Source organism: Osmerus eperlanus, unplaced genomic scaffold, assembly GCF_963692335.1.
Source record: "Osmerus eperlanus unplaced genomic scaffold, fOsmEpe2.1 SCAFFOLD_115, whole genome shotgun sequence".
NCBI lineage: Eukaryota > Metazoa > Chordata > Actinopteri > Osmeriformes > Osmeridae > Osmerus > Osmerus eperlanus.
The window spans coordinates 1-67,925 of NW_026911162.1; the positions used below are offsets into that span (position 1 = coordinate 1).

Sequence of the window (67,925 nt, forward strand, 5' to 3'; positions counted from 1 at the left end):
CTTTGGAACATATACATGTACACACTCATACATACACCACCTAAAACAGTATAATACACACACACATAACTTACCTGGCTATGTATCCATACACACGCACACACTTACATACTGGCACATAGATCTACACACTAAAGAACAAATTCAACAACACCTACCTTGGTCCTCCGTCCTCAGCACAATCTACTCAGTCACCACCACACAGCACCTGTAAAAGAAAACACGCACATTATTTCACAACACTTGTTTTTGTATTTCTGCTTTCCTTCCTTTCTTTTGGTATATACAATTCTTATTTTTTATATTTTTTTTATTTTTTATAACACAGGAATGATAGGCCCGTGCTCCTTAAGACCGTCCAGTTTTTCTTTTAACCCTACCCTAACCCAAACCTAACCCTAACCCTAACCCTAACCCTAACCCTAACCCTAACCCTAACCCTAACCCTAACCCTAACCCTAACCCTAACCCTAACCCTAACCTTTCCCTCCCCTTCTCTTGCCTAAACCCAACCCTCCTGCTCTCGACCCTAACCCCACCTGCACCCTATCCTAACCCCAACCCTAGGCCCCTGGTGGGTCTCTCTCTTTCTTGTCTTAAACCTAACCCTCCTTGCTTTCTCTTCTAACCCTAACCCTCTTTTACTCCCAGCACAGGTAAGTATTATTGTTGACATTCATGTTGTATTATTGTTGACATTCATGTTGTTTTATTGTTAAGTGACTTTTTATTGGTAAGTATTATTGTTGACATTCATGTTATTTTTATTGGTAAGTATTATTGTTGACATTCATGTTGTTTTATTGTTAAGTGACTTTTTATTGTAAAGACGCTTTGGTTCAAGGCGGCTGTTTAATTAATAAATGTATATGTATTCCGCTTGTATTTTCTTTATTATCCCCAGTTACTCCTCAAGACTGCATTAGGATGGACTGTTTTTCTGTGGACCAGACTATTTTTCCAAATTTATATGTTGATTCACCAATTGGACTGGAAACACACACTGGGGATTTGATCAACCCTGGTGGGCCTGCCTATGGGGAGGGTGTCTAGTGTTTCGAAGGCCGAAACGCCCGATGATCCTAGGTATACTACTGATGATGTGTTTCCACAATTTAGATTTACATTTGGATTTATTTCTCACTTTTAATTGACTGACAGACGCTAAGACAGCTGTACTTGTGTTAGCAATGGGTAGTGTTAAAGTCTTCGGACAACAGTATGTCATCCCTGAGGGATGTTAATGCTGATAGGCTCCTACTTGCCAAAAAAGGTTAGGTCTGAAAGAAGAAGACCAGACAGTGACAGAAGACTTGGACACAGGATGTTGGATGAAGACTTGAACACAGGATATTGGAAGAAGACTTGGACACAGGATGTTGGATGAAGACTTGAACACGGGATTTTGGAGGAAGACTTGGACACATGATGTTGGATGAAGACTTGAACACGGGATATTGGAAGAAGACTTGGACACAGGATGTTGGATGAAGACTTGAACACGGGATATTGGAAGAAGACTTGGACACAGGATGTTGGATGAAGACTTGAACACAGGATTTTGGAGGAAGACTTGGACACAGGATGTTGGATGAAGACTTGAACACGGGATATTGGAAGAAGACTTGGACACAGGTTATTGGAAGAAGACTTGGACACAAGATGTTGGATGAAGACTTGGACACAAGATATTTTTTATTCTGATGACCTTAGCAATGGGTAGTGTTAATGTCTTCGGACAACAGTATGTCATCCCTGGGGGTTGCTAATACTGATAGGCTCCTATTTGCCAATAGGGTCAGGTTTGAAAGAAGAAAACAAGTCATGGGCATGGGATCATCAGGAACAATACGTCCAAGAAGAATATCCTATGTAACAATAGGTAGTAGTAAAGTCTTCGGACAATTGTTTCCCTGAGGGTTACTAATGCTACTCCTATTGGTCAATAGGTCTGGCAGTGGAAAGGGAGGAGCCTATAAAACAGACTCCTGCTCATTCATTCATTTCAGGGGGACGGAGTGAGTGGGGTTTCAGGTGCGCGTGCCTAATTGGGGTCTCACCTGTACTGTGGTCCCGTTGGGGTCCCACAGGGTGTTTCCTCGTTATTACTGCCACACCTAACTCTGCCGGGGCCTTGGCCCTACTTGCTCCTATTGCCCCCTTTTCCATTTCCGCTCTTATTTACTATATTGCCTCAAGAAGATATTTTACAAGGTTTTGTTCACTCTACAATTTTTGTAAGATGGCCTGTGGCCTTACTCTGCTATTTTTGGATTTTTCACAACACTCTGGACAAGATTGAACAAGATTTTTCACAACACTCTGGACTGCAGTAAACAGGATTTCCTCATTCCAGTCTTCTACAGGATTTTTTCACATCATTCTGGACCGGGTCAAACAGATCTTCCTCACTATTCCCTGCTTTTCCTACTCTGTCTCTGCCTTCCACCCCCTGGGATTGATTCCTTTGGGCTGGACGGGAGAATTCGACTCAAGCCCTGTGGGCAGCAGTGTCATTCGCCCTGTGGGTGTCGACCCTGTATGAGTCACTGATTTAATTTCCCTCCCCTTCTCTTGCCTAAACCCAACCCTCCTGCTCTCGACCCTAACCCCACCTGCACCCTATCCTAACCCCAACCCTAGGCCCCTGGTGGGTCTCTCTCTTTCTTGTCTTAAACCTAACCCTCCTTGCTTTCTCTTCTAACCCTAACCCTCTTTTACTCCCAGCACAGGTAAGTATTATTGTTGACATTCATGTTGTATTATTGTTGACATTCATGTTGTTTTATTGTTAAGTGACTTTTTATTGGTAAGTATTATTGTTGACATTCATGTTATTTTTATTGGTAAGTATTATTGTTGACATTCATGTTGTTTTATTGTTAAGTGACTTTTTATTGTAAAGACGCTTTGGTTCAAGGCGGCTGTTTAATTAATAAATGTATATGTATTCCGCTTGTATTTTCTTTATTATCCCCAGTTACTCCTCAAGACTGCATTAGGATGGACTGTTTTTCTGTGGACCAGACTATTTTTCCAAATTTATATGTTGATTCACCAATTGGACTGGAAACACACACTGGGGATTTGATCAACCCTGGTGGGCCTGCCTATGGGGAGGGTGTCTAGTGTTTCGAAGGCCGAAACGCCCGATGATCCTAGGTATACTACTGATGATGTGTTTCCACAATTTAGATTTACATTTGGATTTATTTCTCACTTTTAATTGACTGACAGACGCTAAGACAGCTGTACTTGTGTTAGCAATGGGTAGTGTTAAAGTCTTCGGACAACAGTATGTCATCCCTGAGGGATGTTAATGCTGATAGGCTCCTACTTGCCAAAAAAGGTTAGGTCTGAAAGAAGAAGACCAGACAGTGACAGAAGACTTGGACACAGGATGTTGGATGAAGACTTGAACACAGGATATTGGAAGAAGACTTGGACACAGGATGTTGGATGAAGACTTGAACACGGGATTTTGGAGGAAGACTTGGACACATGATGTTGGATGAAGACTTGAACACGGGATATTGGAAGAAGACTTGGACACAGGATGTTGGATGAAGACTTGAACACGGGATATTGGAAGAAGACTTGGACACAGGATGTTGGATGAAGACTTGAACACAGGATTTTGGAGGAAGACTTGGACACAGGATGTTGGATGAAGACTTGAACACGGGATATTGGAAGAAGACTTGGACACAGGTTATTGGAAGAAGACTTGGACACAAGATGTTGGATGAAGACTTGGACACAAGATATTTTTTATTCTGATGACCTTAGCAATGGGTAGTGTTAATGTCTTCGGACAACAGTATGTCATCCCTGGGGGTTGCTAATACTGATAGGCTCCTATTTGCCAATAGGGTCAGGTTTGAAAGAAGAAAACAAGTCATGGGCATGGGATCATCAGGAACAATACGTCCAAGAAGAATATCCTATGTAACAATAGGTAGTAGTAAAGTCTTCGGACAATTGTTTCCCTGAGGGTTACTAATGCTACTCCTATTGGTCAATAGGTCTGGCAGTGGAAAGGGAGGAGCCTATAAAACAGACTCCTGCTCATTCATTCATTTCAGGGGGACGGAGTGAGTGGGGTTTCAGGTGCGCGTGCCTAATTGGGGTCTCACCTGTACTGTGGTCCCGTTGGGGTCCCACAGGGTGTTTCCTCGTTATTACTGCCACACCTAACTCTGCCGGGGCCTTGGCCCTACTTGCTCCTATTGCCCCCTTTTCCATTTCCGCTCTTATTTACTATATTGCCTCAAGAAGATATTTTACAAGGTTTTGTTCACTCTACAATTTTTGTAAGATGGCCTGTGGCCTTACTCTGCTATTTTTGGATTTTTCACAACACTCTGGACAAGATTGAACAAGATTTTTCACAACACTCTGGACTGCAGTAAACAGGATTTCCTCATTCCAGTCTTCTACAGGATTTTTTCACATCATTCTGGACCGGGTCAAACAGATCTTCCTCACTATTCCCTGCTTTTCCTACTCTGTCTCTGCCTTCCACCCCCTGGGATTGATTCCTTTGGGCTGGACGGGAGAATTCGACTCAAGCCCTGTGGGCAGCAGTGTCATTCGCCCTGTGGGTGTCGACCCTGTATGAGTCACTGATTTAATTTCCCTCCCCTTCTCTTGCCTAAACCCAACCCTCCTGCTCTCGACCCTAACCCCACCTGCACCCTATCCTAACCCCAACCCTAGGCCCCTGGTGGGTCTCTCTCTTTCTTGTCTTAAACCTAACCCTCCTTGCTTTCTCTTCTAACCCTAACCCTCTTTTACTCCCAGCACAGGTAAGTATTATTGTTGACATTCATGTTGTATTATTGTTGACATTCATGTTGTTTTATTGTTAAGTGACTTTTTATTGGTAAGTATTATTGTTGACATTCATGTTATTTTTATTGGTAAGTATTATTGTTGACATTCATGTTGTTTTATTGTTAAGTGACTTTTTATTGTAAAGACGCTTTGGTTCAAGGCGGCTGTTTAATTAATAAATGTATATGTATTCCGCTTGTATTTTCTTTATTATCCCCAGTTACTCCTCAAGACTGCATTAGGATGGACTGTTTTTCTGTGGACCAGACTATTTTTCCAAATTTATATGTTGATTCACCAATTGGACTGGAAACACACACTGGGGATTTGATCAACCCTGGTGGGCCTGCCTATGGGGAGGGTGTCTAGTGTTTCGAAGGCCGAAACGCCCGATGATCCTAGGTATACTACTGATGATGTGTTTCCACAATTTAGATTTACATTTGGATTTATTTCTCACTTTTAATTGACTGACAGACGCTAAGACAGCTGTACTTGTGTTAGCAATGGGTAGTGTTAAAGTCTTCGGACAACAGTATGTCATCCCTGAGGGATGTTAATGCTGATAGGCTCCTACTTGCCAAAAAAGGTTAGGTCTGAAAGAAGAAGACCAGACAGTGACAGAAGACTTGGACACAGGATGTTGGATGAAGACTTGAACACAGGATATTGGAAGAAGACTTGGACACAGGATGTTGGATGAAGACTTGAACACGGGATTTTGGAGGAAGACTTGGACACATGATGTTGGATGAAGACTTGAACACGGGATATTGGAAGAAGACTTGGACACAGGATGTTGGATGAAGACTTGAACACGGGATATTGGAAGAAGACTTGGACACAGGATGTTGGATGAAGACTTGAACACAGGATTTTGGAGGAAGACTTGGACACAGGATGTTGGATGAAGACTTGAACACGGGATATTGGAAGAAGACTTGGACACAGGTTATTGGAAGAAGACTTGGACACAAGATGTTGGATGAAGACTTGGACACAAGATATTTTTTATTCTGATGACCTTAGCAATGGGTAGTGTTAATGTCTTCGGACAACAGTATGTCATCCCTGGGGGTTGCTAATACTGATAGGCTCCTATTTGCCAATAGGGTCAGGTTTGAAAGAAGAAAACAAGTCATGGGCATGGGATCATCAGGAACAATACGTCCAAGAAGAATATCCTATGTAACAATAGGTAGTAGTAAAGTCTTCGGACAATTGTTTCCCTGAGGGTTACTAATGCTACTCCTATTGGTCAATAGGTCTGGCAGTGGAAAGGGAGGAGCCTATAAAACAGACTCCTGCTCATTCATTCATTTCAGGGGGACGGAGTGAGTGGGGTTTCAGGTGCGCGTGCCTAATTGGGGTCTCACCTGTACTGTGGTCCCGTTGGGGTCCCACAGGGTGTTTCCTCGTTATTACTGCCACACCTAACTCTGCCGGGGCCTTGGCCCTACTTGCTCCTATTGCCCCCTTTTCCATTTCCGCTCTTATTTACTATATTGCCTCAAGAAGATATTTTACAAGGTTTTGTTCACTCTACAATTTTTGTAAGATGGCCTGTGGCCTTACTCTGCTATTTTTGGATTTTTCACAACACTCTGGACAAGATTGAACAAGATTTTTCACAACACTCTGGACTGCAGTAAACAGGATTTCCTCATTCCAGTCTTCTACAGGATTTTTTCACATCATTCTGGACCGGGTCAAACAGATCTTCCTCACTATTCCCTGCTTTTCCTACTCTGTCTCTGCCTTCCACCCCCTGGGATTGATTCCTTTGGGCTGGACGGGAGAATTCGACTCAAGCCCTGTGGGCAGCAGTGTCATTCGCCCTGTGGGTGTCGACCCTGTATGAGTCACTGATTTAATTTCCCTCCCCTTCTCTTGCCTAAACCCAACCCTCCTGCTCTCGACCCTAACCCCACCTGCACCCTATCCTAACCCCAACCCTAGGCCCCTGGTGGGTCTCTCTCTTTCTTGTCTTAAACCTAACCCTCCTTGCTTTCTCTTCTAACCCTAACCCTCTTTTACTCCCAGCACAGGTAAGTATTATTGTTGACATTCATGTTGTATTATTGTTGACATTCATGTTGTTTTATTGTTAAGTGACTTTTTATTGGTAAGTATTATTGTTGACATTCATGTTATTTTTATTGGTAAGTATTATTGTTGACATTCATGTTGTTTTATTGTTAAGTGACTTTTTATTGTAAAGACGCTTTGGTTCAAGGCGGCTGTTTAATTAATAAATGTATATGTATTCCGCTTGTATTTTCTTTATTATCCCCAGTTACTCCTCAAGACTGCATTAGGATGGACTGTTTTTCTGTGGACCAGACTATTTTTCCAAATTTATATGTTGATTCACCAATTGGACTGGAAACACACACTGGGGATTTGATCAACCCTGGTGGGCCTGCCTATGGGGAGGGTGTCTAGTGTTTCGAAGGCCGAAACGCCCGATGATCCTAGGTATACTACTGATGATGTGTTTCCACAATTTAGATTCACATTTGGATTTATTTCTCACTTTTACTTGACTGACAGACGCTGAGACAGCTGTACTTGTGTTAGCAATGGGTAGTGTTAAAGTCTTCGGACAACAGTATGTCATCCCTGAGGGATGTTAATGCTGATAGGCTCCTACTTGCCAAAAAAGGTTAGGTCTGAAAGAAGAAGACCAGACAGTGACAGAAGACTTGGACACAGGATATTGGAAGAAGATTTGGACACAGGATGTTGGATGAAGACTTGAACATAGGTTATTGGAAGAAGACTTGGACACAAGATGTTGGATGAAGACTTGGACACAAGATTTTTTTATTCTGATGACCTTAGCAATGGGTAGTGTTAATGTCTTCGGACAACAGTATGTCATCCCTGGGGGTTGTTAATACTGATAGGCTCCTATTTGCCAATAGGGTCAGGTTGGAAAGAAGAAAAAAAGTCATGGACATAAGATCATCAGGAACAATACGTCCAAGAAGAATATCCTATGTAACAATAGGTGGTAGTAAAGTCTTCGGACAATTGTTTCCCTGAGGGTTACTAATACTACTCCTATTGGTCAATAGGTCTGGCAGTGGAAAGGGAGGAGCCTATAAAACAGACTCCTGCTCATTCATTCATTTCAGGGGGACGGAGTGAGTGGGGTTTCAGGTGCGCGTGCCTAATTGGGGTCTCACCTGTACTGTGGTCCCGTTGGGGTCCCACAGGGTGTTTCTTCGTTATTAATGTCACACCTAACTCTGCCGGGGCCTTGGCCCTACTTGCTCCTATTGCCCCCTTTTCCATTTCCGCTCTTATTTACTATATTGCCTCAAGAAGATATTTTACAAGGTTTTGTTCACTCTACAATTTTTGTAAGATGGCCTGTGGCCTTACTCTCCTATTTTGGGATTTTTCACAACACTCTGGACAAGATTGAACAAGATTTTTCACAACACTCTGGACTGAAGTAAACAGGATTTCCTCATTCCAGTCTTCTACAGGATTTTTTCACATCATTCTGGACCGGGTCAAACAGATCTTCCTCACTATTCCCTGCTTTTCCTACTCTGTCTCTGCCTTCCACCCCCTAGGATTGATTCCTTTGGGCTGGACGGGAGAATTCGACTCAAGCCCTGTGGGCAACAGTGTCATTCGCCCTGTGGGTGTCGACCCTGTATGAGTCACTGATTTAATTTCCCTCTCCTTCTCTTACCTAAACCCAACCCTCCTGCTCTCGACCCTAACCCCACCTGCACCCTATCCTAACCCCAACCCTAGGCCCCTGGTGGGTCTCTCTCTTTCTTGTCTTAAACCTAACCCTCCTTGCTTTCTCCTCTAACCCTAACCCTCTTTTACTCCCAGCACAGGTAAGTATTATTGTTGACATTCATGTTGTATTATTGTTGACATTCATATTGTTTTATTGTTAAGTGACTTTTTATTGGTAAGTATTATTGTTGACATTCATGTTATTTTTATTGGTAAGTATTATTGTTGACATTCATGTTGTTTTATTGTTAAGTGACTTTTTATTGTAAAGACGCTTTGGTTCAAGGCGACTGTTTAATTAATAAATGTATATGTATTCCGCTTGTATTTTCTTTATTATCCCCAGTTACTCCTCAAGACTGCATTAGGATGGACTGTTTTTCTGTGGACCAGACTATTTTTCCAAATTTATATGTTGATTCACCAATTGGACTGGAAACACACACTGGGGATTTGATCAACCCTGGTGGGCCTGCCTATGGGGAGGGTGTCTAGTGTTTCGAAGGCCGAAACGCCCGATGATCCTAGGTATACTACTGATGATGTGTTTCCACAATTTAGATTCACATTTGGATTTATTTCTCACTTTTACTTGACTGACAGACGCTGAGACAGCTGTACTTGTGTTAGCAATGGGTAGTGTTAAAGTCTTCGGACAACAGTATGTCATCCCTGAGGGATGTTAATGCTGATAGGCTCCTACTTGCCAAAAAAGGTTAGGTCTGAAAGAAGAAGACCAGACAGTGACAGAAGACTTGGACACAGGATATTGGAAGAAGATTTGGACACAGGATGTTGGATGAAGACTTGAACATAGGTTATTGGAAGAAGACTTGGACACAAGATGTTGGATGAAGACTTGGACACAAGATTTTTTTATTCTGATGACCTTAGCAATGGGTAGTGTTAATGTCTTCGGACAACAGTATGTCATCCCTGGGGGTTGTTAATACTGATAGGCTCCTATTTGCCAATAGGGTCAGGTTGGAAAGAAGAAAAAAAGTCATGGACATAAGATCATCAGGAACAATACGTCCAAGAAGAATATCCTATGTAACAATAGGTGGTAGTAAAGTCTTCGGACAATTGTTTCCCTGAGGGTTACTAATACTACTCCTATTGGTCAATAGGTCTGGCAGTGGAAAGGGAGGAGCCTATAAAACAGACTCCTGCTCATTCATTCATTTCAGGGGGACGGAGTGAGTGGGGTTTCAGGTGCGCGTGCCTAATTGGGGTCTCACCTGTACTGTGGTCCCGTTGGGGTCCCACAGGGTGTTTCTTCGTTATTAATGTCACACCTAACTCTGCCGGGGCCTTGGCCCTACTTGCTCCTATTGCCCCCTTTTCCATTTCCGCTCTTATTTACTATATTGCCTCAAGAAGATATTTTACAAGGTTTTGTTCACTCTACAATTTTTGTAAGATGGCCTGTGGCCTTACTCTCCTATTTTGGGATTTTTCACAACACTCTGGACAAGATTGAACAAGATTTTTCACAACACTCTGGACTGAAGTAAACAGGATTTCCTCATTCCAGTCTTCTACAGGATTTTTTCACATCATTCTGGACCGGGTCAAACAGATCTTCCTCACTATTCCCTGCTTTTCCTACTCTGTCTCTGCCTTCCACCCCCTAGGATTGATTCCTTTGGGCTGGACGGGAGAATTCGACTCAAGCCCTGTGGGCAACAGTGTCATTCGCCCTGTGGGTGTCGACCCTGTATGAGTCACTGATTTAATTTCCCTCTCCTTCTCTTACCTAAACCCAACCCTCCTGCTCTCGACCCTAACCCCACCTGCACCCTATCCTAACCCCAACCCTAGGCCCCTGGTGGGTCTCTCTCTTTCTTGTCTTAAACCTAACCCTCCTTGCTTTCTCCTCTAACCCTAACCCTCTTTTACTCCCAGCACAGGTAAGTATTATTGTTGACATTCATGTTGTATTATTGTTGACATTCATATTGTTTTATTGTTAAGTGACTTTTTATTGGTAAGTATTATTGTTGACATTCATGTTATTTTTATTGGTAAGTATTATTGTTGACATTCATGTTGTTTTATTGTTAAGTGACTTTTTATTGTAAAGACGCTTTGGTTCAAGGCGACTGTTTAATTAATAAATGTATATGTATTCCGCTTGTATTTTCTTTATTATCCCCAGTTACTCCTCAAGACTGCATTAGGATGGACTGTTTTTCTGTGGACCAGACTATTTTTCCAAATTTATATGTTGATTCACCAATTGGACTGGAAACACACACTGGGGATTTGATCAACCCTGGTGGGCCTGCCTATGGGGAGGGTGTCTAGTGTTTCGAAGGCCGAAACGCCCGATGATCCTAGGTATACTACTGATGATGTGTTTCCACAATTTAGATTCACATTTGGATTTATTTCTCACTTTTACTTGACTGACAGACGCTGAGACAGCTGTACTTGTGTTAGCAATGGGTAGTGTTAAAGTCTTCGGACAACAGTATGTCATCCCTGAGGGATGTTAATGCTGATAGGCTCCTACTTGCCAAAAAAGGTTAGGTCTGAAAGAAGAAGACCAGACAGTGACAGAAGACTTGGACACAGGATATTGGAAGAAGATTTGGACACAGGATGTTGGATGAAGACTTGAACATAGGTTATTGGAAGAAGACTTGGACACAAGATGTTGGATGAAGACTTGGACACAAGATTTTTTTATTCTGATGACCTTAGCAATGGGTAGTGTTAATGTCTTCGGACAACAGTATGTCATCCCTGGGGGTTGTTAATACTGATAGGCTCCTATTTGCCAATAGGGTCAGGTTGGAAAGAAGAAAAAAAGTCATGGACATAAGATCATCAGGAACAATACGTCCAAGAAGAATATCCTATGTAACAATAGGTGGTAGTAAAGTCTTCGGACAATTGTTTCCCTGAGGGTTACTAATACTACTCCTATTGGTCAATAGGTCTGGCAGTGGAAAGGGAGGAGCCTATAAAACAGACTCCTGCTCATTCATTCATTTCAGGGGGACGGAGTGAGTGGGGTTTCAGGTGCGCGTGCCTAATTGGGGTCTCACCTGTACTGTGGTCCCGTTGGGGTCCCACAGGGTGTTTCTTCGTTATTAATGTCACACCTAACTCTGCCGGGGCCTTGGCCCTACTTGCTCCTATTGCCCCCTTTTCCATTTCCGCTCTTATTTACTATATTGCCTCAAGAAGATATTTTACAAGGTTTTGTTCACTCTACAATTTTTGTAAGATGGCCTGTGGCCTTACTCTCCTATTTTGGGATTTTTCACAACACTCTGGACAAGATTGAACAAGATTTTTCACAACACTCTGGACTGAAGTAAACAGGATTTCCTCATTCCAGTCTTCTACAGGATTTTTTCACATCATTCTGGACCGGGTCAAACAGATCTTCCTCACTATTCCCTGCTTTTCCTACTCTGTCTCTGCCTTCCACCCCCTAGGATTGATTCCTTTGGGCTGGACGGGAGAATTCGACTCAAGCCCTGTGGGCAACAGTGTCATTCGCCCTGTGGGTGTCGACCCTGTATGAGTCACTGATTTAATTTCCCTCTCCTTCTCTTACCTAAACCCAACCCTCCTGCTCTCGACCCTAACCCCACCTGCACCCTATCCTAACCCCAACCCTAGGCCCCTGGTGGGTCTCTCTCTTTCTTGTCTTAAACCTAACCCTCCTTGCTTTCTCCTCTAACCCTAACCCTCTTTTACTCCCAGCACAGGTAAGTATTATTGTTGACATTCATGTTGTATTATTGTTGACATTCATATTGTTTTATTGTTAAGTGACTTTTTATTGGTAAGTATTATTGTTGACATTCATGTTATTTTTATTGGTAAGTATTATTGTTGACATTCATGTTGTTTTATTGTTAAGTGACTTTTTATTGTAAAGACGCTTTGGTTCAAGGCGACTGTTTAATTAATAAATGTATATGTATTCCGCTTGTATTTTCTTTATTATCCCCAGTTACTCCTCAAGACTGCATTAGGATGGACTGTTTTTCTGTGGACCAGACTATTTTTCCAAATTTATATGTTGATTCACCAATTGGACTGGAAACACACACTGGGGATTTGATCAACCCTGGTGGGCCTGCCTATGGGGAGGGTGTCTAGTGTTTCGAAGGCCGAAACGCCCGATGATCCTAGGTATACTACTGATGATGTGTTTCCACAATTTAGATTCACATTTGGATTTATTTCTCACTTTTACTTGACTGACAGACGCTGAGACAGCTGTACTTGTGTTAGCAATGGGTAGTGTTAAAGTCTTCGGACAACAGTATGTCATCCCTGAGGGATGTTAATGCTGATAGGCTCCTACTTGCCAAAAAAGGTTAGGTCTGAAAGAAGAAGACCAGACAGTGACAGAAGACTTGGACACAGGATATTGGAAGAAGATTTGGACACAGGATGTTGGATGAAGACTTGAACATAGGTTATTGGAAGAAGACTTGGACACAAGATGTTGGATGAAGACTTGGACACAAGATTTTTTTATTCTGATGACCTTAGCAATGGGTAGTGTTAATGTCTTCGGACAACAGTATGTCATCCCTGGGGGTTGTTAATACTGATAGGCTCCTATTTGCCAATAGGGTCAGGTTGGAAAGAAGAAAAAAAGTCATGGACATAAGATCATCAGGAACAATACGTCCAAGAAGAATATCCTATGTAACAATAGGTGGTAGTAAAGTCTTCGGACAATTGTTTCCCTGAGGGTTACTAATACTACTCCTATTGGTCAATAGGTCTGGCAGTGGAAAGGGAGGAGCCTATAAAACAGACTCCTGCTCATTCATTCATTTCAGGGGGACGGAGTGAGTGGGGTTTCAGGTGCGCGTGCCTAATTGGGGTCTCACCTGTACTGTGGTCCCGTTGGGGTCCCACAGGGTGTTTCTTCGTTATTAATGTCACACCTAACTCTGCCGGGGCCTTGGCCCTACTTGCTCCTATTGCCCCCTTTTCCATTTCCGCTCTTATTTACTATATTGCCTCAAGAAGATATTTTACAAGGTTTTGTTCACTCTACAATTTTTGTAAGATGGCCTGTGGCCTTACTCTCCTATTTTGGGATTTTTCACAACACTCTGGACAAGATTGAACAAGATTTTTCACAACACTCTGGACTGAAGTAAACAGGATTTCCTCATTCCAGTCTTCTACAGGATTTTTTCACATCATTCTGGACCGGGTCAAACAGATCTTCCTCACTATTCCCTGCTTTTCCTACTCTGTCTCTGCCTTCCACCCCCTAGGATTGATTCCTTTGGGCTGGACGGGAGAATTCGACTCAAGCCCTGTGGGCAACAGTGTCATTCGCCCTGTGGGTGTCGACCCTGTATGAGTCACTGATTTAATTTCCCTCTCCTTCTCTTACCTAAACCCAACCCTCCTGCTCTCGACCCTAACCCCACCTGCACCCTATCCTAACCCCAACCCTAGGCCCCTGGTGGGTCTCTCTCTTTCTTGTCTTAAACCTAACCCTCCTTGCTTTCTCCTCTAACCCTAACCCTCTTTTACTCCCAGCACAGGTAAGTATTATTGTTGACATTCATGTTGTATTATTGTTGACATTCATATTGTTTTATTGTTAAGTGACTTTTTATTGGTAAGTATTATTGTTGACATTCATGTTATTTTTATTGGTAAGTATTATTGTTGACATTCATGTTGTTTTATTGTTAAGTGACTTTTTATTGTAAAGACGCTTTGGTTCAAGGCGACTGTTTAATTAATAAATGTATATGTATTCCGCTTGTATTTTCTTTATTATCCCCAGTTACTCCTCAAGACTGCATTAGGATGGACTGTTTTTCTGTGGACCAGACTATTTTTCCAAATTTATATGTTGATTCACCAATTGGACTGGAAACACACACTGGGGATTTGATCAACCCTGGTGGGCCTGCCTATGGGGAGGGTGTCTAGTGTTTCGAAGGCCGAAACGCCCGATGATCCTAGGTATACTACTGATGATGTGTTTCCACAATTTAGATTCACATTTGGATTTATTTCTCACTTTTACTTGACTGACAGACGCTGAGACAGCTGTACTTGTGTTAGCAATGGGTAGTGTTAAAGTCTTCGGACAACAGTATGTCATCCCTGAGGGATGTTAATGCTGATAGGCTCCTACTTGCCAAAAAAGGTTAGGTCTGAAAGAAGAAGACCAGACAGTGACAGAAGACTTGGACACAGGATATTGGAAGAAGATTTGGACACAGGATGTTGGATGAAGACTTGAACATAGGTTATTGGAAGAAGACTTGGACACAAGATGTTGGATGAAGACTTGGACACAAGATTTTTTTATTCTGATGACCTTAGCAATGGGTAGTGTTAATGTCTTCGGACAACAGTATGTCATCCCTGGGGGTTGTTAATACTGATAGGCTCCTATTTGCCAATAGGGTCAGGTTGGAAAGAAGAAAAAAAGTCATGGACATAAGATCATCAGGAACAATACGTCCAAGAAGAATATCCTATGTAACAATAGGTGGTAGTAAAGTCTTCGGACAATTGTTTCCCTGAGGGTTACTAATACTACTCCTATTGGTCAATAGGTCTGGCAGTGGAAAGGGAGGAGCCTATAAAACAGACTCCTGCTCATTCATTCATTTCAGGGGGACGGAGTGAGTGGGGTTTCAGGTGCGCGTGCCTAATTGGGGTCTCACCTGTACTGTGGTCCCGTTGGGGTCCCACAGGGTGTTTCTTCGTTATTAATGTCACACCTAACTCTGCCGGGGCCTTGGCCCTACTTGCTCCTATTGCCCCCTTTTCCATTTCCGCTCTTATTTACTATATTGCCTCAAGAAGATATTTTACAAGGTTTTGTTCACTCTACAATTTTTGTAAGATGGCCTGTGGCCTTACTCTCCTATTTTGGGATTTTTCACAACACTCTGGACAAGATTGAACAAGATTTTTCACAACACTCTGGACTGAAGTAAACAGGATTTCCTCATTCCAGTCTTCTACAGGATTTTTTCACATCATTCTGGACCGGGTCAAACAGATCTTCCTCACTATTCCCTGCTTTTCCTACTCTGTCTCTGCCTTCCACCCCCTAGGATTGATTCCTTTGGGCTGGACGGGAGAATTCGACTCAAGCCCTGTGGGCAACAGTGTCATTCGCCCTGTGGGTGTCGACCCTGTATGAGTCACTGATTTAATTTCCCTCTCCTTCTCTTACCTAAACCCAACCCTCCTGCTCTCGACCCTAACCCCACCTGCACCCTATCCTAACCCCAACCCTAGGCCCCTGGTGGGTCTCTCTCTTTCTTGTCTTAAACCTAACCCTCCTTGCTTTCTCCTCTAACCCTAACCCTCTTTTACTCCCAGCACAGGTAAGTATTATTGTTGACATTCATGTTGTATTATTGTTGACATTCATATTGTTTTATTGTTAAGTGACTTTTTATTGGTAAGTATTATTGTTGACATTCATGTTATTTTTATTGGTAAGTATTATTGTTGACATTCATGTTGTTTTATTGTTAAGTGACTTTTTATTGTAAAGACGCTTTGGTTCAAGGCGACTGTTTAATTAATAAATGTATATGTATTCCGCTTGTATTTTCTTTATTATCCCCAGTTACTCCTCAAGACTGCATTAGGATGGACTGTTTTTCTGTGGACCAGACTATTTTTCCAAATTTATATGTTGATTCACCAATTGGACTGGAAACACACACTGGGGATTTGATCAACCCTGGTGGGCCTGCCTATGGGGAGGGTGTCTAGTGTTTCGAAGGCCGAAACGCCCGATGATCCTAGGTATACTACTGATGATGTGTTTCCACAATTTAGATTCACATTTGGATTTATTTCTCACTTTTACTTGACTGACAGACGCTGAGACAGCTGTACTTGTGTTAGCAATGGGTAGTGTTAAAGTCTTCGGACAACAGTATGTCATCCCTGAGGGATGTTAATGCTGATAGGCTCCTACTTGCCAAAAAAGGTTAGGTCTGAAAGAAGAAGACCAGACAGTGACAGAAGACTTGGACACAGGATATTGGAAGAAGATTTGGACACAGGATGTTGGATGAAGACTTGAACATAGGTTATTGGAAGAAGACTTGGACACAAGATGTTGGATGAAGACTTGGACACAAGATTTTTTTATTCTGATGACCTTAGCAATGGGTAGTGTTAATGTCTTCGGACAACAGTATGTCATCCCTGGGGGTTGTTAATACTGATAGGCTCCTATTTGCCAATAGGGTCAGGTTGGAAAGAAGAAAAAAAGTCATGGACATAAGATCATCAGGAACAATACGTCCAAGAAGAATATCCTATGTAACAATAGGTGGTAGTAAAGTCTTCGGACAATTGTTTCCCTGAGGGTTACTAATACTACTCCTATTGGTCAATAGGTCTGGCAGTGGAAAGGGAGGAGCCTATAAAACAGACTCCTGCTCATTCATTCATTTCAGGGGGACGGAGTGAGTGGGGTTTCAGGTGCGCGTGCCTAATTGGGGTCTCACCTGTACTGTGGTCCCGTTGGGGTCCCACAGGGTGTTTCTTCGTTATTAATGTCACACCTAACTCTGCCGGGGCCTTGGCCCTACTTGCTCCTATTGCCCCCTTTTCCATTTCCGCTCTTATTTACTATATTGCCTCAAGAAGATATTTTACAAGGTTTTGTTCACTCTACAATTTTTGTAAGATGGCCTGTGGCCTTACTCTCCTATTTTGGGATTTTTCACAACACTCTGGACAAGATTGAACAAGATTTTTCACAACACTCTGGACTGAAGTAAACAGGATTTCCTCATTCCAGTCTTCTACAGGATTTTTTCACATCATTCTGGACCGGGTCAAACAGATCTTCCTCACTATTCCCTGCTTTTCCTACTCTGTCTCTGCCTTCCACCCCCTAGGATTGATTCCTTTGGGCTGGACGGGAGAATTCGACTCAAGCCCTGTGGGCAACAGTGTCATTCGCCCTGTGGGTGTCGACCCTGTATGAGTCACTGATTTAATTTCCCTCTCCTTCTCTTACCTAAACCCAACCCTCCTGCTCTCGACCCTAACCCCACCTGCACCCTATCCTAACCCCAACCCTAGGCCCCTGGTGGGTCTCTCTCTTTCTTGTCTTAAACCTAACCCTCCTTGCTTTCTCCTCTAACCCTAACCCTCTTTTACTCCCAGCACAGGTAAGTATTATTGTTGACATTCATGTTGTATTATTGTTGACATTCATATTGTTTTATTGTTAAGTGACTTTTTATTGGTAAGTATTATTGTTGACATTCATGTTATTTTTATTGGTAAGTATTATTGTTGACATTCATGTTGTTTTATTGTTAAGTGACTTTTTATTGTAAAGACGCTTTGGTTCAAGGCGACTGTTTAATTAATAAATGTATATGTATTCCGCTTGTATTTTCTTTATTATCCCCAGTTACTCCTCAAGACTGCATTAGGATGGACTGTTTTTCTGTGGACCAGACTATTTTTCCAAATTTATATGTTGATTCACCAATTGGACTGGAAACACACACTGGGGATTTGATCAACCCTGGTGGGCCTGCCTATGGGGAGGGTGTCTAGTGTTTCGAAGGCCGAAACGCCCGATGATCCTAGGTATACTACTGATGATGTGTTTCCACAATTTAGATTCACATTTGGATTTATTTCTCACTTTTACTTGACTGACAGACGCTGAGACAGCTGTACTTGTGTTAGCAATGGGTAGTGTTAAAGTCTTCGGACAACAGTATGTCATCCCTGAGGGATGTTAATGCTGATAGGCTCCTACTTGCCAAAAAAGGTTAGGTCTGAAAGAAGAAGACCAGACAGTGACAGAAGACTTGGACACAGGATATTGGAAGAAGATTTGGACACAGGATGTTGGATGAAGACTTGAACATAGGTTATTGGAAGAAGACTTGGACACAAGATGTTGGATGAAGACTTGGACACAAGATTTTTTTATTCTGATGACCTTAGCAATGGGTAGTGTTAATGTCTTCGGACAACAGTATGTCATCCCTGGGGGTTGTTAATACTGATAGGCTCCTATTTGCCAATAGGGTCAGGTTGGAAAGAAGAAAAAAAGTCATGGACATAAGATCATCAGGAACAATACGTCCAAGAAGAATATCCTATGTAACAATAGGTGGTAGTAAAGTCTTCGGACAATTGTTTCCCTGAGGGTTACTAATACTACTCCTATTGGTCAATAGGTCTGGCAGTGGAAAGGGAGGAGCCTATAAAACAGACTCCTGCTCATTCATTCATTTCAGGGGGACGGAGTGAGTGGGGTTTCAGGTGCGCGTGCCTAATTGGGGTCTCACCTGTACTGTGGTCCCGTTGGGGTCCCACAGGGTGTTTCTTCGTTATTAATGTCACACCTAACCCTAACCCTAACCCTAACCCTAACCCTAACCCCAACCCCAACCCCAACCCCAACCCCAACCCCAACCCCAACCCCAACCCCAACCCCAACCCCAACCCTAACCCTAACCCTAACCCTAAAAAAACAAAACAACACAATTATTTATGGTTTTACATTCTTTAATATATATGTTTTGGCTTGCTTTTGCTTTGTTTGATTTTCTGTGTATTTTATAGCACTTACCTGGCACTTACTTGATTTGATGTATGATAATTTATTTTGTGTTTGTTTTTTTTCTTTATGGAACCAGGCCACCACAGAGCACATTAAATTCCCTCACTCCTAGGCTACAGAGCCGGGGTAAAGGCCCCTTTCCCCATAATGTTGGAGACCCTTCCTTCCTCCCCTCCCTTTCCCCTTATTTAAACCCACCGGTCCATCTACCCTAACCTCAACCCCTCCCCATCTTGCCTAAACCCAACCTCCCCCCCTCTCCTCCCCCCCTCTTTGCCTCTTCCTTGCTTTTCTCCTCTCCTCCCCTTATCTAAAGTTTTCCTGTCCCCCTATCCTAACCCCAACCCCTCCCCTTCTTGCCTAACCCCAACCTTTCCCCCCCCCCCCCCGTCTTTCTTTCTCCTTCTCCCCCCATATATACCCCCTCTTATTGTTATGTTATTACTTAGTTATATCATGTCTTGTCCTGTTTGTGTTATTGTTTTGTTGTTAAATTTATTTTAGAGGCTTAGATATAAGGGTTCCTGTGCCCGTGCCTACCGGACACCCCCTTGGGTGACCGGTCCCTTTCCCACTCTTTAAAAACCTAACCTAGCCAGTGCCAGGAACCCTTATCACCTCTCTTAAATAAGATTATTCTTTAGCATGTGCAAATAGAACCAGAAGAATTCAAATCATTTTTTGAATAAGGAGTCTTCCTGCCCCTAGAGGGCAGTCATACCCTGGGGTGCAGTAACAACGGAATCACATGGGCCTCGCCCCCTCCTTCTCAGATCCTTTATTGGTTTCTCTCTGCCATGCTGTTTGTACCTCTGATGAAGCTTAATTGGCGAAACGTCAGGACTTGCTAGCTTTTTTACTTGTCAATTGTGTTTTAAACAAAATTCTAAATGACCTTTACCTGTTTTTAATGGGGACCTGAGACTTATCCAACCACTAAGGATTCCTGGATCTTTAAAATAATTCCAAACAATTGAGCACATGGACTTTTTTCCTGCACTTAATCCCAGCATCTCTACTCCATTTCTAAGGGTTGGCCACCCTATTACAACTGGGATGTAAGTATGTACATGATGGATTCTGTGTGGTTTCCTTTTTGAAAAGAGCGTGTGTACACACTGAAGACTATTTTGGAATTATTACCTCCTCCTTTTTCCCTTGATCCTTTAAAGAGGAAAACTAAAAATATACAAATATCTCCTCAAAATTCCTTTTTTTAAATTCAACCATCACAGACAAAACTGCCTTCAAAACCAAGCTGGTGTTGCAAAAACTTTCAACAAACTTTCCCAGCAACATATGGTTCATGGTGATATATGTACTTCCTTTTGGGAGAAATCCTATAGTACTTTTTTGAATCCACTAGATGGCAGCAAAACACCTTGTTTGGTGAAGAGTTGATTTACAAAGTGAGTTCTTTTGTGTATTGTGGTCATAATTTCTCTGTAACCCCCCTTTTTTTTCTTGGTTATTGGAAGATTGTGTGTTGTGTATTTTTATTAATCTTAACCCCTTTCCTTCCCTTTTCCTAGTGACCCATTTGAATTAATTTTGTATTTTTAGTCTTTGTTACTATTGGATTTCCTATTACAGTAGGGCTCCAAATATTGATTGATGGATGACTCGGAGGATATAGCTATCCCTTCTCATCATTGCTTTGGGGTTAGAGTTAATGCTAAACCTAAAAGTTATGGGACTGGTAATAGACCTATGGCCCCAGGGGACCTAGTACTTACTAAAAAGTACTTTAAATTACTACAGGCAATACATCACTCAGAAATCCTAGCCCACTCTGCTTCTACAGGTTCTAGTCCCCCAGGTATGTCTAGGCAGGTTATGAAACTAGCAGCTTTTATTAAGCCCGCCTCACCTACCGTGGAGACATTGGAGAAAGTCAAACAAAATACGGTTAAGTGGTTGGAGAACAACCTTTGCATCCTGAGGGAACACTATGACTCTGTTTTAGCACTGGGCTTGGAGGCCCTACCGAGCTTTAATGAAGAGGCCTTTCATAAGGCAGTGCAGTGGGGCAGGGTAAGATATAGGCGGAGATTTACTACCTCTTCAGCAGAGACTCTTCGAACTATGCTACAAGCCACCTTGGTGGTGGTGGAGGATGGGGACACCCTAGATTTAGCTGACCATGTGGAGTTTCCACCCCTCCCTGTGAGGCACCCACCTGAGAGACGTCTATCCTATGTCCAGGTGTTGGCTTCTCCCCAGACTGTAGTGATCCCTCAGGTAATAACACCACGACTCACTACTAGCCTACCTCCACCTCGAGAGAAAAGAGGATTGGCATTGGAAAAGGTTCCACTGTCCCCCTGGCCTACTGAGACTCCTCCTCCTCCCCCCCTTCCTCCTTCTCATGTAGTGCAGATTGGGGCTGAACCGGGGCCTGACTTGTTTGATAACATCACCTTCTCTCTAAGGGAGGACCCCTCCTCAGGGGAAGATAGTGAGATCTTTAGCCCCCGAGTGCAGAACCTACCATCATCCAGGATCACTGACTTAGGGACAGCTTCTGGAGGTCTTCCTTTTCTTTCCAATGTGGCTAATACCTGTAGTAATTCCATCCTCTCTGCATCCCCTTTAGACCCAGTATCACAGGTTCCTAATCGAGTGGCAGAACATCCTGTGAAGGCAATGGTTGGATTAGGTGGAGACATGATGATGGGAAACAACACTAAAGATGACTCTCATCCAAATGTGTCCCAATCTGAGTCCCCCCCAAAACATTTAAAAACCTCTTTGCCAACAGTGGATGCTCAGTCCATACGACGAGAACCTCTAAGGCACCCAAATACAAACAGAAAGATCCATGAATGGAATCTGAAGGTGGTTAAACCTATTCTAATAATAGGAGACTCCAATTTAGCTAGGATCCCTTACTTCTGGGATCCTCGGGTTCAAGTTGATAGCTTCCCGGGAGCTAACTTTTACCATCTGAAGGGAATCTTAGAGAAATTGGAACCACACCAGACTGTGGAACGGGTAATCTTGTCCGCTGGCCTTAACAATTGCCTTAGCGGACAGCTGTCTAGTACCATCTGGAAACAGCTGCAACAGCTGTTGAAGACCTGTGAAACAGTCTTCCCTAATGCTGAGTTATATCTCCCTGTCATTAATTTTTCTGATAGGTTGAGCAAAGAAGCCCAGTCCCTACTCCGTCTGCTCAATCAATCAATATTAGATAAATGTAATTACTTACCTGAAATCAGTAGACTTCGTTTTCAAACTGTCCCCAAAGATCCAGTCCACTGGACTGCAGAGACGGCCCAGGAGATCCTCAAGTTTTGGCTAGACCAATTAAACATGTGATGGGAGATGAGAGTCAAGAAACAACTCCCGATTCAAACATCACTAATCTCTCCCGTTCCTATAGATTGAGTCCTATAGAATTAGGGGTCTTGGAAAAAGGACTCACCTTTATCCCCACTCCACAGAAGTTGGACCGTCTGGAGCTTCGGAGAGATTTGTATGTCTATCATAGGAGACTCAAACTCTTGGATCATTTTGACTATGAAACAGACTTCTCACGGGAGCCTTTTACTGACCCATCCACTTGGGACCCTAAATTAGAGTCTGCATCTCCCCCTATACAGCTGTTAGTGAGGAAGGACTTAAATGTTTTTGGGAGGTTCAAACCTAGACCCCCTATTAAGTCTAACCTGACTGTGGAGGAACTGAAGGCCATTAAGGATTTGAGTAGCAATAGAAATATCATCATTAAGCCGGCAGATAAGGGGTCACAAATTGTCCTTATGGATAAAGCCCAATATCTCCTAGAGGCAAACAGACAATTGAATAATGATCAACATTATAGCCTATTGCCTCACTCTATCCAGCCTGAGACTCAGGACAGAATCAGGGAGATGGTCAGAGAGCTTTGTGAAACTAACTTTATTACAAAGAGGCAAATGTTTTACTTAATGGGCCCAGATGTACCGAGGCCCAGACAGTTTTACTTATTGCCCAAAATTCACAAGGCTCCCGACAAGTGGACGGTGCCTTCTCGGGTCCCGTGTGGACGCCCTATTGTGAGTGATTGTGGGTCAGAATCATATAGGGTAGCAGAGTACATTGATTATTATATCAATCCCCTCTCTCAAAGACATAATAGTTATATTAAAGATACATATGACTTTGTCAATAAAATCAAAGGTTTAATAGTACCTAGAGGCTGCTTTCTATTCTCTATTGATATCAACTCACTGTACACTAACATTGATACATCTCTGGGGCTACAGGCGGTCCAGAATGCCTTTGATAAATTTCCAGATCCCGAGCGGTCAGATAGGGGCATTATTGGACTTTTAGAATTGAGCCTTACTCGAAATGATTTTGTTTTTAATGATAAACACTATCTCCAGATTCATGGCACAGCCATGGGTAAAAAGTTTGCTCCAGCGTATGCCAATCTGTATATGTGCTTTTGGGAGGAGACAGCATTTATTAAGTGTAAACACCTACCTTTAGTATACTACAGATATCTTGATGATATCTTTGGGATATGGGAGCATTCTCCTGGGGAATTCCAAGACTTCCTGGGGATCTTGAACACACATCACCCAGCCATCTCCATAACACATAACATACAATGGGAGAAATTGGAGTTCTTGGATACTCAGGTGTTTTTTAGGAAACAGGAGGGAGAAACCTTATCACTGGGAGAAACCACATCACTGGCTACTAAGGTATTTTTTAAGGAAACTGACAGGCATGCACTGTTACATAAAACAAGTTTCCACCCTAAACATACTTACAGAGGGCTTGTCAAATCACAACTTATAAGATTCAATAGAATCTGTACCTACCTCGAAGATGTAGAAGAGGCCACTAGAACGCTCTTCGGAGCCTTGGGTCCTCGCGGATACTCTAAGAGATTCCTAAGGGAAATCAAAGCAGAGGTCAAGCGGATTTTCCAGAGGGAGGGAGGCTATAAGAAGACGATTGACAACCGTAACATCATACCTTTAGTGGTCACATATTCACAAAGTTTTAGGGTTCCTACCTCCAGACTTAAATTTCATTTTCAACAGGCTCAACAATCTGTGGGTGAGTTGGAGAATTTTAGGGTTATATCGGCATACAGAAGGAATAAAAACCTGAAGGATATGTTGGTGCACTCTAATTTTTCCACTAAAAAACAACCACCAAAGAACGAAAAACATTGTCTAAAAATCAAATATCTTAATAACATTTTTTCAAAAAGGGGGATGCCAATATGGCAAGAGATGGGATTGAGTACCTCGAATGTGGTCTATGGGATCAGATGCAATCTATGTCAGAAAATATACATTGGTGAAACACAAAATTCTGTGGGGGTGAGATTAAAACAACATTTGTACCACATGGTGAAAATGGATAGACATACATCATTGTATACTCACTTTCAAGAACATTTTTTTGAAAATGTCTCTATTTTCGGCCTGGAAACAAACCAATCCTGGTCCAAAACACAAAGACAGAAAAGGGAAAGACATTGGATTGCAGCCTTGAACACTGTAGACCCATTAGGGCTTAATGAGAAGTTTTGAGCTTCCCTTACCTCTGGTTGTGGGGAGGTGGGAGGGGTTGAGTCGGCTGAGTAGACTCATGGTATGAGTCATTGTGTACATATAAGGGGAGGATTACAAGGAATGAGAATTGTTCTTTTTTTCCCTTTTTCCTTTTTGTGTTTAGAGAGATATATATCTTATTCTTATTGTTTCTATGCATGTCTTTTATGAGTGAATTATTAATTAATTTGATTCTCATTTCTTTAAAACATTATTGATCCTTCCTTTTTTGTCCATACCTTTATCCTGTGAGCGGCGGCTGATTGTAGGTGGAGGGGTGGAGGGGCCTCCGCCTGGTACATGGTGGACTGTGGAGGGGTACCTGTGGGACATAAGGGACCCAGTGAGAGAGGGTTCAGAAATAACATCCTAAAAAAACAAAAAACAAAAAGTTTTTACTTACCTTTCTTGGAGCCTTCCACTTACCTGTGCCTTGAGGGGGATCCGAGGGCTCCTATCTGGGGGTGACTTCAACACCATCTGTGGGAAAATTACATCTAAGTTGACTCACCGGGGACGCAGGCGCCACCTGGTGGCAACTTTAAGGAGGACCCTGGAGGCCGACTGGGGAAACCAGACATCCTGTTTTTTGGGGGGAAAAAAACAAAACAACACAATTATTTATGGTTTTACATTCTTTAATATATATGTTTTGGCTTGCTTTTGCTTTGTTTGATTTTCTGTGTATTTTATAGCACTTACCTGGCACTTACTTGATTTGATGTATGATAATTTATTTTGTGTTTGTTTTTTTTCTTTATGGAACCAGGCCACCACAGAGCACATTAAATTCCCTCACTCCTAGGCTACAGAGCCGGGGTAAAGGCCCCTTTCCCCATAATGTTGGAGACCCTTCCTTCCTCCCCTCCCTTTCCCCTTATTTAAACCCACCGGTCCATCTACCCTAACCTCAACCCCTCCCCATCTTGCCTAAACCCAACCTCCCCCCCTCTCCTCCCCCCCTCTTTGCCTCTTCCTTGCTTTTCTCCTCTCCTCCCCTTATCTAAAGTTTTCCTGTCCCCCTATCCTAACCCCAACCCCTCCCCTTCTTGCCTAACCCCAACCTTTCCCCCCCCCCCCCCGTCTTTCTTTCTCCTTCTCCCCCCATATATACCCCCTCTTATTGTTATGTTATTACTTAGTTATATCATGTCTTGTCCTGTTTGTGTTATTGTTTTGTTGTTAAATTTATTTTAGAGGCTTAGATATAAGGGTTCCTGTGCCCGTGCCTACCGGACACCCCCTTGGGTGACCGGTCCCTTTCCCACTCTTTAAAAACCTAACCTAGCCAGTGCCAGGAACCCTTATCACCTCTCTTAAATAAGATTATTCTTTAGCATGTGCAAATAGAACCAGAAGAATTCAAATCATTTTTTGAATAAGGAGTCTTCCTGCCCCTAGAGGGCAGTCATACCCTGGGGTGCAGTAACAACGGAATCACATGGGCCTCGCCCCCTCCTTCTCAGATCCTTTATTGGTTTCTCTCTGCCATGCTGTTTGTACCTCTGATGAAGCTTAATTGGCGAAACGTCAGGACTTGCTAGCTTTTTTACTTGTCAATTGTGTTTTAAACAAAATTCTAAATGACCTTTACCTGTTTTTAATGGGGACCTGAGACTTATCCAACCACTAAGGATTCCTGGATCTTTAAAATAATTCCAAACAATTGAGCACATGGACTTTTTTCCTGCACTTAATCCCAGCATCTCTACTCCATTTCTAAGGGTTGGCCACCCTATTACAACTGGGATGTAAGTATGTACATGATGGATTCTGTGTGGTTTCCTTTTTGAAAAGAGCGTGTGTACACACTGAAGACTATTTTGGAATTATTACCTCCTCCTTTTTCCCTTGATCCTTTAAAGAGGAAAACTAAAAATATACAAATATCTCCTCAAAATTCCTTTTTTTAAATTCAACCATCACAGACAAAACTGCCTTCAAAACCAAGCTGGTGTTGCAAAAACTTTCAACAAACTTTCCCAGCAACATATGGTTCATGGTGATATATGTACTTCCTTTTGGGAGAAATCCTATAGTACTTTTTTGAATCCACTAGATGGCAGCAAAACACCTTGTTTGGTGAAGAGTTGATTTACAAAGTGAGTTCTTTTGTGTATTGTGGTCATAATTTCTCTGTAACCCCCCTTTTTTTTCTTGGTTATTGGAAGATTGTGTGTTGTGTATTTTTATTAATCTTAACCCCTTTCCTTCCCTTTTCCTAGTGACCCATTTGAATTAATTTTGTATTTTTAGTCTTTGTTACTATTGGATTTCCTATTACAGTAGGGCTCCAAATATTGATTGATGGATGACTCGGAGGATATAGCTATCCCTTCTCATCATTGCTTTGGGGTTAGAGTTAATGCTAAACCTAAAAGTTATGGGACTGGTAATAGACCTATGGCCCCAGGGGACCTAGTACTTACTAAAAAGTACTTTAAATTACTACAGGCAATACATCACTCAGAAATCCTAGCCCACTCTGCTTCTACAGGTTCTAGTCCCCCAGGTATGTCTAGGCAGGTTATGAAACTAGCAGCTTTTATTAAGCCCGCCTCACCTACCGTGGAGACATTGGAGAAAGTCAAACAAAATACGGTTAAGTGGTTGGAGAACAACCTTTGCATCCTGAGGGAACACTATGACTCTGTTTTAGCACTGGGCTTGGAGGCCCTACCGAGCTTTAATGAAGAGGCCTTTCATAAGGCAGTGCAGTGGGGCAGGGTAAGATATAGGCGGAGATTTACTACCTCTTCAGCAGAGACTCTTCGAACTATGCTACAAGCCACCTTGGTGGTGGTGGAGGATGGGGACACCCTAGATTTAGCTGACCATGTGGAGTTTCCACCCCTCCCTGTGAGGCACCCACCTGAGAGACGTCTATCCTATGTCCAGGTGTTGGCTTCTCCCCAGACTGTAGTGATCCCTCAGGTAATAACACCACGACTCACTACTAGCCTACCTCCACCTCGAGAGAAAAGAGGATTGGCATTGGAAAAGGTTCCACTGTCCCCCTGGCCTACTGAGACTCCTCCTCCTCCCCCCCTTCCTCCTTCTCATGTAGTGCAGATTGGGGCTGAACCGGGGCCTGACTTGTTTGATAACATCACCTTCTCTCTAAGGGAGGACCCCTCCTCAGGGGAAGATAGTGAGATCTTTAGCCCCCGAGTGCAGAACCTACCATCATCCAGGATCACTGACTTAGGGACAGCTTCTGGAGGTCTTCCTTTTCTTTCCAATGTGGCTAATACCTGTAGTAATTCCATCCTCTCTGCATCCCCTTTAGACCCAGTATCACAGGTTCCTAATCGAGTGGCAGAACATCCTGTGAAGGCAATGGTTGGATTAGGTGGAGACATGATGATGGGAAACAACACTAAAGATGACTCTCATCCAAATGTGTCCCAATCTGAGTCCCCCCCAAAACATTTAAAAACCTCTTTGCCAACAGTGGATGCTCAGTCCATACGACGAGAACCTCTAAGGCACCCAAATACAAACAGAAAGATCCATGAATGGAATCTGAAGGTGGTTAAACCTATTCTAATAATAGGAGACTCCAATTTAGCTAGGATCCCTTACTTCTGGGATCCTCGGGTTCAAGTTGATAGCTTCCCGGGAGCTAACTTTTACCATCTGAAGGGAATCTTAGAGAAATTGGAACCACACCAGACTGTGGAACGGGTAATCTTGTCCGCTGGCCTTAACAATTGCCTTAGCGGACAGCTGTCTAGTACCATCTGGAAACAGCTGCAACAGCTGTTGAAGACCTGTGAAACAGTCTTCCCTAATGCTGAGTTATATCTCCCTGTCATTAATTTTTCTGATAGGTTGAGCAAAGAAGCCCAGTCCCTACTCCGTCTGCTCAATCAATCAATATTAGATAAATGTAATTACTTACCTGAAATCAGTAGACTTCGTTTTCAAACTGTCCCCAAAGATCCAGTCCACTGGACTGCAGAGACGGCCCAGGAGATCCTCAAGTTTTGGCTAGACCAATTAAACATGTGATGGGAGATGAGAGTCAAGAAACAACTCCCGATTCAAACATCACTAATCTCTCCCGTTCCTATAGATTGAGTCCTATAGAATTAGGGGTCTTGGAAAAAGGACTCACCTTTATCCCCACTCCACAGAAGTTGGACCGTCTGGAGCTTCGGAGAGATTTGTATGTCTATCATAGGAGACTCAAACTCTTGGATCATTTTGACTATGAAACAGACTTCTCACGGGAGCCTTTTACTGACCCATCCACTTGGGACCCTAAATTAGAGTCTGCATCTCCCCCTATACAGCTGTTAGTGAGGAAGGACTTAAATGTTTTTGGGAGGTTCAAACCTAGACCCCCTATTAAGTCTAACCTGACTGTGGAGGAACTGAAGGCCATTAAGGATTTGAGTAGCAATAGAAATATCATCATTAAGCCGGCAGATAAGGGGTCACAAATTGTCCTTATGGATAAAGCCCAATATCTCCTAGAGGCAAACAGACAATTGAATAATGATCAACATTATAGCCTATTGCCTCACTCTATCCAGCCTGAGACTCAGGACAGAATCAGGGAGATGGTCAGAGAGCTTTGTGAAACTAACTTTATTACAAAGAGGCAAATGTTTTACTTAATGGGCCCAGATGTACCGAGGCCCAGACAGTTTTACTTATTGCCCAAAATTCACAAGGCTCCCGACAAGTGGACGGTGCCTTCTCGGGTCCCGTGTGGACGCCCTATTGTGAGTGATTGTGGGTCAGAATCATATAGGGTAGCAGAGTACATTGATTATTATATCAATCCCCTCTCTCAAAGACATAATAGTTATATTAAAGATACATATGACTTTGTCAATAAAATCAAAGGTTTAATAGTACCTAGAGGCTGCTTTCTATTCTCTATTGATATCAACTCACTGTACACTAACATTGATACATCTCTGGGGCTACAGGCGGTCCAGAATGCCTTTGATAAATTTCCAGATCCCGAGCGGTCAGATAGGGGCATTATTGGACTTTTAGAATTGAGCCTTACTCGAAATGATTTTGTTTTTAATGATAAACACTATCTCCAGATTCATGGCACAGCCATGGGTAAAAAGTTTGCTCCAGCGTATGCCAATCTGTATATGTGCTTTTGGGAGGAGACAGCATTTATTAAGTGTAAACACCTACCTTTAGTATACTACAGATATCTTGATGATATCTTTGGGATATGGGAGCATTCTCCTGGGGAATTCCAAGACTTCCTGGGGATCTTGAACACACATCACCCAGCCATCTCCATAACACATAACATACAATGGGAGAAATTGGAGTTCTTGGATACTCAGGTGTTTTTTAGGAAACAGGAGGGAGAAACCTTATCACTGGGAGAAACCACATCACTGGCTACTAAGGTATTTTTTAAGGAAACTGACAGGCATGCACTGTTACATAAAACAAGTTTCCACCCTAAACATACTTACAGAGGGCTTGTCAAATCACAACTTATAAGATTCAATAGAATCTGTACCTACCTCGAAGATGTAGAAGAGGCCACTAGAACGCTCTTCGGAGCCTTGGGTCCTCGCGGATACTCTAAGAGATTCCTAAGGGAAATCAAAGCAGAGGTCAAGCGGATTTTCCAGAGGGAGGGAGGCTATAAGAAGACGATTGACAACCGTAACATCATACCTTTAGTGGTCACATATTCACAAAGTTTTAGGGTTCCTACCTCCAGACTTAAATTTCATTTTCAACAGGCTCAACAATCTGTGGGTGAGTTGGAGAATTTTAGGGTTATATCGGCATACAGAAGGAATAAAAACCTGAAGGATATGTTGGTGCACTCTAATTTTTCCACTAAAAAACAACCACCAAAGAACGAAAAACATTGTCTAAAAATCAAATATCTTAATAACATTTTTTCAAAAAGGGGGATGCCAATATGGCAAGAGATGGGATTGAGTACCTCGAATGTGGTCTATGGGATCAGATGCAATCTATGTCAGAAAATATACATTGGTGAAACACAAAATTCTGTGGGGGTGAGATTAAAACAACATTTGTACCACATGGTGAAAATGGATAGACATACATCATTGTATACTCACTTTCAAGAACATTTTTTTGAAAATGTCTCTATTTTCGGCCTGGAAACAAACCAATCCTGGTCCAAAACACAAAGACAGAAAAGGGAAAGACATTGGATTGCAGCCTTGAACACTGTAGACCCATTAGGGCTTAATGAGAAGTTTTGAGCTTCCCTTACCTCTGGTTGTGGGGAGGTGGGAGGGGTTGAGTCGGCTGAGTAGACTCATGGTATGAGTCATTGTGTACATATAAGGGGAGGATTACAAGGAATGAGAATTGTTCTTTTTTTCCCTTTTTCCTTTTTGTGTTTAGAGAGATATATATCTTATTCTTATTGTTTCTATGCATGTCTTTTATGAGTGAATTATTAATTAATTTGATTCTCATTTCTTTAAAACATTATTGATCCTTCCTTTTTTGTCCATACCTTTATCCTGTGAGCGGCGGCTGATTGTAGGTGGAGGGGTGGAGGGGCCTCCGCCTGGTACATGGTGGACTGTGGAGGGGTACCTGTGGGACATAAGGGACCCAGTGAGAGAGGGTTCAGAAATAACATCCTAAAAAAACAAAAAACAAAAAGTTTTTACTTACCTTTCTTGGAGCCTTCCACTTACCTGTGCCTTGAGGGGGATCCGAGGGCTCCTATCTGGGGGTGACTTCAACACCATCTGTGGGAAAATTACATCTAAGTTGACTCACCGGGGACGCAGGCGCCACCTGGTGGCAACTTTAAGGAGGACCCTGGAGGCCGACTGGGGAAACCAGACATCCTGTTTTTGGGGGGAAAAAAACAAAACAACACAATTATTTATGGTTTTACATTCTTTAATATATATGTTTTGGCTTGCTTTTGCTTTGTTTGATTTTCTGTGTATTTTATAGCACTTACCTGGCACTTACTTGATTTGATGTATGATAATTTATTTTGTGTTTGTTTTTTTTCTTTATGGAACCAGGCCACCACAGAGCACATTAAATTCCCTCACTCCTAGGCTACAGAGCCGGGGTAAAGGCCCCTTTCCCCATAATGTTGGAGACCCTTCCTTCCTCCCCTCCCTTTCCCCTTATTTAAACCCACCGGTCCATCTACCCTAACCTCAACCCCTCCCCATCTTGCCTAAACCCAACCTCCCCCCCTCTCCTCCCCCCCTCTTTGCCTCTTCCTTGCTTTTCTCCTCTCCTCCCCTTATCTAAAGTTTTCCTGTCCCCCTATCCTAACCCCAACCCCTCCCCTTCTTGCCTAACCCCAACCTTTCCCCCCCCCCCCCCGTCTTTCTTTCTCCTTCTCCCCCCATATATACCCCCTCTTATTGTTATGTTATTACTTAGTTATATCATGTCTTGTCCTGTTTGTGTTATTGTTTTGTTGTTAAATTTATTTTAGAGGCTTAGATATAAGGGTTCCTGTGCCCGTGCCTACCGGACACCCCCTTGGGTGACCGGTCCCTTTCCCACTCTTTAAAAACCTAACCCTAACCCTAACCCTAACCCTAACCTAACCCTAACCCTAACCCTAACCCTAACCCTAACCCTAACCCTAAACCCTAAACCTAACCCTAACCCTAACCCTAACCCTAACCCTAACCCTAACCCTAACCCTAACCCTAACCGAAGAAAACAAGTCATGGACATAGGATCATCAGGAACAATACGTCCAAGAAGAATATCCTATGTAACAATAGGTAGTAGTAAAGTCTTCGGACAATTGTTTCCCTGAGGGTTCCTAATACTACTCCTATTGGTCAATAGGTCTGGCAGTGGAAAGGGAGGAGCCTATAAAACAGACTCCTGCTCATTCATTCATTTCAGGGGGACGGAGTGAGTGGGGTTTCAGGTGCGCGTGCCTAATTGGGGTCTCACCTGTACTGTGGTCCCGTTGGGGTCCCACAGGGTGTTTCTTCGTTATTAATGTCACACCTAACTCTGCCGGGGCCTTGGCCCTACTTGCTCCTATTGCCCCCTTTTCCATTTCCGCTCTTATTTACTATATTGCCTCAAGAAGATATTTTACAAGGTTTTGTTCACTCTACAATTTTTGTAAGATGGCCTGTGGCCTTACTCTCCTATTTTTGGATTTTTCACAACACTCTGGACAAGATTGAACAAGATTTTTCACAACACTCTGGACTGAAGTAAACAGGATTTCCTCATTCCAGTCTTCTACAGGATTTTTTCACATCATTCTGGACCGGGTCAAACAGATCTTCCTCACTATTCCCTGCTTCTCCTACTCTGTCTCTGCCTTCCACCCCCTGGAATTGATTCCTTTGGGCTGGACGGGAGAATTCGACTCAAGCCCTGTGGGCAGCAGTGTCATTCGCCCTGTGGGTGTCGACCCTGTATGAGTCACTGATCTAATTTCCCTCTCCTTCTCTTACCTAAACCCAACCCTCCTGCTCTCGACCCTAACCCCACCTGCACCCTATCCTAACCCCAACCCTAGGCCCCTGGTGGGTCTCTCTCTTTCTTGTCTTAAACCTAACCCTCCTTGCTTTCTCTTCTAACCCTAACCCTCTTTTACTCCCAGCACAGGTAAGTATTATTGTTGACATTCATGTTGTATTATTGTTGACATTCATGTTGTTTTATTGTTAAGTGACTTTTTATTGGTAAGTATTATTGTTGACATTCATGTTATTTTTATTGGTAAGTATTATTGTTGACATTCATGTTGTTTTATTGTTAAGTGACTTTTTATTGTAAAGACGCTTTGGTTCAAGGCGGCTGTTTAAATTAATAAATGTATATGTATTCCGCTTGTATTTTCTTTATTATCCCCAGTTACTCCTCAAGACTGCATTAGGATGGACTGTTTTTCTGTGGACCAGACTATTTTTCCAAATTTATATGTTGATTCACCAATTGGACTGGAAACACACACTGGGGATTTGATCAACCCTGGTGGGCCTGCCTATGGGGAGGGTGTCTAGTGTTTCGAAGGCCGAAACGCCCGATGATCCTAGGTATACTACTGATGATGTGTTTCCACAATTTAGATTCACATTTGGATTTATTTCTCACTTTTACTTGACTGACAGACGCTGAGACAGCTGTACTTGTGTTAGCAATGGGTAGTGTTAAAGTCTTCGGACAACAGTATGTCATCCCTGAGGGATGTTAATGCTGATAGGCTCCTACTTGCCAAAAAAGGTTAGGTCTGAAAGAAGAAGACCAGACAGTGACAGAAGACTTGGACACAGGATATTGGAAGAAGATTTGGACACAGGATGTTGGATGAAGACTTGAACATAGGTTATTGGAAGAAGACTTGGACACAAGATGTTGGATGAAGACTTGGACACAAGATTTTTTTATTCTGATGACCTTGGCAATGGGTAGTGTTAATGTCTTCGGACAACAGTATGTCATCCCTGGGGGTTGTTAATACTGATAGGCTCCTATTTGCCAATAGGGTCAGGTTGGAAAGAAGAAAACAAGTCATGGACATAGGATCATCAGGAACAATACGTCCAAGAAGAATATCCTATGTAACAATAGGTAGTAGTAAAGTCTTCGGACAATTGTTTCCCTGAGGGTTCCTAATACTACTCCTATTGGTCAATAGGTCTGGCAGTGGAAAGGGAGGAGCCTATAAAACAGACTCCTGCTCATTCATTCATTTCAGGGGGACGGAGTGAGTGGGGTTTCAGGTGCGCGTGCCTAATTGGGGTCTCACCTGTACTGTGGTCCCGTTGGGGTCCCACAGGGTGTTTCTTCGTTATTAATGTCACACCTAACTCTGCCGGGGCCTTGGCCCTACTTGCTCCTATTGCCCCCTTTTCCATTTCCGCTCTTATTTACTATATTGCCTCAAGAAGATATTTTACAAGGTTTTGTTCACTCTACAATTTTTGTAAGATGGCCTGTGGCCTTACTCTCCTATTTTTGGATTTTTCACAACACTCTGGACAAGATTGAACAAGATTTTTCACAACACTCTGGACTGAAGTAAACAGGATTTCCTCATTCCAGTCTTCTACAGGATTTTTTCACATCATTCTGGACCGGGTCAAACAGATCTTCCTCACTATTCCCTGCTTCTCCTACTCTGTCTCTGCCTTCCACCCCCTGGAATTGATTCCTTTGGGCTGGACGGGAGAATTCGACTCAAGCCCTGTGGGCAGCAGTGTCATTCGCCCTGTGGGTGTCGACCCTGTATGAGTCACTGATCTAATTTCCCTCTCCTTCTCTTACCTAAACCCAACCCTCCTGCTCTCGACCCTAACCCCACCTGCACCCTATCCTAACCCCAACCCTAGGCCCCTGGTGGGTCTCTCTCTTTCTTGTCTTAAACCTAACCCTCCTTGCTTTCTCTTCTAACCCTAACCCTCTTTTACTCCCAGCACAGGTAAGTATTATTGTTGACATTCATGTTGTATTATTGTTGACATTCATGTTGTTTTATTGTTAAGTGACTTTTTATTGGTAAGTATTATTGTTGACATTCATGTTATTTTTATTGGTAAGTATTATTGTTGACATTCATGTTGTTTTATTGTTAAGTGACTTTTTATTGTAAAGACGCTTTGGTTCAAGGCGGCTGTTTAAATTAATAAATGTATATGTATTCCGCTTGTATTTTCTTTATTATCCCCAGTTACTCCTCAAGACTGCATTAGGATGGACTGTTTTTCTGTGGACCAGACTATTTTTCCAAATTTATATGTTGATTCACCAATTGGACTGGAAACACACACTGGGGATTTGATCAACCCTGGTGGGCCTGCCTATGGGGAGGGTGTCTAGTGTTTCGAAGGCCGAAACGCCCGATGATCCTAGGTATACTACTGATGATGTGTTTCCACAATTTAGATTCACATTTGGATTTATTTCTCACTTTTACTTGACTGACAGACGCTGAGACAGCTGTACTTGTGTTAGCAATGGGTAGTGTTAAAGTCTTCGGACAACAGTATGTCATCCCTGAGGGATGTTAATGCTGATAGGCTCCTACTTGCCAAAAAAGGTTAGGTCTGAAAGAAGAAGACCAGACAGTGACAGAAGACTTGGACACAGGATATTGGAAGAAGATTTGGACACAGGATGTTGGATGAAGACTTGAACATAGGTTATTGGAAGAAGACTTGGACACAAGATGTTGGATGAAGACTTGGACACAAGATTTTTTTATTCTGATGACCTTGGCAATGGGTAGTGTTAATGTCTTCGGACAACAGTATGTCATCCCTGGGGGTTGTTAATACTGATAGGCTCCTATTTGCCAATAGGGTCAGGTTGGAAAGAAGAAAACAAGTCATGGACATAGGATCATCAGGAACAATACGTCCAAGAAGAATATCCTATGTAACAATAGGTAGTAGTAAAGTCTTCGGACAATTGTTTCCCTGAGGGTTCCTAATACTACTCCTATTGGTCAATAGGTCTGGCAGTGGAAAGGGAGGAGCCTATAAAACAGACTCCTGCTCATTCATTCATTTCAGGGGGACGGAGTGAGTGGGGTTTCAGGTGCGCGTGCCTAATTGGGGTCTCACCTGTACTGTGGTCCCGTTGGGGTCCCACAGGGTGTTTCTTCGTTATTAATGTCACACCTAACTCTGCCGGGGCCTTGGCCCTACTTGCTCCTATTGCCCCCTTTTCCATTTCCGCTCTTATTTACTATATTGCCTCAAGAAGATATTTTACAAGGTTTTGTTCACTCTACAATTTTTGTAAGATGGCCTGTGGCCTTACTCTCCTATTTTTGGATTTTTCACAACACTCTGGACAAGATTGAACAAGATTTTTCACAACACTCTGGACTGAAGTAAACAGGATTTCCTCATTCCAGTCTTCTACAGGATTTTTTCACATCATTCTGGACCGGGTCAAACAGATCTTCCTCACTATTCCCTGCTTCTCCTACTCTGTCTCTGCCTTCCACCCCCTGGAATTGATTCCTTTGGGCTGGACGGGAGAATTCGACTCAAGCCCTGTGGGCAGCAGTGTCATTCGCCCTGTGGGTGTCGACCCTGTATGAGTCACTGATCTAATTTCCCTCTCCTTCTCTTACCTAAACCCAACCCTCCTGCTCTCGACCCTAACCCCACCTGCACCCTATCCTAACCCCAACCCTAGGCCCCTGGTGGGTCTCTCTCTTTCTTGTCTTAAACCTAACCCTCCTTGCTTTCTCTTCTAACCCTAACCCTCTTTTACTCCCAGCACAGGTAAGTATTATTGTTGACATTCATGTTGTATTATTGTTGACATTCATGTTGTTTTATTGTTAAGTGACTTTTTATTGGTAAGTATTATTGTTGACATTCATGTTATTTTTATTGGTAAGTATTATTGTTGACATTCATGTTGTTTTATTGTTAAGTGACTTTTTATTGTAAAGACGCTTTGGTTCAAGGCGGCTGTTTAAATTAATAAATGTATATGTATTCCGCTTGTATTTTCTTTATTATCCCCAGTTACTCCTCAAGACTGCATTAGGATGGACTGTTTTTCTGTGGACCAGACTATTTTTCCAAATTTATATGTTGATTCACCAATTGGACTGGAAACACACACTGGGGATTTGATCAACCCTGGTGGGCCTGCCTATGGGGAGGGTGTCTAGTGTTTCGAAGGCCGAAACGCCCGATGATCCTAGGTATACTACTGATGATGTGTTTCCACAATTTAGATTCACATTTGGATTTATTTCTCACTTTTACTTGACTGACAGACGCTGAGACAGCTGTACTTGTGTTAGCAATGGGTAGTGTTAAAGTCTTCGGACAACAGTATGTCATCCCTGAGGGATGTTAATGCTGATAGGCTCCTACTTGCCAAAAAAGGTTAGGTCTGAAAGAAGAAGACCAGACAGTGACAGAAGACTTGGACACAGGATATTGGAAGAAGATTTGGACACAGGATGTTGGATGAAGACTTGAACATAGGTTATTGGAAGAAGACTTGGACACAAGATGTTGGATGAAGACTTGGACACAAGATTTTTTTATTCTGATGACCTTGGCAATGGGTAGTGTTAATGTCTTCGGACAACAGTATGTCATCCCTGGGGGTTGTTAATACTGATAGGCTCCTATTTGCCAATAGGGTCAGGTTGGAAAGAAGAAAACAAGTCATGGACATAGGATCATCAGGAACAATACGTCCAAGAAGAATATCCTATGTAACAATAGGTAGTAGTAAAGTCTTCGGACAATTGTTTCCCTGAGGGTTCCTAATACTACTCCTATTGGTCAATAGGTCTGGCAGTGGAAAGGGAGGAGCCTATAAAACAGACTCCTGCTCATTCATTCATTTCAGGGGGACGGAGTGAGTGGGGTTTCAGGTGCGCGTGCCTAATTGGGGTCTCACCTGTACTGTGGTCCCGTTGGGGTCCCACAGGGTGTTTCTTCGTTATTAATGTCACACCTAACTCTGCCGGGGCCTTGGCCCTACTTGCTCCTATTGCCCCCTTTTCCATTTCCGCTCTTATTTACTATATTGCCTCAAGAAGATATTTTACAAGGTTTTGTTCACTCTACAATTTTTGTAAGATGGCCTGTGGCCTTACTCTCCTATTTTTGGATTTTTCACAACACTCTGGACAAGATTGAACAAGATTTTTCACAACACTCTGGACTGAAGTAAACAGGATTTCCTCATTCCAGTCTTCTACAGGATTTTTTCACATCATTCTGGACCGGGTCAAACAGATCTTCCTCACTATTCCCTGCTTCTCCTACTCTGTCTCTGCCTTCCACCCCCTGGAATTGATTCCTTTGGGCTGGACGGGAGAATTCGACTCAAGCCCTGTGGGCAGCAGTGTCATTCGCCCTGTGGGTGTCGACCCTGTATGAGTCACTGATCTAATTTCCCTCTCCTTCTCTTACCTAAACCCAACCCTCCTGCTCTCGACCCTAACCCCACCTGCACCCTATCCTAACCCCAACCCTAGGCCCCTGGTGGGTCTCTCTCTTTCTTGTCTTAAACCTAACCCTCCTTGCTTTCTCTTCTAACCCTAACCCTCTTTTACTCCCAGCACAGGTAAGTATTATTGTTGACATTCATGTTGTATTATTGTTGACATTCATGTTGTTTTATTGTTAAGTGACTTTTTATTGGTAAGTATTATTGTTGACATTCATGTTATTTTTATTGGTAAGTATTATTGTTGACATTCATGTTGTTTTATTGTTAAGTGACTTTTTATTGTAAAGACGCTTTGGTTCAAGGCGGCTGTTTAAATTAATAAATGTATATGTATTCCGCTTGTATTTTCTTTATTATCCCCAGTTACTCCTCAAGACTGCATTAGGATGGACTGTTTTTCTGTGGACCAGACTATTTTTCCAAATTTATATGTTGATTCACCAATTGGACTGGAAACACACACTGGGGATTTGATCAACCCTGGTGGGCCTGCCTATGGGGAGGGTGTCTAGTGTTTCGAAGGCCGAAACGCCCGATGATCCTAGGTATACTACTGATGATGTGTTTCCACAATTTAGATTCACATTTGGATTTATTTCTCACTTTTACTTGACTGACAGACGCTGAGACAGCTGTACTTGTGTTAGCAATGGGTAGTGTTAAAGTCTTCGGACAACAGTATGTCATCCCTGAGGGATGTTAATGCTGATAGGCTCCTACTTGCCAAAAAAGGTTAGGTCTGAAAGAAGAAGACCAGACAGTGACAGAAGACTTGGACACAGGATATTGGAAGAAGATTTGGACACAGGATGTTGGATGAAGACTTGAACATAGGTTATTGGAAGAAGACTTGGACACAAGATGTTGGATGAAGACTTGGACACAAGATTTTTTTATTCTGATGACCTTGGCAATGGGTAGTGTTAATGTCTTCGGACAACAGTATGTCATCCCTGGGGGTTGTTAATACTGATAGGCTCCTATTTGCCAATAGGGTCAGGTTGGAAAGAAGAAAACAAGTCATGGACATAGGATCATCAGGAACAATACGTCCAAGAAGAATATCCTATGTAACAATAGGTAGTAGTAAAGTCTTCGGACAATTGTTTCCCTGAGGGTTCCTAATACTACTCCTATTGGTCAATAGGTCTGGCAGTGGAAAGGGAGGAGCCTATAAAACAGACTCCTGCTCATTCATTCATTTCAGGGGGACGGAGTGAGTGGGGTTTCAGGTGCGCGTGCCTAATTGGGGTCTCACCTGTACTGTGGTCCCGTTGGGGTCCCACAGGGTGTTTCTTCGTTATTAATGTCACACCTAACTCTGCCGGGGCCTTGGCCCTACTTGCTCCTATTGCCCCCTTTTCCATTTCCGCTCTTATTTACTATATTGCCTCAAGAAGATATTTTACAAGGTTTTGTTCACTCTACAATTTTTGTAAGATGGCCTGTGGCCTTACTCTCCTATTTTTGGATTTTTCACAACACTCTGGACAAGATTGAACAAGATTTTTCACAACACTCTGGACTGAAGTAAACAGGATTTCCTCATTCCAGTCTTCTACAGGATTTTTTCACATCATTCTGGACCGGGTCAAACAGATCTTCCTCACTATTCCCTGCTTCTCCTACTCTGTCTCTGCCTTCCACCCCCTGGAATTGATTCCTTTGGGCTGGACGGGAGAATTCGACTCAAGCCCTGTGGGCAGCAGTGTCATTCGCCCTGTGGGTGTCGACCCTGTATGAGTCACTGATCTAATTTCCCTCTCCTTCTCTTACCTAAACCCAACCCTCCTGCTCTCGACCCTAACCCCACCTGCACCCTATCCTAACCCCAACCCTAGGCCCCTGGTGGGTCTCTCTCTTTCTTGTCTTAAACCTAACCCTCCTTGCTTTCTCTTCTAACCCTAACCCTCTTTTACTCCCAGCACAGGTAAGTATTATTGTTGACATTCATGTTGTATTATTGTTGACATTCATGTTGTTTTATTGTTAAGTGACTTTTTATTGGTAAGTATTATTGTTGACATTCATGTTATTTTTATTGGTAAGTATTATTGTTGACATTCATGTTGTTTTATTGTTAAGTGACTTTTTATTGTAAAGACGCTTTGGTTCAAGGCGGCTGTTTAAATTAATAAATGTATATGTATTCCGCTTGTATTTTCTTTATTATCCCCAGTTACTCCTCAAGACTGCATTAGGATGGACTGTTTTTCTGTGGACCAGACTATTTTTCCAAATTTATATGTTGATTCACCAATTGGACTGGAAACACACACTGGGGATTTGATCAACCCTGGTGGGCCTGCCTATGGGGAGGGTGTCTAGTGTTTCGAAGGCCGAAACGCCCGATGATCCTAGGTATACTACTGATGATGTGTTTCCACAATTTAGATTCACATTTGGATTTATTTCTCACTTTTACTTGACTGACAGACGCTGAGACAGCTGTACTTGTGTTAGCAATGGGTAGTGTTAAAGTCTTCGGACAACAGTATGTCATCCCTGAGGGATGTTAATGCTGATAGGCTCCTACTTGCCAAAAAAGGTTAGGTCTGAAAGAAGAAGACCAGACAGTGACAGAAGACTTGGACACAGGATATTGGAAGAAGATTTGGACACAGGATGTTGGATGAAGACTTGAACATAGGTTATTGGAAGAAGACTTGGACACAAGATGTTGGATGAAGACTTGGACACAAGATTTTTTTATTCTGATGACCTTGGCAATGGGTAGTGTTAATGTCTTCGGACAACAGTATGTCATCCCTGGGGGTTGTTAATACTGATAGGCTCCTATTTGCCAATAGGGTCAGGTTGGAAAGAAGAAAACAAGTCATGGACATAGGATCATCAGGAACAATACGTCCAAGAAGAATATCCTATGTAACAATAGGTAGTAGTAAAGTCTTCGGACAATTGTTTCCCTGAGGGTTCCTAATACTACTCCTATTGGTCAATAGGTCTGGCAGTGGAAAGGGAGGAGCCTATAAAACAGACTCCTGCTCATTCATTCATTTCAGGGGGACGGAGTGAGTGGGGTTTCAGGTGCGCGTGCCTAATTGGGGTCTCACCTGTACTGTGGTCCCGTTGGGGTCCCACAGGGTGTTTCTTCGTTATTAATGTCACACCTAACTCTGCCGGGGCCTTGGCCCTACTTGCTCCTATTGCCCCCTTTTCCATTTCCGCTCTTATTTACTATATTGCCTCAAGAAGATATTTTACAAGGTTTTGTTCACTCTACAATTTTTGTAAGATGGCCTGTGGCCTTACTCTCCTATTTTTGGATTTTTCACAACACTCTGGACAAGATTGAACAAGATTTTTCACAACACTCTGGACTGAAGTAAACAGGATTTCCTCATTCCAGTCTTCTACAGGATTTTTTCACATCATTCTGGACCGGGTCAAACAGATCTTCCTCACTATTCCCTGCTTCTCCTACTCTGTCTCTGCCTTCCACCCCCTGGAATTGATTCCTTTGGGCTGGACGGGAGAATTCGACTCAAGCCCTGTGGGCAGCAGTGTCATTCGCCCTGTGGGTGTCGACCCTGTATGAGTCACTGATCTAATTTCCCTCTCCTTCTCTTACCTAAACCCAACCCTCCTGCTCTCGACCCTAACCCCACCTGCACCCTATCCTAACCCCAACCCTAGGCCCCTGGTGGGTCTCTCTCTTTCTTGTCTTAAACCTAACCCTCCTTGCTTTCTCTTCTAACCCTAACCCTCTTTTACTCCCAGCACAGGTAAGTATTATTGTTGACATTCATGTTGTATTATTGTTGACATTCATGTTGTTTTATTGTTAAGTGACTTTTTATTGGTAAGTATTATTGTTGACATTCATGTTATTTTTATTGGTAAGTATTATTGTTGACATTCATGTTGTTTTATTGTTAAGTGACTTTTTATTGTAAAGACGCTTTGGTTCAAGGCGGCTGTTTAAATTAATAAATGTATATGTATTCCGCTTGTATTTTCTTTATTATCCCCAGTTACTCCTCAAGACTGCATTAGGATGGACTGTTTTTCTGTGGACCAGACTATTTTTCCAAATTTATATGTTGATTCACCAATTGGACTGGAAACACACACTGGGGATTTGATCAACCCTGGTGGGCCTGCCTATGGGGAGGGTGTCTAGTGTTTCGAAGGCCGAAACGCCCGATGATCCTAGGTATACTACTGATGATGTGTTTCCACAATTTAGATTCACATTTGGATTTATTTCTCACTTTTACTTGACTGACAGACGCTGAGACAGCTGTACTTGTGTTAGCAATGGGTAGTGTTAAAGTCTTCGGACAACAGTATGTCATCCCTGAGGGATGTTAATGCTGATAGGCTCCTACTTGCCAAAAAAGGTTAGGTCTGAAAGAAGAAGACCAGACAGTGACAGAAGACTTGGACACAGGATATTGGAAGAAGATTTGGACACAGGATGTTGGATGAAGACTTGAACATAGGTTATTGGAAGAAGACTTGGACACAAGATGTTGGATGAAGACTTGGACACAAGATTTTTTTATTCTGATGACCTTGGCAATGGGTAGTGTTAATGTCTTCGGACAACAGTATGTCATCCCTGGGGGTTGTTAATACTGATAGGCTCCTATTTGCCAATAGGGTCAGGTTGGAAAGAAGAAAACAAGTCATGGACATAGGATCATCAGGAACAATACGTCCAAGAAGAATATCCTATGTAACAATAGGTAGTAGTAAAGTCTTCGGACAATTGTTTCCCTGAGGGTTCCTAATACTACTCCTATTGGTCAATAGGTCTGGCAGTGGAAAGGGAGGAGCCTATAAAACAGACTCCTGCTCATTCATTCATTTCAGGGGGACGGAGTGAGTGGGGTTTCAGGTGCGCGTGCCTAATTGGGGTCTCACCTGTACTGTGGTCCCGTTGGGGTCCCACAGGGTGTTTCTTCGTTATTAATGTCACACCTAACTCTGCCGGGGCCTTGGCCCTACTTGCTCCTATTGCCCCCTTTTCCATTTCCGCTCTTATTTACTATATTGCCTCAAGAAGATATTTTACAAGGTTTTGTTCACTCTACAATTTTTGTAAGATGGCCTGTGGCCTTACTCTCCTATTTTTGGATTTTTCACAACACTCTGGACAAGATTGAACAAGATTTTTCACAACACTCTGGACTGAAGTAAACAGGATTTCCTCATTCCAGTCTTCTACAGGATTTTTTCACATCATTCTGGACCGGGTCAAACAGATCTTCCTCACTATTCCCTGCTTCTCCTACTCTGTCTCTGCCTTCCACCCCCTGGAATTGATTCCTTTGGGCTGGACGGGAGAATTCGACTCAAGCCCTGTGGGCAGCAGTGTCATTCGCCCTGTGGGTGTCGACCCTGTATGAGTCACTGATCTAATTTCCCTCTCCTTCTCTTACCTAAACCCAACCCTCCTGCTCTCGACCCTAACCCCACCTGCACCCTATCCTAACCCCAACCCTAGGCCCCTGGTGGGTCTCTCTCTTTCTTGTCTTAAACCTAACCCTCCTTGCTTTCTCTTCTAACCCTAACCCTCTTTTACTCCCAGCACAGGTAAGTATTATTGTTGACATTCATGTTGTATTATTGTTGACATTCATGTTGTTTTATTGTTAAGTGACTTTTTATTGGTAAGTATTATTGTTGACATTCATGTTATTTTTATTGGTAAGTATTATTGTTGACATTCATGTTGTTTTATTGTTAAGTGACTTTTTATTGTAAAGACGCTTTGGTTCAAGGCGGCTGTTTAAATTAATAAATGTATATGTATTCCGCTTGTATTTTCTTTATTATCCCCAGTTACTCCTCAAGACTGCATTAGGATGGACTGTTTTTCTGTGGACCAGACTATTTTTCCAAATTTATATGTTGATTCACCAATTGGACTGGAAACACACACTGGGGATTTGATCAACCCTGGTGGGCCTGCCTATGGGGAGGGTGTCTAGTGTTTCGAAGGCCGAAACGCCCGATGATCCTAGGTATACTACTGATGATGTGTTTCCACAATTTAGATTCACATTTGGATTTATTTCTCACTTTTACTTGACTGACAGACGCTGAGACAGCTGTACTTGTGTTAGCAATGGGTAGTGTTAAAGTCTTCGGACAACAGTATGTCATCCCTGAGGGATGTTAATGCTGATAGGCTCCTACTTGCCAAAAAAGGTTAGGTCTGAAAGAAGAAGACCAGACAGTGACAGAAGACTTGGACACAGGATATTGGAAGAAGATTTGGACACAGGATGTTGGATGAAGACTTGAACATAGGTTATTGGAAGAAGACTTGGACACAAGATGTTGGATGAAGACTTGGACACAAGATTTTTTTATTCTGATGACCTTGGCAATGGGTAGTGTTAATGTCTTCGGACAACAGTATGTCATCCCTGGGGGTTGTTAATACTGATAGGCTCCTATTTGCCAATAGGGTCAGGTTGGAAAGAAGAAAACAAGTCATGGACATAGGATCATCAGGAACAATACGTCCAAGAAGAATATCCTATGTAACAATAGGTAGTAGTAAAGTCTTCGGACAATTGTTTCCCTGAGGGTTCCTAATACTACTCCTATTGGTCAATAGGTCTGGCAGTGGAAAGGGAGGAGCCTATAAAACAGACTCCTGCTCATTCATTCATTTCAGGGGGACGGAGTGAGTGGGGTTTCAGGTGCGCGTGCCTAATTGGGGTCTCACCTGTACTGTGGTCCCGTTGGGGTCCCACAGGGTGTTTCTTCGTTATTAATGTCACACCTAACTCTGCCGGGGCCTTGGCCCTACTTGCTCCTATTGCCCCCTTTTCCATTTCCGCTCTTATTTACTATATTGCCTCAAGAAGATATTTTACAAGGTTTTGTTCACTCTACAATTTTTGTAAGATGGCCTGTGGCCTTACTCTCCTATTTTTGGATTTTTCACAACACTCTGGACAAGATTGAACAAGATTTTTCACAACACTCTGGACTGAAGTAAACAGGATTTCCTCATTCCAGTCTTCTACAGGATTTTTTCACATCATTCTGGACCGGGTCAAACAGATCTTCCTCACTATTCCCTGCTTCTCCTACTCTGTCTCTGCCTTCCACCCCCTGGAATTGATTCCTTTGGGCTGGACGGGAGAATTCGACTCAAGCCCTGTGGGCAGCAGTGTCATTCGCCCTGTGGGTGTCGACCCTGTATGAGTCACTGATCTAATTTCCCTCTCCTTCTCTTACCTAAACCCAACCCTCCTGCTCTCGACCCTAACCCCACCTGCACCCTATCCTAACCCCAACCCTAGGCCCCTGGTGGGTCTCTCTCTTTCTTGTCTTAAACCTAACCCTCCTTGCTTTCTCTTCTAACCCTAACCCTCTTTTACTCCCAGCACAGGTAAGTATTATTGTTGACATTCATGTTGTATTATTGTTGACATTCATGTTGTTTTATTGTTAAGTGACTTTTTATTGGTAAGTATTATTGTTGACATTCATGTTATTTTTATTGGTAAGTATTATTGTTGACATTCATGTTGTTTTATTGTTAAGTGACTTTTTATTGTAAAGACGCTTTGGTTCAAGGCGGCTGTTTAAATTAATAAATGTATATGTATTCCGCTTGTATTTTCTTTATTATCCCCAGTTACTCCTCAAGACTGCATTAGGATGGACTGTTTTTCTGTGGACCAGACTATTTTTCCAAATTTATATGTTGATTCACCAATTGGACTGGAAACACACACTGGGGATTTGATCAACCCTGGTGGGCCTGCCTATGGGGAGGGTGTCTAGTGTTTCGAAGGCCGAAACGCCCGATGATCCTAGGTATACTACTGATGATGTGTTTCCACAATTTAGATTCACATTTGGATTTATTTCTCACTTTTACTTGACTGACAGACGCTGAGACAGCTGTACTTGTGTTAGCAATGGGTAGTGTTAAAGTCTTCGGACAACAGTATGTCATCCCTGAGGGATGTTAATGCTGATAGGCTCCTACTTGCCAAAAAAGGTTAGGTCTGAAAGAAGAAGACCAGACAGTGACAGAAGACTTGGACACAGGATATTGGAAGAAGATTTGGACACAGGATGTTGGATGAAGACTTGAACATAGGTTATTGGAAGAAGACTTGGACACAAGATGTTGGATGAAGACTTGGACACAAGATTTTTTTATTCTGATGACCTTGGCAATGGGTAGTGTTAATGTCTTCGGACAACAGTATGTCATCCCTGGGGGTTGTTAATACTGATAGGCTCCTATTTGCCAATAGGGTCAGGTTGGAAAGAAGAAAACAAGTCATGGACATAGGATCATCAGGAACAATACGTCCAAGAAGAATATCCTATGTAACAATAGGTAGTAGTAAAGTCTTCGGACAATTGTTTCCCTGAGGGTTCCTAATACTACTCCTATTGGTCAATAGGTCTGGCAGTGGAAAGGGAGGAGCCTATAAAACAGACTCCTGCTCATTCATTCATTTCAGGGGGACGGAGTGAGTGGGGTTTCAGGTGCGCGTGCCTAATTGGGGTCTCACCTGTACTGTGGTCCCGTTGGGGTCCCACAGGGTGTTTCTTCGTTATTAATGTCACACCTAACTCTGCCGGGGCCTTGGCCCTACTTGCTCCTATTGCCCCCTTTTCCATTTCCGCTCTTATTTACTATATTGCCTCAAGAAGATATTTTACAAGGTTTTGTTCACTCTACAATTTTTGTAAGATGGCCTGTGGCCTTACTCTCCTATTTTTGGATTTTTCACAACACTCTGGACAAGATTGAACAAGATTTTTCACAACACTCTGGACTGAAGTAAACAGGATTTCCTCATTCCAGTCTTCTACAGGATTTTTTCACATCATTCTGGACCGGGTCAAACAGATCTTCCTCACTATTCCCTGCTTCTCCTACTCTGTCTCTGCCTTCCACCCCCTGGAATTGATTCCTTTGGGCTGGACGGGAGAATTCGACTCAAGCCCTGTGGGCAGCAGTGTCATTCGCCCTGTGGGTGTCGACCCTGTATGAGTCACTGATCTAATTTCCCTCTCCTTCTCTTACCTAAACCCAACCCTCCTGCTCTCGACCCTAACCCCACCTGCACCCTATCCTAACCCCAACCCTAGGCCCCTGGTGGGTCTCTCTCTTTCTTGTCTTAAACCTAACCCTCCTTGCTTTCTCTTCTAACCCTAACCCTCTTTTACTCCCAGCACAGGTAAGTATTATTGTTGACATTCATGTTGTATTATTGTTGACATTCATGTTGTTTTATTGTTAAGTGACTTTTTATTGGTAAGTATTATTGTTGACATTCATGTTATTTTTATTGGTAAGTATTATTGTTGACATTCATGTTGTTTTATTGTTAAGTGACTTTTTATTGTAAAGACGCTTTGGTTCAAGGCGGCTGTTTAAATTAATAAATGTATATGTATTCCGCTTGTATTTTCTTTATTATCCCCAGTTACTCCTCAAGACTGCATTAGGATGGACTGTTTTTCTGTGGACCAGACTATTTTTCCAAATTTATATGTTGATTCACCAATTGGACTGGAAACACACACTGGGGATTTGATCAACCCTGGTGGGCCTGCCTATGGGGAGGGTGTCTAGTGTTTCGAAGGCCGAAACGCCCGATGATCCTAGGTATACTACTGATGATGTGTTTCCACAATTTAGATTCACATTTGGATTTATTTCTCACTTTTACTTGACTGACAGACGCTGAGACAGCTGTACTTGTGTTAGCAATGGGTAGTGTTAAAGTCTTCGGACAACAGTATGTCATCCCTGAGGGATGTTAATGCTGATAGGCTCCTACTTGCCAAAAAAGGTTAGGTCTGAAAGAAGAAGACCAGACAGTGACAGAAGACTTGGACACAGGATATTGGAAGAAGATTTGGACACAGGATGTTGGATGAAGACTTGAACATAGGTTATTGGAAGAAGACTTGGACACAAGATGTTGGATGAAGACTTGGACACAAGATTTTTTTATTCTGATGACCTTGGCAATGGGTAGTGTTAATGTCTTCGGACAACAGTATGTCATCCCTGGGGGTTGTTAATACTGATAGGCTCCTATTTGCCAATAGGGTCAGGTTGGAAAGAAGAAAACAAGTCATGGACATAGGATCATCAGGAACAATACGTCCAAGAAGAATATCCTATGTAACAATAGGTAGTAGTAAAGTCTTCGGACAATTGTTTCCCTGAGGGTTCCTAATACTACTCCTATTGGTCAATAGGTCTGGCAGTGGAAAGGGAGGAGCCTATAAAACAGACTCCTGCTCATTCATTCATTTCAGGGGGACGGAGTGAGTGGGGTTTCAGGTGCGCGTGCCTAATTGGGGTCTCACCTGTACTGTGGTCCCGTTGGGGTCCCACAGGGTGTTTCTTCGTTATTAATGTCACACCTAACTCTGCCGGGGCCTTGGCCCTACTTGCTCCTATTGCCCCCTTTTCCATTTCCGCTCTTATTTACTATATTGCCTCAAGAAGATATTTTACAAGGTTTTGTTCACTCTACAATTTTTGTAAGATGGCCTGTGGCCTTACTCTCCTATTTTTGGATTTTTCACAACACTCTGGACAAGATTGAACAAGATTTTTCACAACACTCTGGACTGAAGTAAACAGGATTTCCTCATTCCAGTCTTCTACAGGATTTTTTCACATCATTCTGGACCGGGTCAAACAGATCTTCCTCACTATTCCCTGCTTCTCCTACTCTGTCTCTGCCTTCCACCCCCTGGAATTGATTCCTTTGGGCTGGACGGGAGAATTCGACTCAAGCCCTGTGGGCAGCAGTGTCATTCGCCCTGTGGGTGTCGACCCTGTATGAGTCACTGATCTAATTTCCCTCTCCTTCTCTTACCTAAACCCAACCCTCCTGCTCTCGACCCTAACCCCACCTGCACCCTATCCTAACCCCAACCCTAGGCCCCTGGTGGGTCTCTCTCTTTCTTGTCTTAAACCTAACCCTCCTTGCTTTCTCTTCTAACCCTAACCCTCTTTTACTCCCAGCACAGGTAAGTATTATTGTTGACATTCATGTTGTATTATTGTTGACATTCATGTTGTTTTATTGTTAAGTGACTTTTTATTGGTAAGTATTATTGTTGACATTCATGTTATTTTTATTGGTAAGTATTATTGTTGACATTCATGTTGTTTTATTGTTAAGTGACTTTTTATTGTAAAGACGCTTTGGTTCAAGGCGGCTGTTTAAATTAATAAATGTATATGTATTCCGCTTGTATTTTCTTTATTATCCCCAGTTACTCCTCAAGACTGCATTAGGATGGACTGTTTTTCTGTGGACCAGACTATTTTTCCAAATTTATATGTTGATTCACCAATTGGACTGGAAACACACACTGGGGATTTGATCAACCCTGGTGGGCCTGCCTATGGGGAGGGTGTCTAGTGTTTCGAAGGCCGAAACGCCCGATGATCCTAGGTATACTACTGATGATGTGTTTCCACAATTTAGATTCACATTTGGATTTATTTCTCACTTTTACTTGACTGACAGACGCTGAGACAGCTGTACTTGTGTTAGCAATGGGTAGTGTTAAAGTCTTCGGACAACAGTATGTCATCCCTGAGGGATGTTAATGCTGATAGGCTCCTACTTGCCAAAAAAGGTTAGGTCTGAAAGAAGAAGACCAGACAGTGACAGAAGACTTGGACACAGGATATTGGAAGAAGATTTGGACACAGGATGTTGGATGAAGACTTGAACATAGGTTATTGGAAGAAGACTTGGACACAAGATGTTGGATGAAGACTTGGACACAAGATTTTTTTATTCTGATGACCTTGGCAATGGGTAGTGTTAATGTCTTCGGACAACAGTATGTCATCCCTGGGGGTTGTTAATACTGATAGGCTCCTATTTGCCAATAGGGTCAGGTTGGAAAGAAGAAAACAAGTCATGGACATAGGATCATCAGGAACAATACGTCCAAGAAGAATATCCTATGTAACAATAGGTAGTAGTAAAGTCTTCGGACAATTGTTTCCCTGAGGGTTCCTAATACTACTCCTATTGGTCAATAGGTCTGGCAGTGGAAAGGGAGGAGCCTATAAAACAGACTCCTGCTCATTCATTCATTTCAGGGGGACGGAGTGAGTGGGGTTTCAGGTGCGCGTGCCTAATTGGGGTCTCACCTGTACTGTGGTCCCGTTGGGGTCCCACAGGGTGTTTCTTCGTTATTAATGTCACACCTAACTCTGCCGGGGCCTTGGCCCTACTTGCTCCTATTGCCCCCTTTTCCATTTCCGCTCTTATTTACTATATTGCCTCAAGAAGATATTTTACAAGGTTTTGTTCACTCTACAATTTTTGTAAGATGGCCTGTGGCCTTACTCTCCTATTTTTGGATTTTTCACAACACTCTGGACAAGATTGAACAAGATTTTTCACAACACTCTGGACTGAAGTAAACAGGATTTCCTCATTCCAGTCTTCTACAGGATTTTTTCACATCATTCTGGACCGGGTCAAACAGATCTTCCTCACTATTCCCTGCTTCTCCTACTCTGTCTCTGCCTTCCACCCCCTGGAATTGATTCCTTTGGGCTGGACGGGAGAATTCGACTCAAGCCCTGTGGGCAGCAGTGTCATTCGCCCTGTGGGTGTCGACCCTGTATGAGTCACTGATCTAATTTCCCTCTCCTTCTCTTACCTAAACCCAACCCTCCTGCTCTCGACCCTAACCCCACCTGCACCCTATCCTAACCCCAACCCTAGGCCCCTGGTGGGTCTCTCTCTTTCTTGTCTTAAACCTAACCCTCCTTGCTTTCTCTTCTAACCCTAACCCTCTTTTACTCCCAGCACAGGTAAGTATTATTGTTGACATTCATGTTGTATTATTGTTGACATTCATGTTGTTTTATTGTTAAGTGACTTTTTATTGGTAAGTATTATTGTTGACATTCATGTTATTTTTATTGGTAAGTATTATTGTTGACATTCATGTTGTTTTATTGTTAAGTGACTTTTTATTGTAAAGACGCTTTGGTTCAAGGCGGCTGTTTAAATTAATAAATGTATATGTATTCCGCTTGTATTTTCTTTATTATCCCCAGTTACTCCTCAAGACTGCATTAGGATGGACTGTTTTTCTGTGGACCAGACTATTTTTCCAAATTTATATGTTGATTCACCAATTGGACTGGAAACACACACTGGGGATTTGATCAACCCTGGTGGGCCTGCCTATGGGGAGGGTGTCTAGTGTTTCGAAGGCCGAAACGCCCGATGATCCTAGGTATACTACTGATGATGTGTTTCCACAATTTAGATTCACATTTGGATTTATTTCTCACTTTTACTTGACTGACAGACGCTGAGACAGCTGTACTTGTGTTAGCAATGGGTAGTGTTAAAGTCTTCGGACAACAGTATGTCATCCCTGAGGGATGTTAATGCTGATAGGCTCCTACTTGCCAAAAAAGGTTAGGTCTGAAAGAAGAAGACCAGACAGTGACAGAAGACTTGGACACAGGATATTGGAAGAAGATTTGGACACAGGATGTTGGATGAAGACTTGAACATAGGTTATTGGAAGAAGACTTGGACACAAGATGTTGGATGAAGACTTGGACACAAGATTTTTTTATTCTGATGACCTTGGCAATGGGTAGTGTTAATGTCTTCGGACAACAGTATGTCATCCCTGGGGGTTGTTAATACTGATAGGCTCCTATTTGCCAATAGGGTCAGGTTGGAAAGAAGAAAACAAGTCATGGACATAGGATCATCAGGAACAATACGTCCAAGAAGAATATCCTATGTAACGATAGGTAGTAGTAAAGTCTTCGGACAATTGTTTCCCTGAGGGTTCCTAATACTACTCCTATTGGTCAATAGGTCTGGCAGTGGAAAGGGAGGAGCCTATAAAACAGACTCCTGCTCATTCATTTCAGGGGGACGGAGTGAGTGGGGTTTCAGGTGCGCGTGCCTAATTGGGGTCTCACCTGTACTGTGGTCCCGTTGGGGTCCCACAGGGTGTTTCTTCGTTATTAATGTCACACCTAACTCTGCCGGGGCCTTGGCCCTACTTGCTCCTATTGCCCCCTTTTCCATTTCCGCTCTTATTTACTATATTGCCTCAAGAAGATATTTTACAAGGTTTTGTTCACTCTACAATTTTTGTAAGATGGCCTGTGGCCTTACTCTCCTATTTTTGGATTTTTCACAACACTCTGGACAAGATTGAACAAGATTTTTCACAACACTCTGGACTGAAGTAAACAGGATTTCCTCATTCCAGTCTTCTACAGGATTTTTTCACATCATTCTGGACCGGGTCAAACAGATCTTCCTCACTATTCCCTGCTTCTCCTACTCTGTCTCTGCCTTCCACCCCCTGGAATTGATTCCTTTGGGCTGGACGGGAGAATTCGACTCAAGCCCTGTGGGCAGCAGTGTCATTCGCCCTGTGGGTGTCGACCCTGTATGAGTCACTGATCTAATTTCCCTCTCCTTCTCTTACCTAAACCCAACCCTCCTGCTCTCGACCCTAACCCCACCTGCACCCTATCCTAACCCCAACCCTAGGCCCCTGGTGGGTCTCTCTCTTTCTTGTCTTAAACCTAACCCTCCTTGCTTTCTCTTCTAACCCTAACCCTCTTTTACTCCCAGCACAGGTAAGTATTATTGTTGACATTCATGTTGTATTATTGTTGACATTCATGTTGTTTTATTGTTAAGTGACTTTTTATTGGTAAGTATTATTGTTGACATTCATGTTATTTTTATTGGTAAGTATTATTGTTGACATTCATGTTGTTTTATTGTTAAGTGACTTTTTATTGTAAAGACGCTTTGGTTCAAGGCGGCTGTTTAAATTAATAAATGTATATGTATTCCGCTTGTATTTTCTTTATTATCCCCAGTTACTCCTCAAGACTGCATTAGGATGGACTGTTTTTCTGTGGACCAGACTATTTTTCCAAATTTATATGTTGATTCACCAATTGGACTGGAAACACACACTGGGGATTTGATCAACCCTGGTGGGCCTGCCTATGGGGAGGGTGTCTAGTGTTTCGAAGGCCGAAACGCCCGATGATCCTAGGTATACTACTGATGATGTGTTTCCACAATTTAGATTCACATTTGGATTTATTTCTCACTTTTACTTGACTGACAGACGCTGAGACAGCTGTACTTGTGTTAGCAATGGGTAGTGTTAAAGTCTTCGGACAACAGTATGTCATCCCTGAGGGATGTTAATGCTGATAGGCTCCTACTTGCCAAAAAAGGTTAGGTCTGAAAGAAGAAGACCAGACAGTGACAGAAGACTTGGACACAGGATATTGGAAGAAGATTTGGACACAGGATGTTGGATGAAGACTTGAACATAGGTTATTGGAAGAAGACTTGGACACAAGATGTTGGATGAAGACTTGGACACAAGATTTTTTTATTCTGATGACCTTGGCAATGGGTAGTGTTAATGTCTTCGGACAACAGTATGTCATCCCTGGGGGTTGTTAATACTGATAGGCTCCTATTTGCCAATAGGGTCAGGTTGGAAAGAAGAAAACAAGTCATGGACATAGGATCATCAGGAACAATACGTCCAAGAAGAATATCCTATGTAACAATAGGTAGTAGTAAAGTCTTCGGACAATTGTTTCCCTGAGGGTTCCTAATACTACTCCTATTGGTCAATAGGTCTGGCAGTGGAAAGGGAGGAGCCTATAAAACAGACTCCTGCTCATTCATTCATTTCAGGGGGACGGAGTGAGTGGGGTTTCAGGTGCGCGTGCCTAATTGGGGTCTCACCTGTACTGTGGTCCCGTTGGGGTCCCACAGGGTGTTTCTTCGTTATTAATGTCACACCTAACTCTGCCGGGGCCTTGGCCCTACTTGCTCCTATTGCCCCCTTTTCCATTTCCGCTCTTATTTACTATATTGCCTCAAGAAGATATTTTACAAGGTTTTGTTCACTCTACAATTTTTGTAAGATGGCCTGTGGCCTTACTCTCCTATTTTTGGATTTTTCACAACACTCTGGACAAGATTGAACAAGATTTTTCACAACACTCTGGACTGAAGTAAACAGGATTTCCTCATTCCAGTCTTCTACAGGATTTTTTCACATCATTCTGGACCGGGTCAAACAGATCTTCCTCACTATTCCCTGCTTCTCCTACTCTGTCTCTGCCTTCCACCCCCTGGAATTGATTCCTTTGGGCTGGACGGGAGAATTCGACTCAAGCCCTGTGGGCAGCAGTGTCATTCGCCCTGTGGGTGTCGACCCTGTATGAGTCACTGATCTAATTTCCCTCTCCTTCTCTTACCTAAACCCAACCCTCCTGCTCTCGACCCTAACCCCACCTGCACCCTATCCTAACCCCAACCCTAGGCCCCTGGTGGGTCTCTCTCTTTCTTGTCTTAAACCTAACCCTCCTTGCTTTCTCTTCTAACCCTAACCCTCTTTTACTCCCAGCACAGGTAAGTATTATTGTTGACATTCATGTTGTATTATTGTTGACATTCATGTTGTTTTATTGTTAAGTGACTTTTTATTGGTAAGTATTATTGTTGACATTCATGTTATTTTTATTGGTAAGTATTATTGTTGACATTCATGTTGTTTTATTGTTAAGTGACTTTTTATTGTAAAGACGCTTTGGTTCAAGGCGGCTGTTTAAATTAATAAATGTATATGTATTCCGCTTGTATTTTCTTTATTATCCCCAGTTACTCCTCAAGACTGCATTAGGATGGACTGTTTTTCTGTGGACCAGACTATTTTTCCAAATTTATATGTTGATTCACCAATTGGACTGGAAACACACACTGGGGATTTGATCAACCCTGGTGGGCCTGCCTATGGGGAGGGTGTCTAGTGTTTCGAAGGCCGAAACGCCCGATGATCCTAGGTATACTACTGATGATGTGTTTCCACAATTTAGATTCACATTTGGATTTATTTCTCACTTTTACTTGACTGACAGACGCTGAGACAGCTGTACTTGTGTTAGCAATGGGTAGTGTTAAAGTCTTCGGACAACAGTATGTCATCCCTGAGGGATGTTAATGCTGATAGGCTCCTACTTGCCAAAAAAGGTTAGGTCTGAAAGAAGAAGACCAGACAGTGACAGAAGACTTGGACACAGGATATTGGAAGAAGATTTGGACACAGGATGTTGGATGAAGACTTGAACATAGGTTATTGGAAGAAGACTTGGACACAAGATGTTGGATGAAGACTTGGACACAAGATTTTTTTATTCTGATGACCTTGGCAATGGGTAGTGTTAATGTCTTCGGACAACAGTATGTCATCCCTGGGGGTTGTTAATACTGATAGGCTCCTATTTGCCAATAGGGTCAGGTTGGAAAGAAGAAAACAAGTCATGGACATAGGATCATCAGGAACAATACGTCCAAGAAGAATATCCTATGTAACAATAGGTAGTAGTAAAGTCTTCGGACAATTGTTTCCCTGAGGGTTCCTAATACTACTCCTATTGGTCAATAGGTCTGGCAGTGGAAAGGGAGGAGCCTATAAAACAGACTCCTGCTCATTCATTCATTTCAGGGGGACGGAGTGAGTGGGGTTTCAGGTGCGCGTGCCTAATTGGGGTCTCACCTGTACTGTGGTCCCGTTGGGGTCCCACAGGGTGTTTCTTCGTTATTAATGTCACACCTAACTCTGCCGGGGCCTTGGCCCTACTTGCTCCTATTGCCCCCTTTTCCATTTCCGCTCTTATTTACTATATTGCCTCAAGAAGATATTTTACAAGGTTTTGTTCACTCTACAATTTTTGTAAGATGGCCTGTGGCCTTACTCTCCTATTTTTGGATTTTTCACAACACTCTGGACAAGATTGAACAAGATTTTTCACAACACTCTGGACTGAAGTAAACAGGATTTCCTCATTCCAGTCTTCTACAGGATTTTTTCACATCATTCTGGACCGGGTCAAACAGATCTTCCTCACTATTCCCTGCTTCTCCTACTCTGTCTCTGCCTTCCACCCCCTGGAATTGATTCCTTTGGGCTGGACGGGAGAATTCGACTCAAGCCCTGTGGGCAGCAGTGTCATTCGCCCTGTGGGTGTCGACCCTGTATGAGTCACTGATCTAATTTCCCTCTCCTTCTCTTACCTAAACCCAACCCTCCTGCTCTCGACCCTAACCCCACCTGCACCCTATCCTAACCCCAACCCTAGGCCCCTGGTGGGTCTCTCTCTTTCTTGTCTTAAACCTAACCCTCCTTGCTTTCTCTTCTAACCCTAACCCTCTTTTACTCCCAGCACAGGTAAGTATTATTGTTGACATTCATGTTGTATTATTGTTGACATTCATGTTGTTTTATTGTTAAGTGACTTTTTATTGGTAAGTATTATTGTTGACATTCATGTTATTTTTATTGGTAAGTATTATTGTTGACATTCATGTTGTTTTATTGTTAAGTGACTTTTTATTGTAAAGACGCTTTGGTTCAAGGCGGCTGTTTAAATTAATAAATGTATATGTATTCCGCTTGTATTTTCTTTATTATCCCCAGTTACTCCTCAAGACTGCATTAGGATGGACTGTTTTTCTGTGGACCAGACTATTTTTCCAAATTTATATGTTGATTCACCAATTGGACTGGAAACACACACTGGGGATTTGATCAACCCTGGTGGGCCTGCCTATGGGGAGGGTGTCTAGTGTTTCGAAGGCCGAAACGCCCGATGATCCTAGGTATACTACTGATGATGTGTTTCCACAATTTAGATTCACATTTGGATTTATTTCTCACTTTTACTTGACTGACAGACGCTGAGACAGCTGTACTTGTGTTAGCAATGGGTAGTGTTAAAGTCTTCGGACAACAGTATGTCATCCCTGAGGGATGTTAATGCTGATAGGCTCCTACTTGCCAAAAAAGGTTAGGTCTGAAAGAAGAAGACCAGACAGTGACAGAAGACTTGGACACAGGATATTGGAAGAAGATTTGGACACAGGATGTTGGATGAAGACTTGAACATAGGTTATTGGAAGAAGACTTGGACACAAGATGTTGGATGAAGACTTGGACACAAGATTTTTTTATTCTGATGACCTTGGCAATGGGTAGTGTTAATGTCTTCGGACAACAGTATGTCATCCCTGGGGGTTGTTAATACTGATAGGCTCCTATTTGCCAATAGGGTCAGGTTGGAAAGAAGAAAACAAGTCATGGACATAGGATCATCAGGAACAATACGTCCAAGAAGAATATCCTATGTAACAATAGGTAGTAGTAAAGTCTTCGGACAATTGTTTCCCTGAGGGTTCCTAATACTACTCCTATTGGTCAATAGGTCTGGCAGTGGAAAGGGAGGAGCCTATAAAACAGACTCCTGCTCATTCATTCATTTCAGGGGGACGGAGTGAGTGGGGTTTCAGGTGCGCGTGCCTAATTGGGGTCTCACCTGTACTGTGGTCCCGTTGGGGTCCCACAGGGTGTTTCTTCGTTATTAATGTCACACCTAACTCTGCCGGGGCCTTGGCCCTACTTGCTCCTATTGCCCCCTTTTCCATTTCCGCTCTTATTTACTATATTGCCTCAAGAAGATATTTTACAAGGTTTTGTTCACTCTACAATTTTTGTAAGATGGCCTGTGGCCTTACTCTCCTATTTTTGGATTTTTCACAACACTCTGGACAAGATTGAACAAGATTTTTCACAACACTCTGGACTGAAGTAAACAGGATTTCCTCATTCCAGTCTTCTACAGGATTTTTTCACATCATTCTGGACCGGGTCAAACAGATCTTCCTCACTATTCCCTGCTTCTCCTACTCTGTCTCTGCCTTCCACCCCCTGGAATTGATTCCTTTGGGCTGGACGGGAGAATTCGACTCAAGCCCTGTGGGCAGCAGTGTCATTCGCCCTGTGGGTGTCGACCCTGTATGAGTCACTGATCTAATTTCCCTCTCCTTCTCTTACCTAAACCCAACCCTCCTGCTCTCGACCCTAACCCCACCTGCACCCTATCCTAACCCCAACCCTAGGCCCCTGGTGGGTCTCTCTCTTTCTTGTCTTAAACCTAACCCTCCTTGCTTTCTCTTCTAACCCTAACCCTCTTTTACTCCCAGCACAGGTAAGTATTATTGTTGACATTCATGTTGTATTATTGTTGACATTCATGTTGTTTTATTGTTAAGTGACTTTTTATTGGTAAGTATTATTGTTGACATTCATGTTATTTTTATTGGTAAGTATTATTGTTGACATTCATGTTGTTTTATTGTTAAGTGACTTTTTATTGTAAAGACGCTTTGGTTCAAGGCGGCTGTTTAAATTAATAAATGTATATGTATTCCGCTTGTATTTTCTTTATTATCCCCAGTTACTCCTCAAGACTGCATTAGGATGGACTGTTTTTCTGTGGACCAGACTATTTTTCCAAATTTATATGTTGATTCACCAATTGGACTGGAAACACACACTGGGGATTTGATCAACCCTGGTGGGCCTGCCTATGGGGAGGGTGTCTAGTGTTTCGAAGGCCGAAACGCCCGATGATCCTAGGTATACTACTGATGATGTGTTTCCACAATTTAGATTCACATTTGGATTTATTTCTCACTTTTACTTGACTGACAGACGCTGAGACAGCTGTACTTGTGTTAGCAATGGGTAGTGTTAAAGTCTTCGGACAACAGTATGTCATCCCTGAGGGATGTTAATGCTGATAGGCTCCTACTTGCCAAAAAAGGTTAGGTCTGAAAGAAGAAGACCAGACAGTGACAGAAGACTTGGACACAGGATATTGGAAGAAGATTTGGACACAGGATGTTGGATGAAGACTTGAACATAGGTTATTGGAAGAAGACTTGGACACAAGATGTTGGATGAAGACTTGGACACAAGATTTTTTTATTCTGATGACCTTGGCAATGGGTAGTGTTAATGTCTTCGGACAACAGTATGTCATCCCTGGGGGTTGTTAATACTGATAGGCTCCTATTTGCCAATAGGGTCAGGTTGGAAAGAAGAAAACAAGTCATGGACATAGGATCATCAGGAACAATACGTCCAAGAAGAATATCCTATGTAACAATAGGTAGTAGTAAAGTCTTCGGACAATTGTTTCCCTGAGGGTTCCTAATACTACTCCTATTGGTCAATAGGTCTGGCAGTGGAAAGGGAGGAGCCTATAAAACAGACTCCTGCTCATTCATTCATTTCAGGGGGACGGAGTGAGTGGGGTTTCAGGTGCGCGTGCCTAATTGGGGTCTCACCTGTACTGTGGTCCCGTTGGGGTCCCACAGGGTGTTTCTTCGTTATTAATGTCACACCTAACTCTGCCGGGGCCTTGGCCCTACTTGCTCCTATTGCCCCCTTTTCCATTTCCGCTCTTATTTACTATATTGCCTCAAGAAGATATTTTACAAGGTTTTGTTCACTCTACAATTTTTGTAAGATGGCCTGTGGCCTTACTCTCCTATTTTTGGATTTTTCACAACACTCTGGACAAGATTGAACAAGATTTTTCACAACACTCTGGACTGAAGTAAACAGGATTTCCTCATTCCAGTCTTCTACAGGATTTTTTCACATCATTCTGGACCGGGTCAAACAGATCTTCCTCACTATTCCCTGCTTCTCCTACTCTGTCTCTGCCTTCCACCCCCTGGAATTGATTCCTTTGGGCTGGACGGGAGAATTCGACTCAAGCCCTGTGGGCAGCAGTGTCATTCGCCCTGTGGGTGTCGACCCTGTATGAGTCACTGATCTAATTTCCCTCTCCTTCTCTTACCTAAACCCAACCCTCCTGCTCTCGACCCTAACCCCACCTGCACCCTATCCTAACCCCAACCCTAGGCCCCTGGTGGGTCTCTCTCTTTCTTGTCTTAAACCTAACCCTCCTTGCTTTCTCTTCTAACCCTAACCCTCTTTTACTCCCAGCACAGGTAAGTATTATTGTTGACATTCATGTTGTATTATTGTTGACATTCATGTTGTTTTATTGTTAAGTGACTTTTTATTGGTAAGTATTATTGTTGACATTCATGTTATTTTTATTGGTAAGTATTATTGTTGACATTCATGTTGTTTTATTGTTAAGTGACTTTTTATTGTAAAGACGCTTTGGTTCAAGGCGGCTGTTTAAATTAATAAATGTATATGTATTCCGCTTGTATTTTCTTTATTATCCCCAGTTACTCCTCAAGACTGCATTAGGATGGACTGTTTTTCTGTGGACCAGACTATTTTTCCAAATTTATATGTTGATTCACCAATTGGACTGGAAACACACACTGGGGATTTGATCAACCCTGGTGGGCCTGCCTATGGGGAGGGTGTCTAGTGTTTCGAAGGCCGAAACGCCCGATGATCCTAGGTATACTACTGATGATGTGTTTCCACAATTTAGATTCACATTTGGATTTATTTCTCACTTTTACTTGACTGACAGACGCTGAGACAGCTGTACTTGTGTTAGCAATGGGTAGTGTTAAAGTCTTCGGACAACAGTATGTCATCCCTGAGGGATGTTAATGCTGATAGGCTCCTACTTGCCAAAAAAGGTTAGGTCTGAAAGAAGAAGACCAGACAGTGACAGAAGACTTGGACACAGGATATTGGAAGAAGATTTGGACACAGGATGTTGGATGAAGACTTGAACATAGGTTATTGGAAGAAGACTTGGACACAAGATGTTGGATGAAGACTTGGACACAAGATTTTTTTATTCTGATGACCTTGGCAATGGGTAGTGTTAATGTCTTCGGACAACAGTATGTCATCCCTGGGGGTTGTTAATACTGATAGGCTCCTATTTGCCAATAGGGTCAGGTTGGAAAGAAGAAAACAAGTCATGGACATAGGATCATCAGGAACAATACGTCCAAGAAGAATATCCTATGTAACAATAGGTAGTAGTAAAGTCTTCGGACAATTGTTTCCCTGAGGGTTCCTAATACTACTCCTATTGGTCAATAGGTCTGGCAGTGGAAAGGGAGGAGCCTATAAAACAGACTCCTGCTCATTCATTCATTTCAGGGGGACGGAGTGAGTGGGGTTTCAGGTGCGCGTGCCTAATTGGGGTCTCACCTGTACTGTGGTCCCGTTGGGGTCCCACAGGGTGTTTCTTCGTTATTAATGTCACACCTAACTCTGCCGGGGCCTTGGCCCTACTTGCTCCTATTGCCCCCTTTTCCATTTCCGCTCTTATTTACTATATTGCCTCAAGAAGATATTTTACAAGGTTTTGTTCACTCTACAATTTTTGTAAGATGGCCTGTGGCCTTACTCTCCTATTTTTGGATTTTTCACAACACTCTGGACAAGATTGAACAAGATTTTTCACAACACTCTGGACTGAAGTAAACAGGATTTCCTCATTCCAGTCTTCTACAGGATTTTTTCACATCATTCTGGACCGGGTCAAACAGATCTTCCTCACTATTCCCTGCTTCTCCTACTCTGTCTCTGCCTTCCACCCCCTGGAATTGATTCCTTTGGGCTGGACGGGAGAATTCGACTCAAGCCCTGTGGGCAGCAGTGTCATTCGCCCTGTGGGTGTCGACCCTGTATGAGTCACTGATCTAATTTCCCTCTCCTTCTCTTACCTAAACCCAACCCTCCTGCTCTCGACCCTAACCCCACCTGCACCCTATCCTAACCCCAACCCTAGGCCCCTGGTGGGTCTCTCTCTTTCTTGTCTTAAACCTAACCCTCCTTGCTTTCTCTTCTAACCCTAACCCTCTTTTACTCCCAGCACAGGTAAGTATTATTGTTGACATTCATGTTGTATTATTGTTGACATTCATGTTGTTTTATTGTTAAGTGACTTTTTATTGGTAAGTATTATTGTTGACATTCATGTTATTTTTATTGGTAAGTATTATTGTTGACATTCATGTTGTTTTATTGTTAAGTGACTTTTTATTGTAAAGACGCTTTGGTTCAAGGCGGCTGTTTAAATTAATAAATGTATATGTATTCCGCTTGTATTTTCTTTATTATCCCCAGTTACTCCTCAAGACTGCATTAGGATGGACTGTTTTTCTGTGGACCAGACTATTTTTCCAAATTTATATGTTGATTCACCAATTGGACTGGAAACACACACTGGGGATTTGATCAACCCTGGTGGGCCTGCCTATGGGGAGGGTGTCTAGTGTTTCGAAGGCCGAAACGCCCGATGATCCTAGGTATACTACTGATGATGTGTTTCCACAATTTAGATTCACATTTGGATTTATTTCTCACTTTTACTTGACTGACAGACGCTGAGACAGCTGTACTTGTGTTAGCAATGGGTAGTGTTAAAGTCTTCGGACAACAGTATGTCATCCCTGAGGGATGTTAATGCTGATAGGCTCCTACTTGCCAAAAAAGGTTAGGTCTGAAAGAAGAAGACCAGACAGTGACAGAAGACTTGGACACAGGATATTGGAAGAAGATTTGGACACAGGATGTTGGATGAAGACTTGAACATAGGTTATTGGAAGAAGACTTGGACACAAGATGTTGGATGAAGACTTGGACACAAGATTTTTTTATTCTGATGACCTTGGCAATGGGTAGTGTTAATGTCTTCGGACAACAGTATGTCATCCCTGGGGGTTGTTAATACTGATAGGCTCCTATTTGCCAATAGGGTCAGGTTGGAAAGAAGAAAACAAGTCATGGACATAGGATCATCAGGAACAATACGTCCAAGAAGAATATCCTATGTAACAATAGGTAGTAGTAAAGTCTTCGGACAATTGTTTCCCTGAGGGTTCCTAATACTACTCCTATTGGTCAATAGGTCTGGCAGTGGAAAGGGAGGAGCCTATAAAACAGACTCCTGCTCATTCATTCATTTCAGGGGGACGGAGTGAGTGGGGTTTCAGGTGCGCGTGCCTAATTGGGGTCTCACCTGTACTGTGGTCCCGTTGGGGTCCCACAGGGTGTTTCTTCGTTATTAATGTCACACCTAACTCTGCCGGGGCCTTGGCCCTACTTGCTCCTATTGCCCCCTTTTCCATTTCCGCTCTTATTTACTATATTGCCTCAAGAAGATATTTTACAAGGTTTTGTTCACTCTACAATTTTTGTAAGATGGCCTGTGGCCTTACTCTCCTATTTTTGGATTTTTCACAACACTCTGGACAAGATTGAACAAGATTTTTCACAACACTCTGGACTGAAGTAAACAGGATTTCCTCATTCCAGTCTTCTACAGGATTTTTTCACATCATTCTGGACCGGGTCAAACAGATCTTCCTCACTATTCCCTGCTTCTCCTACTCTGTCTCTGCCTTCCACCCCCTGGAATTGATTCCTTTGGGCTGGACGGGAGAATTCGACTCAAGCCCTGTGGGCAGCAGTGTCATTCGCCCTGTGGGTGTCGACCCTGTATGAGTCACTGATCTAATTTCCCTCTCCTTCTCTTACCTAAACCCAACCCTCCTGCTCTCGACCCTAACCCCACCTGCACCCTATCCTAACCCCAACCCTAGGCCCCTGGTGGGTCTCTCTCTTTCTTGTCTTAAACCTAACCCTCCTTGCTTTCTCTTCTAACCCTAACCCTCTTTTACTCCCAGCACAGGTAAGTATTATTGTTGACATTCATGTTGTATTATTGTTGACATTCATGTTGTTTTATTGTTAAGTGACTTTTTATTGGTAAGTATTATTGTTGACATTCATGTTATTTTTATTGGTAAGTATTATTGTTGACATTCATGTTGTTTTATTGTTAAGTGACTTTTTATTGTAAAGACGCTTTGGTTCAAGGCGGCTGTTTAAATTAATAAATGTATATGTATTCCGCTTGTATTTTCTTTATTATCCCCAGTTACTCCTCAAGACTGCATTAGGATGGACTGTTTTTCTGTGGACCAGACTATTTTTCCAAATTTATATGTTGATTCACCAATTGGACTGGAAACACACACTGGGGATTTGATCAACCCTGGTGGGCCTGCCTATGGGGAGGGTGTCTAGTGTTTCGAAGGCCGAAACGCCCGATGATCCTAGGTATACTACTGATGATGTGTTTCCACAATTTAGATTCACATTTGGATTTATTTCTCACTTTTACTTGACTGACAGACGCTGAGACAGCTGTACTTGTGTTAGCAATGGGTAGTGTTAAAGTCTTCGGACAACAGTATGTCATCCCTGAGGGATGTTAATGCTGATAGGCTCCTACTTGCCAAAAAAGGTTAGGTCTGAAAGAAGAAGACCAGACAGTGACAGAAGACTTGGACACAGGATATTGGAAGAAGATTTGGACACAGGATGTTGGATGAAGACTTGAACATAGGTTATTGGAAGAAGACTTGGACACAAGATGTTGGATGAAGACTTGGACACAAGATTTTTTTATTCTGATGACCTTGGCAATGGGTAGTGTTAATGTCTTCGGACAACAGTATGTCATCCCTGGGGGTTGTTAATACTGATAGGCTCCTATTTGCCAATAGGGTCAGGTTGGAAAGAAGAAAACAAGTCATGGACATAGGATCATCAGGAACAATACGTCCAAGAAGAATATCCTATGTAACAATAGGTAGTAGTAAAGTCTTCGGACAATTGTTTCCCTGAGGGTTCCTAATACTACTCCTATTGGTCAATAGGTCTGGCAGTGGAAAGGGAGGAGCCTATAAAACAGACTCCTGCTCATTCATTCATTTCAGGGGGACGGAGTGAGTGGGGTTTCAGGTGCGCGTGCCTAATTGGGGTCTCACCTGTACTGTGGTCCCGTTGGGGTCCCACAGGGTGTTTCTTCGTTATTAATGTCACACCTAACTCTGCCGGGGCCTTGGCCCTACTTGCTCCTATTGCCCCCTTTTCCATTTCCGCTCTTATTTACTATATTGCCTCAAGAAGATATTTTACAAGGTTTTGTTCACTCTACAATTTTTGTAAGATGGCCTGTGGCCTTACTCTCCTATTTTTGGATTTTTCACAACACTCTGGACAAGATTGAACAAGATTTTTCACAACACTCTGGACTGAAGTAAACAGGATTTCCTCATTCCAGTCTTCTACAGGATTTTTTCACATCATTCTGGACCGGGTCAAACAGATCTTCCTCACTATTCCCTGCTTCTCCTACTCTGTCTCTGCCTTCCACCCCCTGGAATTGATTCCTTTGGGCTGGACGGGAGAATTCGACTCAAGCCCTGTGGGCAGCAGTGTCATTCGCCCTGTGGGTGTCGACCCTGTATGAGTCACTGATCTAATTTCCCTCTCCTTCTCTTACCTAAACCCAACCCTCCTGCTCTCGACCCTAACCCCACCTGCACCCTATCCTAACCCCAACCCTAGGCCCCTGGTGGGTCTCTCTCTTTCTTGTCTTAAACCTAACCCTCCTTGCTTTCTCTTCTAACCCTAACCCTCTTTTACTCCCAGCACAGGTAAGTATTATTGTTGACATTCATGTTGTATTATTGTTGACATTCATGTTGTTTTATTGTTAAGTGACTTTTTATTGGTAAGTATTATTGTTGACATTCATGTTATTTTTATTGGTAAGTATTATTGTTGACATTCATGTTGTTTTATTGTTAAGTGACTTTTTATTGTAAAGACGCTTTGGTTCAAGGCGGCTGTTTAAATTAATAAATGTATATGTATTCCGCTTGTATTTTCTTTATTATCCCCAGTTACTCCTCAAGACTGCATTAGGATGGACTGTTTTTCTGTGGACCAGACTATTTTTCCAAATTTATATGTTGATTCACCAATTGGACTGGAAACACACACTGGGGATTTGATCAACCCTGGTGGGCCTGCCTATGGGGAGGGTGTCTAGTGTTTCGAAGGCCGAAACGCCCGATGATCCTAGGTATACTACTGATGATGTGTTTCCACAATTTAGATTCACATTTGGATTTATTTCTCACTTTTACTTGACTGACAGACGCTGAGACAGCTGTACTTGTGTTAGCAATGGGTAGTGTTAAAGTCTTCGGACAACAGTATGTCATCCCTGAGGGATGTTAATGCTGATAGGCTCCTACTTGCCAAAAAAGGTTAGGTCTGAAAGAAGAAGACCAGACAGTGACAGAAGACTTGGACACAGGATATTGGAAGAAGATTTGGACACAGGATGTTGGATGAAGACTTGAACATAGGTTATTGGAAGAAGACTTGGACACAAGATGTTGGATGAAGACTTGGACACAAGATTTTTTTATTCTGATGACCTTGGCAATGGGTAGTGTTAATGTCTTCGGACAACAGTATGTCATCCCTGGGGGTTGTTAATACTGATAGGCTCCTATTTGCCAATAGGGTCAGGTTGGAAAGAAGAAAACAAGTCATGGACATAGGATCATCAGGAACAATACGTCCAAGAAGAATATCCTATGTAACAATAGGTAGTAGTAAAGTCTTCGGACAATTGTTTCCCTGAGGGTTCCTAATACTACTCCTATTGGTCAATAGGTCTGGCAGTGGAAAGGGAGGAGCCTATAAAACAGACTCCTGCTCATTCATTCATTTCAGGGGGACGGAGTGAGTGGGGTTTCAGGTGCGCGTGCCTAATTGGGGTCTCACCTGTACTGTGGTCCCGTTGGGGTCCCACAGGGTGTTTCTTCGTTATTAATGTCACACCTAACTCTGCCGGGGCCTTGGCCCTACTTGCTCCTATTGCCCCCTTTTCCATTTCCGCTCTTATTTACTATATTGCCTCAAGAAGATATTTTACAAGGTTTTGTTCACTCTACAATTTTTGTAAGATGGCCTGTGGCCTTACTCTCCTATTTTTGGATTTTTCACAACACTCTGGACAAGATTGAACAAGATTTTTCACAACACTCTGGACTGAAGTAAACAGGATTTCCTCATTCCAGTCTTCTACAGGATTTTTTCACATCATTCTGGACCGGGTCAAACAGATCTTCCTCACTATTCCCTGCTTCTCCTACTCTGTCTCTGCCTTCCACCCCCTGGAATTGATTCCTTTGGGCTGGACGGGAGAATTCGACTCAAGCCCTGTGGGCAGCAGTGTCATTCGCCCTGTGGGTGTCGACCCTGTATGAGTCACTGATCTAATTTCCCTCTCCTTCTCTTACCTAAACCCAACCCTCCTGCTCTCGACCCTAACCCCACCTGCACCCTATCCTAACCCCAACCCTAGGCCCCTGGTGGGTCTCTCTCTTTCTTGTCTTAAACCTAACCCTCCTTGCTTTCTCTTCTAACCCTAACCCTCTTTTACTCCCAGCACAGGTAAGTATTATTGTTGACATTCATGTTGTATTATTGTTGACATTCATGTTGTTTTATTGTTAAGTGACTTTTTA

At 42.7% G+C, this 67,925-nt stretch overlaps 1 long non-coding RNA gene across 1 annotated transcript; it reads right to left on the minus strand.

The window, feature by feature from the left end:
* Window positions 1-23,665: 23,665 nt before the first annotated feature.
* On the minus strand, window positions 23,666-24,315 carry LOC134015729 (uncharacterized). The gene is made up of 3 exons (XR_009929241.1): window positions 24,207-24,315; window positions 24,010-24,081; window positions 23,666-23,739 (listed from the first exon to the last, which is right to left on the minus strand). It is a non-coding gene; the product is annotated as an uncharacterized LOC134015729 (long non-coding RNA).
* Window positions 24,316-67,925: the final 43,610 nt, after the last annotated feature.